Source organism: Colossoma macropomum, unplaced genomic scaffold, assembly GCF_904425465.1.
Source record: "Colossoma macropomum unplaced genomic scaffold, Colossoma_macropomum, whole genome shotgun sequence".
In the NCBI taxonomy this organism is placed as follows: Eukaryota; Metazoa; Chordata; class Actinopteri; order Characiformes; family Serrasalmidae; genus Colossoma; species Colossoma macropomum.
The window spans coordinates 13,901,065-13,972,674 of NW_023494810.1; the positions used below are offsets into that span (position 1 = coordinate 13,901,065).

The window sequence follows — 71,610 nt, forward strand, 5'->3', positions numbered from 1 at the left end:
GCGTTCTTCATATCGTTAAAAGGCTCTTCAGATTAATGGAGAACGTGTTGTACACGGTCTTATATAGAACCTTTATGAAAAGGGTTCTATATAGCATCAAAAAGGGTTCTACTCTTTCACACAAGCCTGACATCATAACAACAGAAAAACCCTTTTTGGTGCTATATTTAACCATATGCAACACATTCTTCATCAATCTGAAGAACCGTTTCACCATGCGAAGAACCATTTAAGCATGTAAATGGTTCTTTCAGTGTTCATGGTTCTATAATGTTGTCTTTTCTAAAGAACCATCTTTTTAAGGAGTGTATGATGTAGATTTTTACATGTTCTGTTTGTAGTAGTAATAGTAATGTAATAGTAACATATTTACCTTCATTTTAAGCAACGTATGTGGCTTATAATGGCGAAATCTCTCAAATCAGATCAAAGTGTTTTTTTCATACATGCTGCCATAAATTTTAGATGCCAGGGATGTTGCAAGCCCATCCCCCATTTCCCTCTCTCCTCCCTCTCTCTTGCTGAGGGCATATTTTAATATTAGACAGCCTGACCGGCGTTTCACCCCGGCATAAGATTTGTTTCAATAGTTCACTGCCAAGGAGTTATTGATGAGACACCGTCAATGAAATTTGTCCCAATACAAATGCCATTTGTCCTGCGCTCATCAGTGAGAGGTTTTGCGCTAAAGGTGAATGTAGACTTCATGTGCGTGTAGGTCATGATGTTTATTCACCAGCATAGAGGCTGTAGAGGCTTTGAGGTTTAGTTTTAAGCTTATGAAACGAGAGCTTAGACTGAATCCAGCTCCTGTGAGTTGTTACATTCTTTTGTCTTATGGCCTATTGTCCATTTAGCATCGCGTTCTTAGGCTAGATTTGCAGTGACCTACACTGAATGGACTCCAACAATTGAATTGAATGCCAATTAATAGGTGTTTAGTTCAGTGCTGCCTTCACCTGGGTTCCAGTTGCATTTAATGTGGGCAGAAAACTCTGTTGTCAGCACCATAATAAAATACTGCCTTTTTTGGAATCCAGCACCATTTACAAACGAGAATGATTCAATGTTTCATGATTTTAGCTTAGTGCTACAGAATTTTATTGAGGATTCATATTTCGAAAGGCCGTACATTAATAAGCAATGTCTTGGAAATATTACTAAGGCTGTTTGCTAATGTTATTGCTAAGCCTATAACACGCCCAGACATCTATCTGCTCCCACTCTAAAACATGGTTCTTCAAGGGTTCTTCAATGCAGGCAATGATATAGAAATGATGAACGCTCACTATTTTAATTGCATAACTGGTTTGTTGCATGGTCACATGGTTCTTCCTTATGACGGAAAACCAGCTTTTAAAGACAAGGTTCTATATAAAAGGGTTCCACTATTGTTACGAGTCACCTTTTTCAGAACTATACATGTGACTGTGGAAAGTCAGGTTTAAACCCTTTAGATATTTGAAAAATTGCCAAAAATAGATATAGAATTTAGAATTCAGGCGACATAGAACATGTACTTCTATTTTGTACATTAGCCATTGTAAAAATATTTAGAAATAAAAGAATGTCATTTTTAACTCTGATATCCCTTTTCAATTTAGTATTGATGCCCCAATCAATGGAATGTGTTCACATGATGATGTTTGTTTTAAAACGACTGACTATTATTATTATTATTATTATTATTATTATTAACAGGAGTCGTACCAGTCATGATTAGTATATGATTAATACATTGCAGTCAATATGGACTAAAGCATCACTCAATAGCAACACGAAGGTTTCCACATCAAACCTGGTATGAATAACTTCGAGCTCATTTTTTCTCAGTAAGGACGACCTGAAGGCCCCTTCTGCTTCCTAGTTTCCTCTAGTTACCTCACTTGCTCATTACTTTTCAAAAGAATCTGGAAAGTAGCTCAGCACGTCATGCTTTTGGAATGGACCTGTGCGTCTGCTTGCACAGGCTGTCAGCTTCTTTATGATATAAATTATATTCTCAGTGCATGAATCAAAACACATAGATTCGCCTTATAAAGCCAAAAAGGAACAATTCTATTAAGAATTCTGCCGATCTGGTCAAACCGCTATAAGCCACCTCTCCCTAAAGCAGAACCACTCCACACTCTTCTTTCGAACAACCTAAAGAGCTTAATAAGATTAAACCCAATGCTACAAGCCTGATTGAAACCCATTAGCGCGAAGAACACCCGAGCTTTTTTGTTCTCAAGGAAACATTAAATTACGGTATTAATTAAGGCCCCCTTTGGGCGGCAGAGCGGCAGGTGTCTATTTCATTACAAGCTTGAGAAATAAGATTATTAACTTACTGCACCGGGTGGGAGCCATTTGCCAGAGCCGAGCGAGCAGCGCACGCGGAGCATTTGGAGCGAGACAATCCCCACCAGACACTGGAGCACTCAGATAAGCTGCAGCTCCACGACAATTAACGTGTTTGATGTAAATATATTGAGGGGTTTGTCAGTTCTGCCTAACCATAAAACTTACTTTAATAGCGTCACGTGCTGGCCGCGAGCCACTCACGGCCACTGCCCTTAGGCCGTGCGCCTTATTCAACCTCCAAAAAAGTTGAAAAAAGTGGGGGAAAAGAGCTCAAAGCACGCGCTTTCTGGAGAACAGAGTTTATGGTCAGTGGTAAATTTGCGACACTGTAAGCGGTTTGGTTTGAGTAAAGCCTTGCAGATGTTTACAGCGCTGAGATGGTGAGTAGCTTAAGAGTTTAACGTTGTTACCTGTGTGTGGTAGCCTGCTTGTGCTAAATGTTCTGATGGATTCATGAGAGGAGATCCTCTGCCAGAGCCTGCCAGTTTGAATAACGTCGTATTGGTCAGTTAGAGGTTTAAGATGCTAGCCTCATGATTGTTGTGGTATGATGAGAAATTAACACAGTATGCAAGACTCTAATTTAACATTTAATTCCGTTTTCTCAGTTCAAATGAGGAGAATGAACGGAGACTTTGAGCAACTTTGCGCAAACCTCATTTGCATATTCTTTTGTATTGATAACATTTTGAAAAATTAACTTATAATGCTAACTTACAATGCTAATGACCCCTTTCTTATTAAAACTGGCCCATTCGTGTAGCTTGTGCTACATTTATACACCCGCAAAACAAACAGTCTTGGTTGCCTGGTTCACGCTGATTGCCGTAATTTTGGTTATTTCTTACTACTCAGCCTCGCGCGCAGGAGCGAGCTGCACACACATCAAAGACTACATGGCAATGTGTCAGGGTAAAGGCTATCTCAGTTCCCATCTGTTTCGTTAGACAGGAAACAACTGTCGTCGTTTTGGAGGTGCTAGGCGAAGCCATAAAGTTTTATTGCGCGTCAGGGCCGTAAAAGTTTTACAGGCATCCGTCCGTACTGTAAACAATTACAGGGGAAGCGAAGAGCCACAGTGAGGCCGAATAAGAGCTGGACTAGGAGAACTGCAAAACTGAAAAGTGGAAAAGGACTCTATACGGTCCAGTGAGTGAAGCGCTTTTGCTCAGGCCTATAAAATTGCGACTACAAAATTGAGAATATATGTAAATTTTTGCGAACAGTGTAAAAGTAAATTTGTCATGATTAAATAAAATGATTATGTATTTTGCTGTCGTATTAAGTCTCTTGTACTGCTTCTTCTTCTACTACTACTAGTACTATTACTACTACTAATAATAATAATAACAGCTTAGCTAAAAAATAACAATAACAATAAATAAAATAATCCGTGTACACACACATATTCAGGGCAGACCTGACGCATTGCGGATGCCATTGCCCATTTGGGCAAGTGACATCGACCGGAAAGTACTTTGTGTCTCTTCAGGCTTTGCATTGAACCAAGAGGCCTTCTGCAGAACAGCTCAAGCACCAACATGGAAACGTTCTCCTTCTGAGTGACACGAGTATTTATTTTTTCAGCGCATACTCAAATGAAGCCCACAGTTTGGACATTTAGTGCACACTTGCTCAGTGGACTGAATATAAATAAATAAATAATAAGTAATCTGGATTAAATAATTTCACTCAATCATTTTCTTTTTGTGCTAAAGACTTCACGTTTAATTTCAACATTTCAACCAAACGTACAGCAAACATGATCAGTGTCTTACAAAACCACTGAACTTCCTAACACTTGGTAACAGGCACTGAACACAGATTCAAACAAAACAAAATGTCGAGGTGAAGTGGCCAACTGCATTATTCTCATAATAGCTGCAAAGTTTTCGAGTCTTCAGCAAATGATTCTAAAAAAGACAAAGTAATTTTGTACATATGTACATTCTTATATTAATATAATAGTTCACTTTCAATGGTTCACAATTAAAACATAATACAAGAACACCAAAAAAGAGAGGAGAAACGACATCAAATATCGCGTGTGGGTCACTGGAGGCGAGGCTTAGAACTGTTGTTTGACTTTGAGCTTTGAATCCTTCTTCCACTTCATACGGCGGTTCTGAAACCAGATTTTGATCTGCCTTTCGTTCAGACACAGGCTGTGGGCAATCTCGAGGCGCCTCCGCCGCGTGAGATAGCGGTTGAAATGGAACTCTTTCTCCAGTTCCAGGGTTTGGTATCGGGTGTAACTCGTCCGAGGACGTTTCCCATCCGATTCTGGAGCGGCACCAAAATGAGATAAAGACAATCCTTAAAAAAAAAAAAAACAATAGGCCACATGCAGCAGCTGGAGCCTTATGAGTGCCATACAATGCTCATAAATGGGGAATGTATGCATCTTCCCAAAATATAGCCTACATGGACTCATTTAAACATTTAAACTTAACTTGGTGTCTACACTTTTTAAAACATTTAACAAAGATGTGGGAAGAAGAGTTGACTGTGTGAAATGACTTCACATGAGAAAAGCGGACGAGGTTAAAATGAAAAATACAAATAAATAAAAAGAAAAAATAAAGAAATAAATAAGGCCCCAGTTTCTTATCATAATAGCTGCTCCTATAAAAAAGAAACTGGTTATTATTCTTAATTTTAGCCAAATTTGACATAATTTTTTGATTATTTCCCTTTAAACAGATACAGTAGTGTTTTTGGAGGTGGTTTGTTTCCCTTATCCAATTACACCGTCATAAATTTGGCCCGAGATCGTCTCTTCGTCGTAAGCGGACAGCTTTACGAGCAATTGAAGCCTTTGTCATAAAATTTACGACCGCCAGTTTTATTATTTCCGAACGCGGTCTATAAAACTCAGGAAAAAAAAAAGAAAACAATGAATGGAGTTGGGGGAGAAAAGCGACGACGAACACATGGAGCAAGTGAAAGTGAGCAGCTACAGCTCGCTGCGACTGCAGGGAAAACTTTACCGTGGCTCATGTGCAGTTTAGTCATCCAGGGGTAAATCTGAGGCTGTTGCGCGCTTAGTGGCGCCTGACGAGCTTCGCGCGTTGCCGGAACGGACCGGGAAGCTCCCGCTTCGCTCTCCGCCGCGCTTTTCCTTCCGCTCTGATCTTCCAGGCGAATTCCGCGATTCAGGGTGCCCAGATTTGGGACTTTTGGAGACTCCATGTGTGGCCCCGCTCCAGCGCTGCCAGGCCGACCGGAGCCTGTGCCCTCCGCCGTCCTCGAGCTCCACGCTGACGTGCCCCTGATCGAGCCGCTCCGGTGCTCAAGCGGACCGAAGAAACAACGAGGCGGCTCGGACGCCGAGGAGCCGCGAGCGAAGGCGGGCGCTTCGTGGCTTGACTTGTCGAACCACGAACCGGAAACGTAAGAGGTCATCATCTCACGAGCGACGCGCCGCAGAAGAGAAACATTTACGCAGTTGAATTACTGCGCGGAGCCGATAATTTTGTTATTGTAAATGTATTTGATTTGTGGCTCTTTTGAACGTCGTGGGGGCTTTATATGCTAAAACGAGCAGGATTTATAGGTGAAGGGTTTTTTCTCTTTTTTTCTCAGTTTCTATTGCCCAAATATGGATTGTTTCAGGGAATCACGTGCGTGTGTCGTCCAGTCATAAATTTGGTTAGATCGTACCAGCAGGTTATTGATGGAGGTGGGCAAAACATTTGATAAGTTGGCAAAGGGGACACAGGAGGGTGGGGAGGCACGGGCAGGGAGAAGCAGGACTGAAGGCCAATAGCGTCACCTGCTGCTCAAGACTTTACAGGGCAAGAAATTGCGTTTAACTCTCAAAACAGAATACAGAGCCCAATATTACTGATTTACTGAATGAGAGCAAACGTACACATATGTATACATTTAAGGAGAGAGAGATGGATTCAGCGCCAAGAGCAACAGATTAAGTAACATATGTATTGTATTGTTATGGAGGGATTTTTGGGAAGGCAAACATAAATGACCTCAAAAATCCTTAGAAATACAGCCTACAGTCTTAAAAAAACGGTTCCTGAAGGGCTCTTTAGTAAAAAGAAAGGTTCTACTTATCACAGAACCATGAGTTCTATGTAGAACCATTTTCATGCTTAAGTGGTTCTTTGCATGATGACATGGTTCTTTAGATTGATCGTGTTGTATGTGGTCATTTTTGAAAATGGCTCTATATAGCATCAAAAAGGGTTCTTCTATTGTGTCGGTGTCAAACTTGTACCAATAAAAGAATCCGTTTTGATGTTGTATGAAACCATGAAAAATACATTTTCAAATCTGAACAATCATTTCACCATGCACAGAACCATTTAATCATGCAGATGGTTCTTCGAATGTTTATGGTTTTACACAGAACAGTTGTCTTTAATAAATAACCCTTGAGGAATCATCTTTTTAAAGAGTGAACAACCTATATTAAAACGTGTTTTCATCCTACTGCATCTACTTTTACCACTTCAGTCCTTTTTCCAATAAAAAAGTTTTTATGGGCCTTGATAAACAATGCACGATGGGATCAATGCTTTACACGAAATTGGGCGTTTAGATTTCTGACCTGGATGAAATTAAGAAAAAAAAATAAGACTGTAATATTTTAAAGTAAGCAAAGCACAATGCCCTATAACCAAACAAAGGCTTGTGTTATTTTGAATCAGGCTTAAGTTTTCGTGTTTCACTTGCTAACGTGCTTATGAAATACAATGTTTACATTACTCTCCACGATACATTCATTTTAATAAGGACAAAATATATGAATCCCGTCAAAAATACTGACTCACAGAGAATACAAATCTGTCAAGCACGTGTCTATATCTTCTTTGCTTTTATTAACTTCGCAGTTGAGAAGTTGAGTTCACTGTGGTAGATTTTTTTCAAAAAATCTAGCTCTCTAGCTTGAGATATTAAGGCATTATAAAGCGTTTCTGACAACAGTTACAGAACTCATGTCTAACAAAAACGTTTTGTAATTTACAAAGCTTGAATATTTCAATAAAGTTTGCTGGTTGAACAGCATGTGAACGTTATTGTGTTGATTTTGATTTTTTCCTGCAACCAAAAACTCGGGAATTCTGTTGCTCTGTAATTTTCGCATTGCTTAGAATAAGACAATATACAAACAGTTACTTCCAACTTACTGTTTCCTTCTATAACTTTTATTTACAGTGTGTTCGCTTAATAGCTTTCAAATTATTAACAAGCTAAGTTATGACTCAATCTCATGCAGCGTAGCTCTAGTGCTTGGTGAATGAATGAGAGACCCTGACAGGTCATAAATATTAGTAAAATAGAATAGTTTAGACTTGTCTTCACTTTGAGATTTGCCTTTTTCCATTTTATGTTATTATAAACTCTGTTGCAGTTTAAGAACTGCGCCGCTTTATTTAGGCATATGTGTTGATTCTTCATTGGTTATCATGAAAGACACTTAAATGTTGTAATATATAGAGAATTCTTTGATTATTTAGTTGGCCTGAATTACACGAACAAAAAACTAGCGTCGGGTTCGCCTTCAAAAGTATTTTATTTTGACGATACATTGTTTTCATGTTGCTGACCAATGTGGTCACAGTCTCACTGTGTACGGTTCAATCTAATGGCTAATAACAATGCACCTGAAAGCTGAGGCATTTACACAAATGCTGGGAATGTTGCGTCACACTTTTATATTCATAAACACGTTCAGACACAGTCACAATTCAGATTCAGTATACTTCATGTTTGCACCATTTTAATGCTTCATACAGTTAAACCATGTAAAAACAATTCAACATAAAAAACATAACAAAACAAAAGACAAGTTTTAACCTTTATAATGCCACAAGTCGTAGCCAATAGACACGATCTGATTTACTCAAATAACATGACATTTTTCTTTCTTGCTTTGCTAAGTATTAGCGTGGTATGCAACATACATTCATGGCAGAAATTTTGCCAACTGGTGGGCACAATTTGAGAGGCTACATTTGGGAATGAAGTGTGGAATGGAGTGTTTGGTTCCTAAACATAAGAAAACATGGAGAGGTCATACATCTCCGGCGTGCATATGGCACAAAAGAGTTTGTCTCGTTGAAAACAGTTTTGGCTTTTAAGCATTGCGCCAAACTTCAATAGGTAGTTTATTTCTGATAGGTAGTTACTCGTACAGCGGTTTAATACCGTAAAGAATTAACACGCCAGTCCTTATTCCTTCTTTTCATTCGTCGCCCCTTCTTCTTCCTCCTTGCCTTCTTCTTGGCTGCCAACCGACGGGACGCTGTCGTTTAGGGTGGAGGTGAGATTGCTTTCCTTCTTCCACTTCATGCGGCGGTTCTGAAACCAGATTTTGATCTGGCGTTCGGTAAGGCAAAGCGCGTTGGCAATTTCGATACGCCGGCGCCTCGTCAAGTAGCGGTTGAAATGAAACTCCTTCTCCAGTTCTAGTGTTTGGTAACGGGAGTAGATCTGGCGACCTCTCCGCCTGTCAGACCCATAGCCGACCCCTGTAGAGGACAAAAGAGGTTAAAACATACATTTCAGGGAATTACTGACAGCTTCAAGCCAAAAAACCTGCTCTAAATATATAGACTTAAATGTTCATTAGTTTAGATAACTTCGCATTTCACCAATTTACCTCCATCATCTAAGCAAGCTCCCATAAAGCCATAAAAGCTCCCAGAACTTGGGATTTGTTTTGAATGGGCTTCTGCTTTCTGACAGCGCGTGTATTTTGGCCAAAAGGGATTTCCCCAAGAGATAAAAGGCATTTATTGCAGAGTGACGAGGAGCTCCTCCACTGCTTTATGGGGTGATAAAACGTGAGTTTAAAGTCGTAAAAAGCAGCCCCCCAAAATTTATCTCTGGTGTTTAACTACTCACCACTGTGAGAGTTCATCCGCTGCATCCACGGATAAATCTGAACGGCGCTCTTTGGTTCCTGAGATGTGCTCCTGCCTTGTTCTGAAGCGTAGTCTTGCGCCAGAGAGCCCTGTGCGCTCTGTCCCAAGCTCTGCCTGCAGCTTGGGAGCACATCCTTGTCCTGGTAAAACACATTGGACCCGTAGTCATAAGGTGCCCGAGCAGAGCCGAACATAACGTTGTCTTGTGGTGAGTAGAACGGCGTGGAGTATATCCGGTTCTGGGCCACGGCGGCGCCATAGGACGAGAAGTGGCGAACGGGGTCATAAGTGGTGGAGTTCAGGGCCACATTGGGTAGAACCTCCTGGCTGCCGGTTAAATGGCACGAGAGCGACGGGTTCGTGAAATAGGAATTCATACCGTCCCTCTCTCCCCGTAAACCTCGCTCCCACTCTTTCCCTCCCTCCCTTACCTTCTCTGATTCTCCTTTCTCTCTCTCTCTTTCTCTCTATTTCGCTCCCTCCCTCGCTCGCTCAACTCTTCCTATCTCTGACAGTCTTTGTATTAATATTTTTTTCTTCCAAAACACAGAACCGCTATGTCATTTATTTCGGCAACGGCAATAAAAGGCACCATGTACGCAGCCGAGTGTTTCCAAAAGCCTCGTTCTAAGCTGGACAAAGATGACAGTGTCAGCTGACCACTTTCTGTCCAATCAAAGGCGTGAGGAAAGTGGGGAAAAAAATGAAGTCGACTTTTTCATTCTTTGCCCAAGTAACTGCATAGCTTACCCAGTCAGAATGTACACCGCGCTTGGAAGGAAATCCACATGCTTTTATTCACGTATAGTAACTTAGTGTCTCTTTCCCTTTCTTTCTCTCTTGCTGACACACACACATACACACACACACACACACACACACACACACACGCACGCGCGCGCGAAGCCTGCTTGTCGTTGCCTGATCCTGCCCAAACAAAGGACATTTTTGAATTTAGTGTCTAAAGGTTCCAAGCACTTCACAAAAAATAAAATACAACAAACATAAAATAAAATTTCACTAGATTTTTGAGTCGTTAAATATGGCGCGTCCGATTTCAGAACAGAACTGTACTGATGAAACAATAAAATATTTAATGACAATAAAAAACTTTGATATTTCAGAGGAAGGACTTCACGTGCGCTTTTTCATGATGCTACTAATTGGACAATCGCTATTTGGAAATGTGTTGTGTGTCCCTGTGTATAAGGAAAAGGTTAAGGCGAATGAAATAAGAAAACACATTTGACTCGTGTTAAAAATATGTCTTTTGAACGAAAATAATTTCACATTTTATTTTTTTACTTTTGGGGAAACTGCACGCGCAAATTCTTATGTTTTTTTCTAGTGGTTTAGATGTCAATGCTAAATCATAGTAGCCTACAGCGCGGCCTGATTTCATACAAACATGTCCAGATTGTTTTATCCATATTCTCATCTTATGACTAAAGACATATATCTTTCTAGTTTATGAAAAAATCACAAATGTAGGAAAAAAAAACACCAATGTAGGAGGTTTGGTCGTTTGCGCCTCCTTAAATGTAAGTCACTGCCACTATGTATAATAGCATAGCAAGATCCATGTAATGTTATTTATTTTTCCTTAGTTTACAGACAGTTTGATCAATGTATTCCATTTGCAAACAAAAAATACACTTGTCTGGCAGTTACAGTAATTTTGACATGAATTTTGCGGTTTTTATTTTACTTTTTACTTTCCTATACAGCGCTTTACATCGTATGATTTCTTAAAACTAGCTGCATACTTTACTGCGTGTGTCTGTGTCCTTTTGTGCAGAGGGAAATGTAAAAGGGAAGGGGGTCGTTTATGGCGGTTTTACTGCTAAAGAATGCCTTAACGCCTGAGCCGCTGAAGTCATAAAACCAGACAAATGTCAGCTTCCAGCAACAGCGCGTTTACCAGCAGCACGAGCGACAAAAAACTCTATTAATGGTTGTTTATTTTACTTACATTTACTTTTATTGTTGTCAATATTACTTGCACATCGTCGCTGTCGAGACAAAACCTTGTCATTCTTTGATAGAATTTAAAAGTACCAGCTGATCTTTACATTGCGTTAGCATTTCATGATGAACGGTCCAATTGAAATGCTCTAAAATGAACTGGAAAACAATCTGGTTTCATTAACTCCCATTCAAAGTTAAAAAGTTAAAATTTTTCTTCTCCTGTAAAGTTACCTTTTTGGAGATAGGAGGTTTTGTCTCGACAGCGATGGTATGCTGTGTACCTAAAGCCACAAAGCATTGGTGTGTTGGAGGATTTGCGCTCAGATTTCAAAATATGAAAAACGGCGCTAATGTTGTTTAGCCACATGCGGTTTAGCATGTTTCTCATCTGCTTGTGGACTATGTGGTCCACTGGGCTGAGAAGAAATTGATTCATTTTGAACGTTTCAATGCCACAGCACAACATAATAAAACAAACCGCACTCTACCTTGAGAAATGAGTACATCTGTCTTCACGCTGGTGCCTAAACCCAATTCTAAACAGAAGAAAAAAAAAGTTTGGACGCGGACAAGCGGCCATTGACAAGTCTGAATATGTTTCAGGGCAAGCATAACTGCAGGGCACAGCTGAAGATAAAGGGAAGTCGTGTGTAGCGCACTGTGCCTGAATGGCGAGCTTCTCATTTACGTAGCACACTGTCGGATACAAACCTGACAGGTCACTTTGATCCTGAACTCTGAAGCCTATTAACATAATTTAGGCCACATGAGTCGCGCTGCTGATTTGGCAGCAAAACAGACTATGATGAACGCATCCTGTACACGGTCCGCGATTGAAACAGCGCCAGGCCAAAAGCTGCGAACAGCCACCCAAACACTGGAAATGGAATTAGTCACGATCTACTCCCTTAAACACATTTGCTTGGGCGCAGGGTAGATCACAACTGACCAGCAGACATTATACCGCTGCGCAATATATAAAGTGAATATAAGCTGGAAAGGGAAAACAGAGCTCTTGTGGATCTGAAGTAGAAGCGTGCAGTGAAGTGTTTTATTGCATCCTTCTGGCGAGGGCCATGAGAAGTTGAACATGTTTCTGGGAGATGTCTCATTTGGAAGTCAAAAACAATATTGTTTATACTTTACCACCGGCCTAATATATATACATACATATATATATATATATATATATATATATATATATATATATTAATCGCTCTCTCTCTCTCTCTCTCTCTCTCTCTCTCTATATATATATATATATATATATATATATATATTACATATATAAATATATATGCATTTTTTTGCGGCTGTTCTTCACTTTTTGCGACTAAAATAAGTGAGAACAAAGAACAAACTACAATTAAACGCAGAAAGTAACTAAATAACTCTTAAAGTACTTCAGTAAATTTAAATTTATGGCTTTTACATTATAGGCCACAATTATAATTAATGAACTCACAAATGTACTGTACAAAAAGAACAAAAACTTTTGACTGGACTGATGCTAACACTGGTAGCACAGTTCATTTCTGGATAAAAATTAAAATGAATTCTTGAAAATTGCATTCACAACAACAACTACCACTAATGCATCTAATACTTCTACTATGCCATTATTATTATTATTATTATTATTATTATTATTATTATTTCAAACCACTCTTCAGTATGACGCCATGTTCTTTAAGCTCTAATGCCTTTCATGTCTCTGCTCCTTTATATCTAGCAGAGCCAGAGAGGCTCCTCTCGTGTTGCTTTCACAGTTAAATGGTTATGAGGTGTCGCTGATGTTTCCAAGACTAGAGAGACTTCCGCTGACGACCTTTTGGGGGGCTGTAAAATAGACACAATTGGTCCACGTTTGCTTCGGCTGCTGAATACATTGCGTCTGATCACGGAGTCATTTTTAAAGCTTGTAAAATTAACTCAAAACCACTTAGTCACAACTCACTGTTTGATCAGCTGCCCACTGCACACTGGAGTATTTTAGTGCATTTATTTGCTTGTTAAATGCATGAGCTCTAATCTGCTTTAGTTCACTCGAGATTCTGATATAGTTTTCAGCCTGCGGACACTTTGGAATTGTGTTTTGAGAACAAACATTAATATGATTCGAGTAAATATGTGATGGTAAACAAATATCAGAATACCGATTAGACAGAATTCAGTTTGACTTCGGTGAGGGGGGCTATCCTGTAATTGGACGGTAAATTTCAATTTAAAATTTCTATTTTTAATTTCAGTTTTGGAAACTTAAGAAACGTATTTGTAATTAAGGAGAATGAGGACTTCTGCCTGTTTCTTTTTGCATGTTCTCAAACCAGGGAAAACCACCTTACTTCCTCGTTTGACTCGACCATGAATGCAACAGCTCCACCTTAAGCCTCGCTGTGTTTTGGCTGCAGCTCCACTGGAAGTAGCCTGTCTTTAATTTACAGTGTTATCGTCTTTGTTTAAGCCACGAATGTTGCAGGAATTAGATACAAACCCAGCAGAACGAATGACTACAGAAGCTGGAAGGAAATGAATCAGTGAATGTCCACGATGAGCCAAATACAAAAGCTATTTTAAAGACCACAGCTCCATAGGTCCATAATATTTGTGGAAAAAAAAGCACAGAATTCCCGCAGTACATTCCTGGAATAACGCCATGACGTATATGAAGGCTGCTCACGTGGCTCGAGGCAAAGTGAAGTTAGAACTTTCACTGTACTGATTGGGTGTTTCAGAAACAATGAAACGTTCTGACACATTCAACATATGAAGATATCTGACTGTTGTTTCATAATTTTATATATATATAAAAAAAAATCAAATAAAATTTCATCAAGTGTTGGGTGTTGAATACAGTTTTTTGTATTTGGAGCTTAACTTGAAGTTCTTCCTTCAGCTTCACAGAAAATTATTATTGTTGTTTTTATTAATGGAGATTATGATGTGATGGCTAAAACTGTTGTTGATAACAATGAAAGTTGAACCTTATGCATTATATTGGCCTAACGCAGCATAAATAATATAAATATGTCCATTGTAAACAAACTGAGCTTAAAACTGAGTTAAATACAAGTTCACTTGTTATTACAGATCAATGTTTTTTTTAAGTAAACTATGTTTGGCTTCACCTCTAACACTGTTTTAATTTGAAAAACGTCTGGTTTGTAAAAACACATTGAAGGCAGGCTAATGGCATAGAACTGAACGCTAGATGGCAGCATCGACCTCTGCAATATGAGCAATTTAGGGACTCCATCCGTCAGTGTCAGTTGGTGGTCACGGAATTGAAATTTTGATCTGATTTCGGTTTTTACTGATTGCTTTTGAGGAAAAAAGCACGGAGGTAATCTTAGAATAGGCTGATTGTTTTATAATGATATATTAATCAAAATCAGGTGAACCACGAGCTGTCTTTCTTTTCTTACTTTCTAACATTCAAACTTTTAGATCTAAAAGCAAGTGCTAAGTACACATTTTGTGACGACAAGTAAATAACAAATAAAATATGCACACACGTCATACCAGCCTGCATTAAAACGTTTATTTTGTAATTATATATGGTTAAAGATGAACATCTAGAGTCTGGTGTATCATTTTTTAAAAATAAACGTCAGGGTAAGTGAAGCATTTCACAGTTTTCAATAAAATTATAAACAGGCTGTTTTAATCAAATCTGACTCTTTTCCACATTTTTGACTATTTTGTTTCTTCAGTGCACTTAAAAAAAAAGATGGTTCTTCGAGCGTTCTTTGGTAAAGTGTTTCTATATTATATATAGTCTTTCTATATAGAATCATGAGCACTCAAAGAACCATTTTATGGCCTAAATGGTTCTTTGTATGGTGAAATGGTTCTTCAGATTGATGGAGAAAGTGTTGTATATGGTTGTATACAGCACTAAAAGGGGTTCTTGGCATCGTAACAAAAGTTCGAACCGTATACAACATATTCTCCATCATTCTGAAAAACCACTTCACCATGCAAAGAACCATTTAAGTGTGCAAATGGTTCTTTGAGTATCCATATAGCACCACTGTCTTTACTAAAGAACCATCTTTTTTAAGAGTGTAGACTAAGAGTCGGTCTTGTAGTCGAATATCAGACTGCTGGGAAACAAACTTTATCTGGAATCTATTATAAGATATTTTGTGGCACTGATGTCAGAGAGGTCACCTCCTTTGTCAGTTCACGTCTGAAATCTGTCTGCCTGCCCAATTCCATACAAATTCACGGTCTAAATAAAGCCCACTGTCCTCGAGTGTCCTGGACACTCCAAGTGAGTAAACAAGCTGAAGTTTGAACGTCTCATTAATATGTCTCGCTTATCAATCACAATAATGAGAAAACATCCATAAACGACCCATATCTCGCTTTTATTCTGCTTTCAGCTGTATAAGAATCACACGCACAGCTCGTGAGTCTATATAAAAACATACAACCTAGGCTAATAAGTGTTTACAATGTTTCCCCAACATCTTAATTAAATTCAAGATAACATACAACCATATGCTCGCGGTAGGGTATATTCATTTTTACTGCTTAGATAGATGTCCGTTTAAACCACGTAAACTCTTAAAAATGGTTCTTCAAGGGTTTGAGTTTTAATAAAGGGAATGTGCCTATTTAGAACCATGAGTTTTATGTAGAACCATTTCATGCTTAAATGGTTCTTTGCATGTTGCAATTGATGGTGAACATGTTGTATATGGTACTACATAGAAGCTTTTTGAAAATGGTTCTAAATCGCGCCTAAAAAGGGTTCTGCTACTGTTACGATATCAAGCTTGTCACAATATTACCTTATTGGTGCTGTATAAAACCATTAATTTACAGAACCATTTCAAATACTAATTCAAGCATAGATTAGTTTGATATAAAACTCATGGTTCTAAATAAAACCATTGCATTTACCCAAGAACCCTCGAAGAACCATCTTTTTAGAGTGTCCATGTGAACCAATTAGAAACACATAGAACCGCGAGCTTACCTGCTTTCTCAAGCCGCTCCTGTGCTACACAGTAAGTGTCGCGCCCAGATGAAAGGAGGGCGGGGTGGCACTAAGCTGCATGAGGTGAAGTCAGTCACTTCATGAGAAATTCCATATCCTGTCTGAATCCTGTTGCGTCCAGGAACCCAATATTCGAGACTAGTTGCGTCGCGTCCCATGCTCGGCATCGAGTTTAGCCTAGCCCTCCGTGCGCGACAAAGGTGACGGGAGGCGAGACGTGAGGGAGCAGGGAGGAAGAGAGGAGCACACATACGCGCTAGAACCGAGACCGAGACTTCCCTGCTCTTTTTTACTCACTATTATATTTCAGTGCAAGGCTGCGGGACGCTATACTCCATTTTCCGCGCGTCTGGAGAGATGGGGAGCGAATATAACCGGAGCAAAGACAACAGTATAAAGTTCATGTTCATGGAGCATGCCATGTGACTCGCCGCAGCCAATCCCAGCCACGGCCTAGTCGTAAACTTTTATTGCTTAGCTGTAAATTTCCCACCAAACAACCAAGAATGTGTTGCGCCCCCTTCCAACGCCGCTCGACCCGTAGATTTCAGTGTAGGAAGCCGTCTCAAGATTCACATCTTCACATTCCAGTCACCTCTCAGAAGCTTTGTTTTGTTCAGAAATCTACATGAACATTGTTCCTGTCTACTTTTGCCTTTGCGACTGCTTCACCCAAATGACGTTCGGTGCGCCATCTGTACCACCAACGTACTATATTGACGTTCTTATTGAGGTTAGCGTGAAACTGAGAACTTAGGTTTAAGTTGGTTATGTGCTCACAGAAGATGTTAATCACTGACACCAACAATTACAGTATTTATTCAAACAAAAGCACTTTGGTTGGAATGGTATCCCCGGCGAACTGAGTTTTATGGAACGGACTAAACTTTGAGACCTGTAGAATTATGAATGATACTTGAACCCACCATGCTTTAAATCTGTCACTAATGCAACGAAATCAAATGAAAACATTAAAAAAAGGTCAGTTAATAAACAATTCCCAAGAATTACAGTTTTAATTCCATAAATGATGCTGACGACTCAATAAAATGACGGTAGTTTTAAAATTGTAGGCTTATGTGGAGAACATCGGACAGTTACCTCTATATAAAATGAAAATTAATCTGTACTATATTTAAGTGAGCGTTAATCTTTATTTGTGTCTGCTTATATATATATATATATATATATATATATATATATATATATATATATATATATATATAGCCAATGTTCCTATGCGTTTGGGCGTCTGTGGTAAAATTACATGTTATTGTGAAAATAAGTTAACACAATTCTCACATTTTAATGCACGATTGTTTTTTATCTGTTGAGTTTAACATATTGGGAGAAAAATAAGTAAAACATAAAATGTACAAAAGTTATGGCAAATTTTATATTTCATGTTTTCCTCTACTTTACGTTTTATATTTTCCATTATGTTAACCTTAAAATAGCTATGGTGATCTAAAATTAGCAGAAAAGCACACATTTAAGTTTGTAATAATAAATAAACGACGGACAAACAAGTTCGAGATCTGATACATGAATCAACATTTTTTAAACCATGTGATTGTATTAATATTTTCTCATATTTCAAATCTCAAATGAATTCGTTTGTTACTCTATCGCCACTATGTGGAAAAAAATCCATAATGATGGTACAATCCATCTATTCTTTATGGTTGTTTTATCTATTGTTCTAAGAAATTGAAAATATCCATCTGCTTTTCCTGTTCTAAGTATTACTCTATATAAATTTAATCTTTTTCCAAAGTAAATCTATGTATAGGTCGTGGCTGTCCAATAGCTTAGCCCCTTACCTTTTCACCTGCTGTCTGCTGACAGCTGCTCAAGTCAATTTGTCCGAGAAATCTTTCTTTGTGAAAAAAAAACAGCCCTAGCAAGATTAAAAATTACTAACAACACAATTTTTGTCCTGAAAAAATCGCTATTAGCCAATAGAACACAACAACACAATCCACAGCCTCTTCCCCAAATCATTAGCCCGATCTCTCATTTTATTTCATGAGTCTTTGCCCAAGAACGTTCCCCAAGTTGTTTTACAATTGCAGTCTTGCTCTGGCTACACTTTAGATGGCATGGGAAGAGCGCTGTCTGAATCAGGCCAATAGGCTGTTTGGGAGAATTTTAAAGACGCTAATGGGTTTATTGGCCAGCAATAAAGTTTACAGGCGATAACAGCCATTTTAGGAGTTCTCCTCCACTGGCAACATAAAAGTACAAAGGTCTGGCGGGTAGACAATACTCTAATACAACTGCCACTTCCTCAGAAAACTTCCGGAATGTCAGTAGTGACCACAAACACATTTGCCAGAAGACTGCTCGACTCGCCCATCTCGCTCCTGAGCCGGAGCTCTGCAGGTAGGCCTGAGCTTTTCTTATAGATGTGTTTGAAATGTGTACAATTTCATGAAATTGTTTTAGTTTGTTGGTTTATTTAAATACGGCTCAATCTTTGTTTTTTTGTTTTTTTTTGGTTAATATATTTAGGTACTATTTCTATTGAATATTGCGAGGCAATCAGCGCGTGTCCAAATGTAGAGTACCTTGATTGTTGATTCTTGTGCTTTACTGACGTTTAAGACAGCGTTGCAAAAGCCTATTTGTAAATAATATGCTCTCTCTCTCTCTCTCTCTCTCTCTACATATATATATATATATATATATATATATATATGTGTGTGTGTGTGTGTGTGTGTGTGTGTGTGTGTGTGTTTAGATTTACACCAACTGTAATGTAGTTGTTTCTTGTGTTGAAATTTGATGTTCAATGGTATGTTTATTATAGATAATTTATCTATAATAAACATACCATTATAGTTACATTTATAGTTATTTAGATATATAGTATACATTTATAGTTATTTAGATAATCTATTTGTGAAAGAAGTACTGGCACATGTGTTTCCTATGTTTAGCAGCTCCGCTTTTTTAACTATTACTATCTTACTATCTACCAAACAATGCACAGTAATATACAAACAACAAAACTACTGACAATGTTATGGTGCTCTGCTTTTGATAAGGTTGGCGCTTCCTGCGAGCACATGTCACCTGTACACATTACCTTGTACAGTACTAATGGTGAGTATGGACTAGCACGAGACGAGCTGTCTGTTTTGCAGGTCCAGAACAGTTCAGTTTAAATAGCACAGCGGATATTCTAGGAACAGAATTATCAAGAATTCTCTATTTGCGCTGCAAAGTATACCATCACTGATAGAACTAAACAGTGTTTAATACATTGGCTGATGTTATATTACTGATTGATTTCTCACATATAGACCCACGCCTGTTTATTTCGAATGAATGAACCGATGATCACTGCATGTGTTTACTGTAGATTTGACATTCCATAATGAGCTGATTGAAATTCGTCGACAGCCGTAATTGTTCAGCTTTATTTATATTTCAGCGTGAAATACACACATTCTAATAAAATATAGAAAACAATTCCAGAAATATTTCAATGACTGATGTTACAATTGTTTCCACATTTCCATACACAGCTTAAACAATCCCTGGTCTTTTATGACAACTTGCCAAATGCACAAACATCATAATGTTATAGAAACATTTTAGAAATACTGACATTCATTACACCAAACGCATGTCGATAGGTAGTCGAAGTTGATCAACGCGAAAACTCCTTCACTTGCTATATAAATAGTGTGGTCAATTTTAGAGATCAAGTAAAGTCAGCTCTAACAGCTAAAGTTTGCATAAATCTAAATTAAAGTGGCTATATGAGAAAGTGTTAATAAAGTTGAGACAAAGTGGATGAACGATGGCACACATTTCACCCAGAACCAGATGCACGAGATCTTTTTAAATCGTTGTTTTGGATGTTTGCGTCAATTTTTTGCATAAAACATTGAAGAGAAACATTGCCAATTTCCCGTGTTAGGTAGCATCACATGCAAAAATGATTAGGCGATAATTATAAGAACTACTTTCGTAAAAAGACACAAGCATTCTACAGCCTACAGCTAACCTACGAAAAAATTACGAAAAGAAATTACAGCACAGTAAAAAGTGAAACAGGTCTAAACTACAATCTCGTTTTGCATTGTTCCATGTACAGTATGTATATGACCTACATTTTTGGGTCGAACTCAATCGTAATGTGCGAATGTTTTGGTACACAAACAAAGCGCATAGGCCTAAACATTCAGGGCTGGTTTAAGCCTAATACTGGGTCAAGTTAATCTGAGTATGTTGCCTAATGTTTATGCGGAAGTCTTTAGAAATGTTAATTAAAGGTGAAATCTTGGCTTAATTCTATCATGTTTAAAATTTACCATTCCCCCACCAAACTTCGCACATTTCTGGCCTCAAAATAAAAGAATAAAAGTCTGAACTGCATCCTTGAGACTAGCCTAAACATTAGGAGTGATTGGAAAATGCATCACAGCACTTGGCTGAGGATGTTTGTTCGCATTGTGGTGGTGATCAGTGAGAAGGAAAGAGCTTTTATTGTGTGTTTAACATTTTTTTACTTCTTTCCCACCGTGGTCGTAAACAGTGCTCTCTCTCTCTCTCTACCCCTCTCCACACATACACACACGAGGCTCAACTTGAAGTCATATAACCATAAAAACCGGCCATAAAATCACTCTTTCGGCTCTTCTTCTTCTGCCGTTTCCTTTTTTTGCTGCTGCTCATCCCCCTCCGGTTCGCCCTCTCCTTCTCCCTCTCCTTCTCCATCTCCCTCACCCTCAGCCTCTGTCTCTGTCTCGCCCCTCTGACCCGGAAATTTATCCTTGTTGTTCTCTTTCTTCCATTTCATGCGTCGGTTCTGGAACCAGATCTTCACCTGCCGCTCCGTTAGCTTCAGCGAGTGCGACACTTCGATGCGCCGCTTGCGTGTAAGGTAAGGGTTGAAGAGGAACTCCTTCTCCAGCTCCAGGGTTTGGTAGCGGCTGTATGTCTGCCGGCCGCTACGCCTTCCTGGAGCTACGGATGGAAGGATGGAGAGGTTTCAACGTTTAGCAACGCTTTTTTGTGTCTGTCAATCAATAAACGTGGATCTCCACTTAAAAAATTAATGTTTTAACCAAAAAAGTAGTTAAACCCGGGGGACTTAAATTTTGAGTTGACTGACCGTCCAATATCCAACATCCTTATAAATTCTTCAGCGGACTCAAAATTCTAAGTAAACTAAGTTTACTCTCTTTTAAGTTAAAAAAAATTGCCAAAATTTATAGTGATATGTCTGGACTTTACTGGGCGTTAAGATTCACATAGACATAGATATTATTATAAACGTAATCAAACACTCACAGAGAGAGTGACAAATCTAATCTAACCCTACCAAAATATCACTACACCACTTGTCAGAACAGTCTATAACGGTAAGAGGTTTTAAGGTCATCTCTTTGGTGATATGATTAGTTGTGCTAGAACTGAGAACATGAATTGTTCACTGTCATCATATCTGAATGAAGAAAACCTCTACGCTAATAAACATGCAAAGCTTCCCTGCTGGCATAAACAGAAAATGAACCGACAGAAGTGTGCTACTTAAAAATTGGAAATATTTCAACATGAAATAAGTAAATTGTGTTGTTCTTTAAGTAATTGGTTTATGTCAAAACATAGACAAAATTTAATGAAAGCACATTTCAATGAATGAAAACTGTTAACGGTGCTCCAAAGAGAATTCTATTCCAGCGAAACCCAAGTAAATTACACCGAAATGTTTTAATATTGTTCAATCAACAGTTGAACTTTATGCTAAGGTAACAAAATATGTGTTCTCAGTCTGATTGAATGGAAATGTGTGGCTTAATTGAATTAAGTTCACCAAAAGGTTGCTTTAAACTTGCGTGAATCAGCTGTGTACATTGGCTCAGCATGAATAAAATGTTACACTATGGATAAATACTTGAGTAAGTTGATGTATTTCATTTGTGTGGAACCGATGTACACGTTTGAGTCAGCTTATTTCAGTGTTCATACAACAGTTTATTTTTTGAGTGCATGCAGCCTGTATTATTGGTGTTGTGTAGAGCAGATTGTGTTGACCAAAACCAAAAGAAAAGGATAATAAAGTAAAGCGATAGATGATCTAACCGTGGGGTCTCATCCAAGGGAACATAAGACCGGGCAGGTTTTGATTCAAATGGCCTTGTCGTTCTCCTAGATTGGTGCCAGCGGAAGATTTACAGTCTGGGTACTGCGCCACGCTCGCCTCTTGCTGAGCCCCATAAAGCGTTTGCCTCGGAAATGCTTCGTAGCCATAAAACGTGGTGGCATCGCCGTGGCACGCCAAGGCGCAGGGGCTCTGCTGATAACCAGGGGTCGACAGTCCCGACTGGAAGAAGTCCTGCGCGTGATGGGGCGCGTGCTGGAATGCCGGAGCCGCTGCTGATCCAGCCCCGTAAACTATCGCGTGGCTCCGGGTGACGCTTTGGGGGAACCTGCAGTCGTAGTAGGTCTGCTCCAGCCTCTCGCTTCCTTTATACTTGGAGTACAACGGGTTTACGAAATAGGTGCTCATGTCTCTTGTGGGCTTCCTCCGAGGACAGTGGTGTTTGTGCTGCTAAACAACAAGGTGACATTCGCTGCTTTCGAGCTCAGCTCTGCCCCAAAACGCCAGACGTGCCACCAAAAACCGTGAACCTATTTAAAAAAAAAGGTGAGTCAAGGAAGTCTTCAGCTCTCAGCCTCCAAAACATCTGCTCCTTTCTTTGTACCGCAGTTCCCCCTGTCTTCCGGTTCTGATTTGCCTCCTATTTGCAATCTTAAATCCAGTTCATGTCGTGAATGGTTGCTGGGTCTGGTTAGCTCTTCAGACAGCCACAAACGGTGTCTGCGCCCCTCAGCCCCCCCTTTTCCTCGCCAACCTTCAACCCCCTCCCCTCCTCGTTGCGTTCTTAGACGTCTACCTTGAGCAGAGCAAGCCTTGAGTCATCAGCCTCTGCCGTTCCTTTTAACAGTTACAGTTCCACATATACACCAAATACACTCTTAAAAAAAGGTTCTTCAAAGGTTCTGTACTAAAACTATGAACACTCAAAGAACCATTTGGATGCAAATAGGGTTTTTCTATTGTATGCAAGCTTGACATTGTAACAACAGCTGTATAAAACAGTGCTAGATAGAACCTTATTTAACACATTCTCCAGCAGTCCGAAGAACCATTTCATCATGCAGAGAACCAAATCTTTCTTTGAGCGTTCGTGGTTCTATATAGAACCACTGTCTTCACTAAAGAACATTTGAAGTACCGTCTTTTTTAAGAGTGTGTATTATATTGCTTCCTCACTGATAAAGTGGTGGTTTGTTTGGAATTACAGTAAACACATAATACCGCAATGGAAGCTTTAATAATAGATTTACTGTGACGCTGTGTTGTTATACATATCATTTAATAAGCACTTTTGTGGGTCCCTGCAGTTGTTGAGGCCTGATACATATGAGCATACTAAATGCTGCAATACAGCTAGAGGTGAGAGGTGCTAGGCTTATTGTTTATGTGACATAACATCAGTTTGCGATTTATGATTTATGGCTGAAAATACGCTCAGGCACATCAGCGACTAATAAATCTACGTCCAGCCTGATGACGAAAAAACAAGCACGCAAGGCCTTTTCCTACACTAAAATTCGAAATAACACGCCAACAAAGAGATAAAATCTGAGGTGAAAAACTAGCATTGACTGTTCTTACAGTGCTTATAAACTGGATGGTAAAGTATTTAACCCCATAGTTAGTAGCACACTATCTCCTCAATGTTTGAGGCTAAAATTAAAAGTAATAGTGATATTTTCGGTCTATTTCTTGAGAAATGTAGGATTTTATGAGACACAAAAAGTAATAAACAACCTTGTAAAGAATCGTCATGAAAGCTTATTTTCATTGATAGTCAGCATGCAAACGCTATTACATGTGGTTGCAGATCAACTGCACAAAAAAACTTTCTGCAATTCCAAAAAATTTAAACATAAATTTCTATCTGGCAAAAGAAAATGTGACTAATCAATGTTTGCTTGTCTCATTTTTGTTTTTTTGCTGTCATTATGCTGAAAATCATGTATTCATGAGCTATTAATCGTTAATTGTTGTTTAATTGGAAAGTATGTTAAAATGTTTTCATGTTAACTACATGCAATGAATAAACGCAAATCTGACATCATAATAAAAGTAAATTAGTTTTTTTCCACTTTTAAAGAATGTTCTTATCTTTTTTAATGAACATTGTTGCCCAATTTGAAATTTAAACCACACGATTAGTGAAATGCATTATATCTTTGAATTTACTGGATTGAAATGTGTTTATTGGTTCCACATAAATAAAATATGTCATTCGAACAGTTACTGTCCTTGATTTTGCTTACTTTTGGCTAGAATTGTACTGAAGTCATGATTCTTTCATTTAGATTTTAAAGCACCACTTTGTTTATGCTCTGTTGATAGCACTATTTTCATGAGCACTTATTGTCTTTGTAATTGTTAATTTTTAAGCCAAATACCTACAACAAGCAGTATTTCTCCACGTTGCTCCATGTTTGTGGATTTTGTAGGAGGCCCAGCTAGGTGTGCTGCCTCCCTGCTGGTGGATGTGTGATAGTGCACTCAATTTATCCATGCAAAGTAAGATATCTTAGAACATATGCAAGCAGCATTTAGTTGAGTAATTGTTTATAATTAATAAAACTGCTGCATTGAGCATAGCCGCACTGAGAGTGTTATTTATGCTAATGAACTAAGTACATTATAATACATTGTTCAGTATGTCCTTAATTTCAATTGATAACTCATATTTATGAAGCAATACGTAAGCATTTAAGAACAGTTTATGGTTGTTAGTTATTGTAATGCACTCTTAAGTTTCACAAAGTCACATGTAATTTAAACTTAAGACATTTTCCCATTATGACACTGTCATGAAGCATCATTCCCAATTCACAAAGCAGGTGCCTAAATAAAAGTGCAATATCAGGTTTACATACAGTGTTTGAGTGCAAAAGTATGTCTTTTCTTATTAAAGATTATTCACCAAGATATCTACATAAATGTTATAACAACTGTACTTAGTCATGAAGCTTTATATGGAACAAATGCCATTGCTTTAGTTTAAGGTCTCTTTTGCAAATGCAATGTTATGTATTTCATTAAACATTATATACTATAAATAGTTAAGCATTGCTTTATTGTTTTGTCAGAAACCATGTAGCTCAATGCTTATGTGTTATCAGGTTGTAGATATGTGCCTACAAATAACATTACTCAAAAATGATGTGTGATATGGACATTCATATTGCCAGACTAACTATAAGGTCAAAAGCTATTATTTGTATCTTGTATAATTTGCATTACACATAGACACTACATATTAGTTTATATGTTTGACTGATACAAACGTGCACGTATTTTCATCAGTTGCTGAATTAATGCAAATAAAAAACTCTCTTTTTGTATAGAAGCTTTGTGTGTTCTTTTTCTCATTTTTGTTGTTATTGTTGTTGTCAGTTAAGTGACAGAAAGACAGAAGGAGAAAGTGTAACCCATCAGTATATTTATGTACACCCTCAAAAGAGACAGTTCATCAAGGGTTCTTCAGTAAAGACAACTTTAATGCTTGAGTGGTTCTTTGCATGGTGATATGGTTTTATACAGACACTTTTTTTTTAAAAAAAGGTTCTATATAGCACCCTTTTTGGTGCTATACAGAACAAATTTCAAAATGGTGCTATATAGAACCATGTACAACACATTTCACAATGCAAAGAACCGTTTAAACATACAAATCAAATTAAATTGGAGTTTTTCTTTTGGATGAGTCAAGGTAGTGTCATGGGTGGTGGCTTTAGAGGTTTTTTGTTTGTTATTTTGGCTTCAGCTCATCCTGAAGTCTAAAACCCTGTGACTATTTGCCTTAATTAATAACACAAACTATTCTCTCAAGCATTAAATTGGTGTGCTGGTCTATTTGTTTTATGTTACTCTCTCATTACCCTAGACTAGAGCCCTGGTAGATGTAAACTGTGTGTGGACAGTAAAAAGGGGGTCATAACATAATGGTTCAATGTAGAACCATTGTCTTTACTAAAGAACCCTTGACCAACCATCTTTTTAAAGAGTGTAATAAGTGTATCAAGTATCTGTGCATAATTGAAATAGTATTAAGTTAAAAAAAGAGCAAGTGATTCAGCCTTTCTGTTACTTATGTTTTCACTTGAGCAAAGCTCACAGATGTATGTGAAGTGCATCTGGATCATTCATCTTCTTGTACGTGCAATTTACATTTAGCCTCAGATTTGAACAGTCTTTTTTCATTACATTATGGTACAGCTTTAGAGCCAGAACATAAAAACCGCACCATTTCTGTTCTTGTATGCTCGGGTTCAGCTAACAGCCGGACCAACAATGACCTCTGGCTAGTGAGCTAGCATTTCAGCTTCTCTGTCTGGTCTTTTGAGACGAGTAACACGCCAACGGTGGAAAGTCAGCGACCTCTAGCGTTCATTTCATTTACCAGCCCATTTTCACAACAACGTCCTATTTCTCTTGGAGGAAAGGCAATGTTGAAACGGTTTTATTGACGAGCCATTTAGACGTCTCGTAAAAAAACTTGTTTTATGCTGACGTGAGCAACTACTAAGGCTTGAAGTTTGCATATCTTGTAAAGGAAGTTATTTCTCAACGTGCTCATCATTAAAAGTCACCCAGATGTTTACATTAGGCAACATCAGTAATTGTAAAATGTTTACCATACTTTTAGATAATGTCCTCATTGTCAACTACGGAAATATTCCACTACATGTTAACTACTTCTAGGTTTTAAGTTTTTCTCTTTCTGTGTTTAGGATGAGAAACACGTATTCACTAGAACAGCGTGATTTGCTCCGTGAATTCCAAACAATTTGGACAGCTTGCAAATGCAAATGATCGTGTCTAACAGTCAGTTGCAATTCTGGCTGACTTCCAGAAGTTTTTTTTTTTTCCTTTAAGAAGTTAGTGGAGCAAAAGCCCACCATACCAATGTCTCACTTTATTTTAATTTGTACCTACCTTGAATTTATTTATCACTTTTAATTAAACGTATTACTTGTCTGTAAAGCACATTAAGCTGCTACATAAATGATGTTCTATATTATTACTAATGCATATACTAGTATATATATATATATATATATATATATATATATATATATATATATATATATATTATGCTGAAAAGAGCATATTATTGAATATAGTGTATTCTAGCCCAATATGAGCAAATAATAGCAGGCTAAAACACATATATGGTATAAAAAGAAAGCTGTTGTCGTCGAAACAGTTCGTACGATCTACTTTACAAACGTTTTGTAAATTATAGTAGCATATGTATGAAATGTCAGATGAAACGGATTGGCAAGAAAAATATTTTTGTTTTGTTTTAATTGAGACCTAAAACTGTATTTATTCAAATGGCTTTGAGATGTGTTGTATATAAAAAACAATAATATGGACTCTTAGAGGGCGACTGTGTTTTGGGCAGACTGGATTGGGATTCAGGCCTTTCAAGGGCTTCGCAACCCCCTTTTCCATTGACCGGTGGCGTGGGTGTGATAAGACGAAAGGACAGACGCGTTTGTAGTGGACCCCTAGACCAAAAAACAAGTGTAATAACCCCTTTTGTAAGCAGCGCAGGAGTTGCCCCCAATAAAAACAATAAAGTAATTTAGCCCAGACGTCTAGCCAGTTCTCCAGGCTCGCTTTGTTCGAATACTTTCGGGGTTGTAAACCTGCATTGCTCTGATCCCCGCAACGGAAATGTCCAGGATTGCACTCTAAAAGCCCTTTGCATCCTGTCAGCATTGTTTTGTGGCACCTTCAAAAAAAAAAAAGCGAACGAGTTTGTCGCTGGAACCCCAGGCCTAATTGACGCTTTGCTCCCAAACGAAAAGAAGAAAGAAGTAACATTTGTCCAGATATTGCGCTGTGCAACATTGCTACTCAGAGATGGTTTAATTAGTGGGTGTCCTCACCATAAAATACTCTTACAGCATTTAGTGTTAAATAATTTATTTTTGTTCACGTCTAATAAATATATTTCCCATTTTTGCGTCAAAATTTGATCTTATGTTTGGTGCGTATATATAAACGCTAATCCAGCCGCATCCCTTGTTTTGTATGGTCATTACTGAAAAACTAAATCCATACTAAAAATAACACAAGTCCATAAAAAGGCCTATCAGCTGAAAGAAGTTGAACAAAACGCCTCTTTCCTCTACATTCAAAAACTGATTTTTAGCGATTCTATTCCTAAACAATAATGATGCAATATAAAATGAAGGCACAGAGAATTTGCAGCCTGTTCAGTGGGCCTAGAACCAGCCTGGACATGATCAGGAAGAAAGGGATGTTAAACAAAATCACAGCTGCTTTTAATAAAGATCGTTCTACAGCGTCTAATCTCTATAGGCTATCGGAAATGGCACGATTCCTTTCACGTCAACACGCAATAGGTCACCATCTGTGGTGCCATGACAAGCAAATAAAGGGTGTACATTGTGCACTCTGCTGAATCTGAATTTTGAATTATTTTTTAACATTGCACTACACATTTCTTATATTCTGGATATCTTATATACTAACCGCTAAGCCAAGAAAATGTCCAGCCTGAATGGCAAAAATAACATTCAGTGTATAGTTTAAAAATATATTACCAAAGAGACAAAAGCAGTTCTATTATTTAAGGTTTCTTTAGAGATTTTCAGTTTTTTTTTTTCTCGTACAAAATATTGACAATGTATAGCATGAAAGATACAACACCTAGAAAAATACAGTTCTTTAAATAGCGACGTGTGTAGGCTACATGTAACTCTAGCTAGTCGGTCGTCCACAGAGAAATTCTCACTGGTTACACTTCTTCAACTGTACAATATGAAAAAAAAGAGCAACAGGCTATGTACAGACTCCAAGCTCACTATACCACGAGATTATAGAGTTAGTGTCCGCGCCGAAGTGTTAGGGTGGATGGTGGGTGTCTAGGCCTAAGCAGCACGCTTCCACCAAAAAGAGGTTCAGATGGCCTTCATGTCCAGTTGCTGATGAAGCGCCTCCAGATCCGTGGCTACAGCGCGTTCACTACTCGTTGCTTTCACCCTTCTCTTTATTCATTTTCTTCATTTTCATGCGTCGATTTTGAAACCAAATTTTGACCTGTCGCTCTGTCAGATTTAGGACGCGCGCCACTTCGTACCGGCGGTCCCTTGTAAGGTACATGTTGAATAAAAACTCTTTTTCCAGTTCTAGAGTTTGGTATTTAGTGTAGGGGCAGCGTTTCTTTCTCGTTGACCGCGCATGTATCCAATTGGCCACTGGGTTATCTGTAAAAAAAATAAAAAGAATGGAATCTGAGTTACAATTATTATTTATTTTTTTCCTTTTTCTTATTTCGTCCCTCTGTAGATGTAAAATGTGGAACAAATTGATACGAATTTGTTTTGCGGTTGTAAACTTAGGTAAAATGCAGCAATTCCTCATTTAACCTATTTGTTCTGCAATGCATTCTGCATTGTTTCATTCAAAGTATTTACACTGAATAAAAACCCGTTTTTACCACTTTTTACGCCAAATTTATGTATTTATTTATTTTTTTTTACAGTGTGCATATCCCTACGTAAGCTTGAGTGCCAGTTCCTTCATTACAGTCCTGCTGGCTGTGCAGTACACATTTTTGCGTTTACGTATTTACAATCAAAAGGAATCGTGGGCGAATGTTTCATTAGCAGCAGTAGGCCTATTTCCACTGCTTAAAAAGACCTTGTCATAAAAAGTGACTATGTCCATTGGTTTTATTGGCTCATAAAAGCACTTTAAAAGCCTTCAGTTTCGTGTGTCCACCAGTCTTGGTCAAGCCTTGCTACTTTCTACTTTTCTAATGTAACACTTAATTTAAACATTAAGCTCTTTGTCGCAATCTATACTTTAATGTAACTGCTTTGATTGATTGCTGAATGTTAGGTTTGCATAAGTCTGTTGTTTACTAATACATATTAACACAACAATTAAACTGGTAGTTATTTCTGTTTTTTTATTATTTTATTTATTTATTTTAATTCAGAGCTAATGCTTAAACATAACACATTTTAATTAATCGCTTGCACACATTTAAACATTAGATGTGGAATTTGAACAAATTCACCAAATGTGAACTCTCACTTTCTCGGATCCACTGCTGAACCTCAGGACTGTTTCCCGAGATTGTTCATTTTATAGCCGCTTTATGGCTCCTGTCTTTTTACAACCTTAAAGCCATTGGCGTTTGCTCCAAAATGGTCTCAGACAGGAAGAAACGTTCTCGTTCAAAGGAGACAGAGCCGAGTGAGATTTTTCAAACAGTTTCTAGAAAAGCGGTTATTGCCACCACAACAGAAGTAAACTGGGGGCTAACTTACTTGGATCTAACTCGGGTTTATCCTCCTTAAGCTTGTCGGAGAACAGCGCATCCGAGTCCAGAGAAGAGTTGATAGACTGTAGAGTCTTTTCTCTTGGATCCTCAGACGGGCTATAACAATAGTCCGAGTAGGCGCGTCCGTTAGCGGCAATGCATTCGCCGGCTCTGAGCTCTGGGAGACCATCAGACTTGAGTCCATAGTGTCTGCTGTTGCTCGGGTAGCCTGGGAAAGACACAGCCCCTGAGATTGGCTCAATCCACGAGCGCACGTACCTCGGTTCTGCGCCTAAATGTGGCTGGTGGGCGTAGGGATGGTATACCACTGATGACTGGGAATGCACGGGTCCCCAGGACGAGGTGAAGACGGTGGTTTTTGGTGCAAAGCTGCACGAAGGAAAATCTGAGCACTCTGCAACGAGGGGCGACGGACGCGAGCCGGGGTGAAGCATCTCCGGCGCTGAAAACCGCGCCGCCAGTACGTCCTCGGTTTCGTGATTTATCAAAGAATCCACGTAATAATTGCTTATAGGACCCGTGGCCGACATGGCGACGTCTCTGGTCTCCTTAAAATGTATCAGATTTTTATGGAGTGCAGATGTGTACTTTTGATGTTCTCATAGTACAATCAAGGCAGGTAATTATTTCTCCCGGGGGCTCCTGGCTGCCATTGGCTGGCGGTGGACACGTGATTGTATTTACTCCAAAAAATTACAGCGTCGATTAATGCGCCAATTCGCTTTGGATAATAACGGTCCTCACGTTGTGATCTGCTGATATGCGCTTGAATTCCAATTACTGACCGATCAAATGACCAGCTCTGTCGCCATTCTGTTTGTTTTGATCAACAGAGAGTCGCTCGAGCCTTTGCTAAAGCAGAAGGTACGTTGGCCGTTTTACTCAGGCGCTATTTCTTGGCGTCATCTGCCTCTGCTGACATTTTTGGCTTAATTTGTTATTAAAATGTCAACCGAAGAATCCAAACGCGTGTAATGAAGTAAATAGATGAACTGAACTGATTGAATCATACCACGAATTCAATGGCAGGATAATGAATCTCGCCATGAATAAAATGCATGGTATGAACCACACTATTTGAAGCTCGTGTGGCAGATACCTGGCAAAGAAAGCTTAAAACAGTACTTCAAAGGCTGAGGAAAGTAGCATACCCCATTGAAAAGCGTGCACGGAGGTCATTCATGACGCTATGCCTCTCAATAAAGTTTTACGAGAGCTCTCGTTTGATTGTTCTTAAACATGTCGTTAAAATCACAACCAGCACGACAAAATCACCACACAGGATACACAAATGCATGCATCAGAGGACAGCAGAACGCGCCACGTCATTCCTCCAGATTTCCTAGAATATCTTGTTAGCTTGTTAGGAGAATCATGTAGGTTTAAGCGCTCACAATCTCAGGCTTATTACATACTAAGGCCTATTATTCAGTAACTACAGGGAATTTAATGCAAACTGATTGAGCTATTCTTAGTTCATAGAAGTGTGAAATAAAACTTTGGATTAGCCATTGCCATTTAAGGGGTTAATGTTTTACGTTTATTAGCATGAAACAAACGTTGAAATTATCAGCTCATAACCTGCTAAGGGGGAACCAGCGTTCAACAAACAAACAAACAAACAAACAAACAAGGTGTATATGCCATCGGTATTTTTTCCCAATTATGATTCAGATAATCATCGACAAGACTGATGCTTTTGGGAAACTCGGCCCTGGTTGCTTACTGTGATTCCACTCTCAAATGAACAAGATAGGAAAAGTAATCTCACCAGAAAATATCTGCAGGTTTAATATTAACATATTGCATATTTTATTCACTCCAATTGCGCAGCGGAGAGAATTCATTTAGAGAATTATTAGGTAGCGGTGTGAAAATGAACTTCCACTGTGATGTACGTGAGGAGCGTCTGGAAACAGAGCCAGCTCCGCACTGCGGTAGCCGACTGCCTGATTAACAGTCATTGTCACCCAAACACTGTTAGGCGGGAGGAAACCGCCGCACGCGAGATACCGCCGTGCTTTCAGTCTATATCGCCGATTTTTTTCAATAAAATAAATTACAGTAAAATCTTTATGACAATTAGCCAGTGTCTACCGGTTGCACTTCTGTGGTCTTTGCACGGGTGATATCAAAGCTGTTCTTCATCTAAGCTGTAAGGTGTAAGAGCTGCACTTGCTCTTATTGTCCTAAAATCCAATGTGTTCATGAGAACGATAGACCTCATTTACCACCTCTTCAAATATTCACCATTATTTCACCAATATTCAAAATCAGAAAAAAATCAGAAAACATTAGTAAATGTAAGAATCTTCAGAAAAACTGCATAAGTGGGTTTTAAGAAGAAATTTCATCTGAAGAACTGTTGGTGAATGAGGCCCAGTGTTCTTACACAAATGGTTCAATACGTTCAGTCATCATTTCCCAAAGACTCTTTGTGTTCAATCATGACAGTAAAGATTTGCTCTTAGCTTTCAAGATCAAAGTTTACATCTAGTGCACAAAATATATCATTTTTTCTGTTGTTAGATTGACGCAGTAAGAATGTTATACTTTACAGTTTTAACAAAAATGTTTTCCAAAATCTAAAATTTACGTAAATTGTAAATGAAATTGCCTCCACTAGTCTTATCATGTATAGGCTGTTATTTAGAGATTTTTTTTGCTCAGTTACCCTCTTTGTCGGTTTACAAATCACACAAGTGCAGTTTTATACAACCGACTACTGTTGTTGATTGACTCGAAGGAAAGTGATGATTCATGTGAGGACTGGCGAAGAGAACATTATAAGCACATTTTAAGTTGTAATTAGAGGTTTCGACGCCACCATTCGCCATAACAAGTTTCTATGTGGCCTAGAAATGAACAAAACAAGCCCATCATCTATGTTATCAACTGCTTTTTGATCACAATGACTATCAATCCCGTATTAAAGATACTTCTGCTTCGAAAATATGTAAACATACAGGCTTGCGCTAATGTAATAAGAACTGTAACGAAAATAATTAGACACTACACATTCATAACGACGTTATGTTTTACATTTAATCAGCTGATATCACCTTAGACCTACCATCAACACTGAACAGTGATGTTTTTATGCTTGATGTTGCACCTTTTTCTTAGTGATATTGGGTTTAAATACTGTCAGACTACCACAATAAATAAATAAATAAATAAATAAGATGTAAGTTGTCACTGTGTTCGAATTGTGCTGTTTTAGGCATATTGTGGCTTAACAATTTTATGAGTAAATGCCTACTGCAGACCTATTTTTATTTGGCTGTTCGCATCCCACATTATTAAAAAAAGATTCGACGTTCTAATTTAAAAGCTTAGTTAGGCTGATTGTCTTGAAATTGAGATTTTACTGAATTTAAATCCGACAAACACGAATTACCATTCTTTGAACTTGCTATCAGAAGTTCAGTGAACTTAATTGTTAAAGCAGCCAAGTTACATATTTTTTGCAGGGCAAGATAAAGCCCTCAGCTCAAGTCTAAATCTTGCGTTTAATATGAAGCTGTGTACAAAATTACATGTTTTGTTGAATAGGTACACACATTCTACACATTTTAATACAGGAATGCAGTTGATGTGCTGGAATAAAACTATGGGAAAAAAGTAAAACATAAAATGTGGGCTGCGCAGAAGTTGTAACACATTTCATGTTCTATGTTTCAACAAAACAAAATTGTATACGACTGTAATTAGGGGTGCTGGCCCTGTATCAGTACTTTTGGTCAACGGTGTCCTGTGTTCAGCTACAAATATGTCAGGTAATTTACTTTTTCCAACACTGTTAATATAACTAATGTATAAAGTAAACGTTTTTTCTAGGTTTTTAGTATATATGTTTCATTTACGCGTTGAAAGAGTCTCGTTCTATGTTTTTAAACTGCTACTATTTATAGACTAAACATTTGTCTATGTTTTTAGTGTCTATATGTGTTAAACCTTTTTGTTTGTTTTCTGCTATACGACACCGATCAGCAAATCAGTGTTGGGCTTTATCACAAAATTGCGCTCATTATTTGAACTTCACTTAGTATTGCCAATGGTCTTCTCTGATCTTTTTCCAAAGGTGGTGTAAAGCAACACAGTGCAGTCGTAGGCCATTGTGTTTCATCATATTTTTATCCATTATTAATGCAAGCACAGATTTAGAAGTTCTTTGAACAATATCTGATTTTCAGCCGGAGCACCGCTAGATATGATCAATAAAACTCCCACACAAGAAACTCTACTCATGCTATTAGTCCATGTATTGATAACATCGCTCCTCAATCAAAGTAAAAATGAAGGATCAATATCAGTATCAATCAATATGCCTAAGTGCGATAGTCTATGACAGCCGCATGCTTCAATGCTAATGTAAAATATATGTGAAAATATGATGTAGCAGTAGATAAATTATATTAATTTTCAGTGCACAAGATAAAGATCCATATGAACTATCAATGATAGAATGGATCACTGCGTGGAACTATTGCCTGATGGAATGGATTTTGTTTCATGTGTATTTTAAATAAAGACAGCATTAACTGCGCTAGTGTGACATTGTCTATCTGTCTCTCTCTCTCTCTCTCTCTCTATCTATCTATCTTTTCATTAAAGTCAGGTTGCAATAATTTTGCTTTAAAAGTCACATCAGACATCAGTACCTGTGCATTAAGAGAAACGAAGATGTGAATGAAAATGAAAATTTTTTGAAGATATTTAAAAAAAAAATCGAAGATCTTCAAACAAAATGAAGCACATGAAGCCTCAGTTTCGAAGCACATCAGAGGTGAAATCTCAAAGCAGCGATTTTATGTCTTCCTTCCGGAGCTGATGTGAACCATGTTTTACATCCGAGAAAAGTGAATTTTGAGCGGAATGCACGCATGATTTCTTACCCCGCTAACCAGAAGAGAAAACACATTATCACTTGATAAATGAAGACTTAAATATGAGTCATTGATCCTCATCTCTGACTCGGAACATCCCTGACCTATTACGAGAATTTTTACTGCCAAAAAAGCTGATTTTGCAGAAGTGCAGAAGATCAGCTTTGAAGTTGCATTTGGCTGAAAAGTGGTCTAGACTATGACGTAAGTACCACTGCGACAGACAGTTTTTTTTGGTCCAGTATTTTATATACGTCGTGTTCGAATGGTCATACTGTACTACAAGAATTGTGACTGACAAAATATACTTCTTCTTAGGGATACAGTGATTTCAGTCAACATTCAGCGTCATATTTAGACAACACAGAGCTTCCCTGTTAGCTGTTGACATAGGCGCATGCTACCTGTCTGGAAGCCAAAAAGAAAACGAAGAAAACAAACGCATCTGTACAGGCAGTAACGTACAGCATACAGACGCAATATTTGTCCTTCTACTTTTAGAGGTTTTGGGGTTTTATTTTCACCATAAAAAGGGCGTGTCTTGGGCCTGAGATGCAGAGCGAATGCTGTGCAGAAGAGATAAAAGAAAATAAACTGAACAGTTTCAGTTGCAAGGTATTATATCTTTACAAATCTCTATTTTTCTTCTTTTAAAGACTCCAAACGATTTTAAACGGTTTGCTCATCATAATGTCCGCAGAAGAACATGCTAGGAATGCTCATAATCGCAGGCTTTAGGATGTTGTTTATTGTACGTGGAGTTTGACAAATATCACACATTGAGAAACATGTTGAAAGAGTCTCGTTTTTTGTTCCAAAGCAGTTCGTTTGACCGGAATTCTGCCGCAAGGTTGTATAATGTGTTGAATTAGACGTGGGAATTGCTTCGGTGGAGCATAATTAGTAAGTCTATTTGGAAATGTGGAGAGCAAACCTGAAACGCTGGAATGTGTTGAAGGATTATTCCAGTTTTTCAAAATTGGCCAACAGGGAAAATCCTTTATTTTTTTGCAATAAGTTCAGTAAAAATTAGGCTGCGGTCAGAAATATCCAGCAAGGCAGGATTGTAAAACAATGAATACAAACAAATGTTTTTCCAGTAATTCTCTAACATTAAATGCACTTAAGAGCCGTTATGTTGAGGCAGAACTATGAATATTTCACGTACAAAATTTAAAAATATATATTTTATTGGCGGCTTGCAAATGAAAGTGTACATGAATAATTCGATTTGGTCGTGTATTCTTTTTACTGGAAAACTTTAGTTTCAGGTGATGATCAGCCAAAGTGTCCTTAAATAATAAAAATATTTAAATATGAATCAGAATTCATTCAGTATAAATCAGCATTCATGATCAGTGATAAAGGACTAGTTAATCACAGACACGATCAATTCTCTTTGTGAAGGTAATTGTAACATACGCTTTAAAGAAAAAATAGAATCAAGGGAGCTTTACAAGCAAAAACGTATCAAAATTAATTTGCGGCAGTCGCATTTTATAACGATTCAAAACGAGTCGCTAAATGCTGAAAGGTTTCACTGAATGGTTATTACAACGATGTATTTTTTCATCAAAACATTGTCTTTCTGAACACATAATGGCGATCATTGTAGTGTGCTCAAACACAAGACATAGAACAATCAAACCGACCAAAGCTTGTATAACATTTCAGGAAAATAAAGAATAGTTGATGCCCAAATTTTCCGCACCTGCAGACTAGGCCTTGTTGCGGTGCTGCAGTCATCCTAAATAGTCCCCTATCAATCCTTTCTCCATAAGCTCTCCCAAGGCCTGTGTTCCTCAAATATCAAGCTGAGAGCAAGACTGTGCTTTCCAGCCCCCGTGCGGGTTTACAGCCGCAATTCACCCACCGAAGACTATAGAAAACTTTTAGTGACGCATAAAACCAGCGGAGATGGGAAGGGAACAGGTGGGGGCTCTGCAGTTAACAGAGGCGACGGTGGTTCATTTACAATGCCATTTGCGGAGACTGGGGGATAATTTGGCGGAAATGGACGCCCTTGATGAAGGCGAACTGACGTAATCAAGGCAGTTTCTTGTTGCCGAGGCAGGAAGTCAATCCCAACAACATGAAACTACCTAAACCACGCATCAGCTGAACGTGAGAGGCTATCCAGTGCATGAGTTCTGAAAAAAAAAAAAAAACAAAGTCCACCCAAAATCACCGTCGACAAAAATAGGACTCCAGGTATAGCTGGAGATCGTTTCATATGTGGCCAAAAGGCTGGACACTGCCCATACAACAACAGCTTCTCACCATTCCAAACACATACACTGTAAAATCGAACAATAGTGCGCTGAATATAATCCAATGACTGTCTTTGTTGCGCGCCCAGAAATGCTTATTCCACTACAGACATGCCCAGATATATAAAAAAAACACTAACCAAAGCTTGTTATAGTCCAAAGTTCAAAAGTGCATAATTACAAAGGAAATAACATAGCGATGTTTGGATCATAGGGACTCTCCAGAAAAAGTACTATTCATCAATTTGTATAATAAACAGCCTATAATAAATCACTGTACCACCGTGCAAACTCACTGCCAAGCCTGCTGCCATCCGAAGCGAGAGAAAATTAGTGCCCAATGCCTGCTCCTACCTTCACCGCGTCTAGCTCCGTTCTCCCGTATTCCTCCGACGGTAGCGCGCGCATTTCAACATATCCGTTCCCTTCCACTCCGCGTCTCGTACGGTTTTTGTTCCACTATTCCAAAGCGAGCTCCACACGCGCAGCACTGTGAGGGAAGTGGGTCCTTTCCGTGTCCGTCTGGAGGCAGCACCATCGCCGCATTTCGCTCGGCGCATAAGCCCATCCTCCTCTTCACCTTTAAAACACTTTACTGCGGCGCAGCACATTGTAATTTGCAGATCATAAAATCCGGCTCCAGCGCTCCAGCTCTAACACAGTGACACTGATATTTTATGACCTTGACTTATTATGGTCATCTGGCTAATATTTAAATCAACGTTATGGCTAGTTCTCCACTTACTCTGGAAGGATTCTCTCTCTCTCATTCTCTTTCTCTTGGTCTCTCTCTCTTTTTCTCATTCCACAGTCTCTTCTTACCTGACGTAAGATAGTTTTATAAAGAGACATATAAAAGGCCTTTTTCTTTACTTTCTAATTTGGCTTCTACTTCTCTTTCAGAATTTGTGCGACTGCGCTTTAGTGCTCCCTTTATTATGGTGCACATATACAACCGTTTAACGTACTGTGCTGTAAATAAGCACAGAAAAGATTATAGGTAAGTTATTTTAAAATGCAAGCCTATAATGAACTATTTTAAAAGCACTGGTGTAAGTAAATACAGGCACAAAAAATGCGCGTTTTTTCCCATTTATCTGTTTGTTTATTGACAGTGTTGGGGTCTGTGAGCAAGTGTGTTTAAGGGGGTCTGGAAATGTAGCCCACGATTGTTGCTCAGATGAGTTGTTTTAGATCTTGCAGATGACTGGTTGGCGAGATTTCTTCAGCTGTGCCGGTACCGGACCCCGTTTTGATCTTTTCGTACGAAAGTGCAACGCTCTTTTCCAGCTAATGGCGGCGCTAACTGTTCGAGTATATGTTTCTTTCTTCATCTCAAGCCTTTAGATTCTAATGTACGGCTCTTAATTCATGGCTGGTTGTATATGTTGTATATGGACTCTCAGGGGCTGAACCTGTTCTAAAGCACTAAAAATAAGTTCACAAAACGTTATGTTGGTTACAATCACATTAATCTGACTGAAGACTGAAAGTACAGTAATGTATATATAATTCAATAGTAGAGTTTCTGGAGTAGAGCGTCGCAGTATGTATTTAGTGCGTTCCAGAAATTAATTATAATAACATATACAATACAATAATGACATAAAATATATAAAATAAATAATAACTTATTTTGTTCAAACTGAAAGATAAATAATTGCCATAGACCTACTCTGTAATAGGGGTTAGATCATTTTAATCAATAACAAAACATTTTGTTGTGCTACAAAAAAAAACACAATTTTATCACAAATCAAAATTTTAACATTGCAATTAAATATGGAGTTTATATCATCGTTGTTTCTAGTGCAACAGTTTTAGCAACATCCACATCATACACAGCACTGACGTTTTAATTGATTACAAGAGCAATTCTATTCGCCAAAAATAAATAAATAAATAAATAAATAAATAAAACCGAGATTTCAAAAATGTGGTTTAGGCAATTTAAGCTCAGTGAAGTCGTTGCACTTACATAATGTTCCCTGCAGGCTAGGCCACACTGTGCTGAAGAAAAATAAATATTGCTAATATTATCATTGCTTAAATGTTCCAGCGTTACAAGAAATATTTTTTTTACAAACGTTAATAATGTATTTAAGTGTTTCTTGCGGACAAAAAACAACAAATATCATGGTTTTGGAATAGGCCTACAACACATTCCCTTCCTAGCTGGAATCTGTATCTCTTTAAATAGAAATCAATTCCATCTGGGATACATTTGTACCATCATTAAGTAATTCCGCACTATCAGTTAGACAGCAGCTGCATGAGGATCTGCCGCTTCTGCAGCTGCAAGACCGTAGCCGCATTTCTGTCCTGGGAGTCCGCAGACATTCACCATTGGTAGGTGACCTCTGTAAGCAAGCATGTGCTTGACTAAATCCAAAGCAGGCGTACAGTACGGTGGAGAAATGTAAACATTGCATTACATCAGGTATTATATAGATCTAATTGCTTAAGCCTGGCGCTAAAGAGGCTGAAATTGAATTTAGTTCTATATATAAGATTCACTCTTAAATATAATGACTATTCAAGGGTTCTTTAGTAAAGACAATGGTTCTGTATAGAGCCATGAATACATGAACATTCTCATGCTTAAATATCTCTTTGCATGGTGCAGTCGTTCTTCAGATTGATAGAGAATGTGTTGTATATGGTTCTGTACGGGACCTTTTTGAAACGGGTTCTATATAGCACCAAAAGGGTTCTCCTGTTGTTACAAGCCTGACATCGCAAGAGGAGAAGAACCCATTTTGACGCTAAAACCACATACAACACACTCTCTATCAATCTGAAGAACCAATTAACAATGGAAAGAACCATTTAAGCATGCACATGGTTTTGGGGTGTTGTCTTTACTAAAGTATCCATGAAGAATCGTCTTTTTGAAAAGAGATAAGTGATTTTAATGTTTACAAAACTAGCATTCTTTCAGGACGTGTCACATATTTGTTCGCAAGTGTCGATGAACGGTGGTTGTTTGTACTGCATACAGCATTTTCACTATCAAGACGAATTTCTGCATCAGGAGATCGTTTAAGTATGCTTATATGGGTGATTGTACAGTGTAAATGTACGGTTTCAACATATCCTTACACGTATATCTGGTAGTAGATACAAAGATGTGCTGTTTATGGCTCAGGACATGGAAGATTAAATTGTAGTTTATAAATATTAAAAAATGTATAAAATATATGTAGCTTATAAAGCTTATAAAAAGTATTAAGAAGCAAAAGACTCTGTCTTCCCTTGAAGGGTACATTGGTGATAAAACCTATGAATAGAGATGACAGTTAGTAGTTTGTAGCCAGAGGAAATTCATAAGTAGCCAATTTCAGTCCTTCTAATTCACTAATTTATACATACATTTATACAAACAGGAAGTGCCGGAGCAGGCCTCACTCCTGTGAACAAAAGACCCTCTTCGTGTTGTCATGCCGACTGGACAATCCATTTTACGGGCGATCTGTTTTTTGAGTCAAGTATGGGCGTTTCCTTGTCGCTAGCACACAGCGTTGAGCATGACAAATAGAGGGAGAAGGAGCCTCTATCACGTGACTGTGAGACCAATAGGCGCTTGAAAGTGGCATTGACGCGCCAGACGGAGGAACGCGTCATATGGTCAAGTTGTTGGGTTTCAGAGCTTTTGTGCGGGCTAAGAGCGCCACCGTGGAGGCCACAAGGTGTAACTGCAGCAGAACCGAAAATCAAGGAATAAAAATAGTCATATATCCATCATATAGTAAATGTTTCTGTCGACATCACGAGCCACATCAGTGAGTCTAATTAATAGGCTACGTGCAAAGTTGGTTGTATCAGTAAATGCATAATTATATAATTAAGGGTAATCATTTAAAAAAAGAATTAAAGTTTTAAGTTGTTGTGTTTCGTCTGTGCTGTACGCTGATATTAATTATTGCCTCAACCCAAACTCTACCTTTAATTTTTGCATTTTGACAGCTAGAAATACTCATTTCAGCTCAATTCTGCACTGAAAAATAAATTGTTGGATGGACTCAATTCAGTTATGCCACACATTTCCATGCAATCAAATCTGTGTGCACAGATTTTGCTACTCTGAACATAAAGGTCAATTGTTGATGGAAATATTAAAACATTTCAGTGCAATTTATTTGGGTTTCACTGGAATGGAATTTGGATCACTATAAAAAGTTTTATGTAAATCATTTACTTGAAGACAACACAATTCACTTATTGATGTCGACATATTTCCAACTTTTAAGCCAAACAACTCTGTTGGTTCATTTTTGAGTGCAAAGTGTTGCCAAGATATCAGGCCTATGAAAAATACAAATAGTCTAGGTCTACACTATTATTATTATTTTAAGCATTACTTTTCTTTTTCTACGTGGCGCAACTGTCATAGGTCATTTTGTGACATGTATCCTATAAGACTGTATCCTATATTGTGATAGGTGGCAAAACTCGTAGTAATAAAAAAAAAATAATAATAAAAACAATTTTAGGCAGATATATTTGAATAGGCCCATATACACATCAAGATCACAGTTTGAGAAGTTCGCCTTTCAAAACATTCACTCGTCAATGTGTTCTTTCAGTGTGCCATTTTCCTCGTGGAATACACACTCTTAAATGGCTGAAAGTTTTCATAACTTTCCCCTGACGCAGTATAAAGAAAAAAGACAGACATTCTAATGTTTTTTTTTCTTTATTATTGTTTTGAACATTATTTCAAATATGATATGATATTGAATGCAGATTAAATGTTTAGGAAATTTCAGATGGAAAAGATTTTATTGTCTGTTAGAATAAATGTATTCAGACACGCTGCTCCTCTTTTCAGCCTCAGTAAAGGCCTTCACAACATTCATGCTGTTGTTGTGTGGGAAGGTTGTTTCACACTCAGTACGAGTGCAGCTTTATTGCGGATGTGAAGTTAAAGCAGTGTTACACGCTTTGCTTTCTAACGCTGTGCGTGCTGCAGTGTTAAGACTGCGTAATCATTTTAAACAAACATTCAAACTGTAGTAGTTATGACAAAATTTTTGAGGAGGATTTCAGGTGTAGGAAATTGCAGAAAAGGCGAGCTTTTCTGAAATGAATTACACTGAAATGTTAAAATACATACAGCAGAGATAAATACAGCAGAGAAGGTAACGGGATCCTGGTTGACCTCACTGCTTTAATCGTGTTTTAAATTACGATTCAAGTGTGTCGAACGCTTGACATGAACATGTCCAAAGAAAAACAAGCATCACCAAATGGTAAATTTACAGGAGAAGGCAAAATATTATTTACCTCCAATGTAATTTAATGTACGATCTTATTCTAAGTGATTTTGGAGTATTTCTGTTGGTCCATTCATCATGAAAATTTTCCACAATGTAAAGGGCGGCTGCTGAGCTCAAATGACGCAGAAAAGTAAAAATAAATTATTTTTTTTTGTTTGAACAGGACGATATGCTACATCACCGCAAATTATTTGAGACATTTGCATCATGCAAATTTAATGCACCATTATTTCAGCATACGGAAAGTACCTCAAATCTCACTACGATTGATAGTGATATTTCTAACTACAAAATAAGTTGATGGCAATTTAGAAATCAGTCAATTAATGCGTCGCTTTTTCGAGTATTGTTATTTTGTCATTGCCTTAAGTTTCAAAAAAGGCCACTCTCGACGCTATCGAAATGACTGCTCAGTTTCACGCTTATCCATTAGCTTTTCGACCATTGTCAATTTACACACCTTTTCAAATGATTTCCCCTCATAATTGTTTATTGAGACTACATCGGTGAACTGGTTGAAAACTTTGAATCTTCCAGCAATAAACATATAATTTGGACCACGTGTCAAGCTAAAAACGTTAGCCCAGTGGTTCTTACACCAGTTTAGTGCGCCACCTTTTTGCTTTTACTACTCCACTGCAGACTTCTAGTGATAAAGCAAAAATTGTGGACCGCCTGGAGGGCCCTGAGGACCGGTCTGAGAACCAACACATTAGCCTGTGGTTTCTATTCACTGTCTAACGTTGATCCTGAAATTTGACCGATGACCAAGATCATTCTACTGGGCATCAGCAGAAAAGGTCATTTTGGTAATGTTTAGTATTACTACATGCAAAAGAAGGCAAAACCAGTGAATGTGAACACAAACAATAATACAGTCTAATGCAAAAGTTTGGGCGCACCTGGGCAAAATCCATGTGATTTTTTAAGTTGCACATCCTCTACAAACAACATCCTTCTGCACATTTTAACGTACAATTATTGTGTCACATTTTGGGAAAAAGAATAAAACATCAAATGTGGCCTGTGCAAAAATGATTACAGATGTTATATTTTGCAGTTAATTTTTTCCCCAACATATTAAACAATTAGAAACCATTCGCTACAACAGCAATATGAAATTTGGCCGGGGGTGTTCAGACCTTTTGCACACGGCTATACAACAAACCACAGCAAAAACAGTAAACTGCACGGGATGCTTTTCTGGTTTTATGGTTAATCCCAACTCAAATACTGCACAATTTTTGAATGTTGAGTAAATCCTCAATTATTCACTGTTATTCTTATTCAGTAACGTCATGTATGCGACTACAGCATAAAACGCTACTGCAACATGAACGTTGAATTATTTTTGTTCCAGTTGTTCCAATATAGTAATATTCAAGCTCGCGAGCCTATTGGGAGAACCCTTTCGTACTTACTAATCTGTGTCTAAACATTTTAGCACGTTTGAGGCAAAATTGTAATCATGCACAATTCTCCAACCATCTATGCTGTTACAGATGAGCTCAAAGTCGTCACGCAAAATCAAACTTACAAAGACGCTAATTTTTCAGAATTTACAGCCGCGATATTCCTTAGAACTGTGGCTCCCCTTTAGAGCTACTGTAGTAGCTCCATGCTGTCCTCTTGGCACAAAAACAGATCTTGCTTATCGCAGGAGCGTTGCCTTGGAGCACCAGATCTGAGCTCATATATCAAGCATATGGAGGTAGTCTTTTTCTAGGCTCAGGAGCGATCACTCACAGCACTGTTTAATGGCTCCTCCCTTGAAGCGACGTCTACAACATTAGTTCAGTTATGTACAACAGTTTGAGTGACGCAGGACGCCGCCAGTGAAAGCGCCATCTCTCAGCTGGGATCCAGACGAGGCGGCCTTATAGGCAGAAGCGTCGAGGAGGAGATGAAGGAGGCGGGCTTTGAGAGAGAGGCCTGGCAACCTGATGCTGGAGAAACAGTACATAGTCGTGAAAAATTTGGGGCCAGAGCCAAAGTCTCCCGGCAGGGAGTGAGCGAGCGTAAAAGTTTGAGATTCTTGATCTCTCATTCACTCATTTGCGCACACAAACGCATTCTCTCTTTCCAAAGAGAGAATGTGTACAAAGGTACACACTTAAAGAGATGGTTCTTTAAGGATTCTTCAGTAAAGGCAAAGGTTGTATTTAGAACCATGAGTTGTGTATAGAACATTTCGAAAATGGTTCTATATAGCACCGAAAAGTGTTCTTCTATTGTTACAAGCTTAGCATCGTAACAATAGCAGAACCCTTTTTGGTGCTACATCGAGCCTTTTTTTCAAAATGATTCCTTATAGAACTAAATATAACACATTCTCCGTCAATCTGAAGAAAACCATCACCATTTGAGCATGAAACTGTTCAACTCATGGTTTAAATAAAACCATTGTGTTTACCAAAAAAGAAAAAACCCTTAAAGAACCATCTTTTTAAAGAATGCACCATTGTGTGTGACTTTAAAGCCATGACAATGAGGTCAAAATGAGATAAAACCACAGAACGCTGACGTTTGTTAATTCTTTGTTTTATCGCTAAGTTAACCAAACAAAAACTACGCAATTTTTCTTTTTTATTTTTTTTTATGACTTACCATGCCGTGTATGAAAAAAGCAGTGACTTCCCAGATGCTAAAGTGTTTTTTTCACTGTAAAGTGCAAAAATGCATTAAAATGGTTGCATTACGTAAAAAACATTTTCAACATCTAAACATGTACTGTCTGAAAAAGGGGGTATATTTTTATTTGTCAAAGAACAAGCAGTGTTCTTTCAAAGGTAGACTGAAAAAATGGTTCATGATTTTATTGTGTCAAGTAGTTGCACAAAAAGAAAACAAGCTACACAAACACAATTGCTTTCTTTAATTTGATGTGTTTTGGCAATAATTGTGTTCAGGTAACATTTTGTTAATTTACAATCAATTCATAGTGCCATTTTTTCAGCATATGGTTTTGAGGTCCAGTTATGTTAAACCAGTTTCAAAGATACACTGCATTTACTTTTTAAGATGAAATGTGCATATTTGTAGCTTTTCATGACAAGACCTAATGCTTTAAAATAGGAAATTTAAGTCTGAAGTCAAGACTGTTGTATGGAATTAATTCAACTTAAAAAATGTATAATTACCATTGAATATGGCACAGTTATATTCCCTAACTAAAGGTGCTGAAGATGTATGCTTGAGAGTCTTGACAGTTTAGTACCCTTCTCTCTGAGAGTGTAATTATTCATAATAAACCTTGGCCCAAGATTTTTTGTCAGTGGTGTTGCAGAAACATAAAATGTCATTATGGATGCCTCAAAGGAAGAAACTGAGAAGGTCATGGTGTTCATAGTGAAATTGCTTTTATATTTCTGAAAAATGTGGCAGCTTCACAACGTTGTACAAAGATTGTGTTACTGGTGTTTTTCATGAACCATTAAGTTGTTTTTAAAATTGAAAACTAAAATAACAACAGGAATGGAACATTTGCCATTTTCTACCCACAGTGTGACTTCGAAACTCATGAGGCAGTGGACTATTGCTGCACATTATATTTTATGGCTGTTTTAGTATATTTTATTATGTTTATGCATCTGTATAATAGTGTACGACAATATTTTTGCTCTTGTTTTGCTCTTTACTGTATTTTATGCTGCTTTAATAGACAGCTTTCCCTCTAGGATTAATAAAGTGATCTACCTATCTTTATTTTAGAAAATCCCAAATTTTAGTAATGTTGAACTTTATAGGTACGTTACTCGCTTGAATTACACATCAACATTTGTTCTCCGTTTAGCAGACATTCCGGTTCTGAGATAATCAACCTCAAACCTGAAATGGTCCATTTCTAGGTACAGGGTTGTAAAATGTTTAGCCGTAAGCCTTCACAGGAGGTTGATCAAATTCCAACATGTGAGCCTACTCATTAACACATTCAGCAAACTGAAGTTACGTTTTATCCTGTAAAACCAAATCATTGTACCTAATCATTTTGCAATGCCCACCTCCCTTCTCCTCTTACCACCAGGATGATGGCTTTACAATGTTATTCAGAAGTTGACACACAATCCATTGACCTCAGATGAATGTTACCCAGATGTTCAATGAGCTTTTTCACAGCCTTGGTGGGAACTTCGATCTAGGCCATTGCCATTCGGTCCATTAGGTCCCAGGATTTTGTAGATTCAACATGGTGATCATGTTTTGGAGATGGTATAGATATATATTCCAAATACAGAGACTCCTTAACATAGCTCCAACTTTGTCTTGGCTTCATATGTAATATGGTCACCATCTAGAATATTATCATTCCTTTCTTATCAACCACTTTCTTACCAGCCTGGTCTCTCGCTTTGAAGTCACTGTTCAGCCACCATAAAATGCTGGTGAGCAATTGGAACACTTTTAAGATGATCTTGTATGAAATTAACTGAGATCAACTTCTTAAGCCTATTGTAATCAAAGCATTTGCTTTGACATTACATAAAATGTGTTTTACGAATCATATTTAAAGCTAAGCTGGTATTCAAAATGTAACCAAGTTATAATTGTTATTTAGTCATATGTTCTCTTTTTTGTCGTGGCCTTAGAAAATAACGGAGATTACCTGCTGCCATGGGAAGGTCGCCAGTATTGACTTTTCCTTACGCCTCCTTCCTCTCCACTTTCCTGCTCTCATCCCCCATTGGTCCTCCACTCACTCAGTGCCCATATTTCCGGGAGCATAGAAGCTTTTAGATGGCGCTTTATGACGCGGGGTTAAAGGTGCTGGCCTTGACTTCGCGGAAGTTCAAAGACAATTTGTGCATTGGAGTAGCTCGGACCTTGAACAGATCCTGTTATCACGCCGTGTTTTGGAAGTTCAACAAATCTGAAGTTGTAGATCTTTGTGCTATGTATTGAAAAAAGAAGTCAACAAATCCGTATTTGCGGGTACAAATCCCATATTTGTACCCAAACGAATGCAACCTTATGCTCTCACTTAGCTTTAAGAGATGTGTAGTGCAGCACATGGCTTTGAAAATCAAACCATCAAATAGGTTTCTGTCAAAACCTCCACACTGAATAATGCCCCTCGCTATATTCTAAATGAGTGGACAATGCAGGTAAATCAAATTATTTTAAATGGAAAATACTCGTTGTTTCCCATTTATTAGTTGCAGTATCGATCCCTGCTTTTTTTTACGGCGGAAGGAATCTCATTCCTCAGAGCAGAAGGTGCAATTTAGAGAAAAAAAATACCATTTAGTGCTGGTGCATTTACGACAGTGTCTAGACTGGACGTGTTTTCAAATGACCGCTGGAAATTTCTTTTAGTGCCCACCCTTAGCAGACTCCTATAGACTTTTACACACACACACACACACACACACACACACACACACGTGTTTTCTCTAGGCTATATGAGGGTCATACCTGGACGCAAACCAATTCGCCCTCGCAAGTTCCCTTAATTCTTTGCAGACACTTCGCTCAGAATTAGCTAGACTGACAATGCGGCTGCTCAACCATGACAAATTATGAATCAAGCCTCATTAGCTGTACCTTTTTTTAGCTCAAGGAACTTCCAAATGGCATGAGCAGTTATGACTTTTCACAGCTTTTGATTTGCGAGGGGAAACGCTCTCTGATTTTCCAATTACAGCAGGCTATCCTGCTTTTAAAGCTTGTTTATGCTTAACATCAATCTTCCACAAAGCGCTGTGAGACTTTCTGACTAGATCTGTGGCTTGCTTTGGGTGTTGGTGCATACATCTGGTGTTCCTGCATGCTGTTGATATCCCCTCTTCACAGGGCGTCTTTATACTATTTGCCTACGGCTTTTCGCCTACATGATCAATGAGTTCACGCCACAAATCGAATCTTACTAATGCTTGCTCATTGTAAGATATAGCCTATAGTACAAGAACATATAACTGCGCTCGTTTCTCTAGGCCTTAACTGAATTCAATTTCCAGCCACGAGAGACAATTTAGGAATTACGCTTCCTTTATTGTTGTTACATTCTTAACTTTTGATGCATATACTTGACGCTTTCTTCCTCTTTTCACTGCATTACATGTAAACAGCAAGCATAAACAATAGCTTACAATGGTGTAGAAATAGAAAACCCTGCAGCCTTCACTTTGCACGCTTTCCGTTTCTCTAAAGCGGATAATTGAGTGGAAAAAAAGAAAAGAAAATAAAATTACATATTTACAAGAAGTAATACTACACAAATGGTGATAAAGCTATTGCATAGTGTCTTTAACTTTAAAACGGCAGCTACTCCCCCGTAAATAAGGAGAGTCTGCAAGACTAACGTTGGGCAATAATAATAATAATAATAATAATAATAATAATAATAATAGAAATATGAAATGTTACTGCTGTATATGCAACAAAATGACATCAAAACTTCAAAAGGCCCTTCACTTGATGCAAATGAGCGCCTTATGCTTTCGCGTGCTTTCTTCTGAAGATCTACCCCAATATTTTCTCTTATTCCAAAGTTTGAAGTTGGTGGCGTTATAAAGTAAAGTACTGAATTTACAATCTATTCTTTTCCATCGGAGTCCGATCGTTCTGTGCAACGACCACGCGCTTCAATCCAAAGATGGGACTTCGCTGCTGGCTTCATTACAACTCGTTTTTATCTATTTTGTGGAAATTACATATCCGCCATTCACAGTTCACAAAAGAGGGTTACCAGAAAAATACTGCAAGCGGTCTCGGCTTAACTTCTTCTCTTTCATCCGCCGGTTCTGGAACCAGATTTTGACCTGTCGGTCGGTAAGGTTTAACATTCTGGAGAGCTGCAGCCGCTTCTCTTTGTTGATGTAAACGTTAAAGAAGAACTCTCGCTCAAGTTCTCGGATCTGAAACTTGGTGTACGGACATCGCTTCTTCCTCGTCCGTGGGGTACCTTAGAACAATTTAAGAGAGGACAAAAAACAGAGGGCAAGGTCAAATGCGTTGCAGGCTCTACCCCCATAAACATGAGCGGTAAAGAACACACACATTGCCCAGTGTATGGAATAAATGTGAATTGTGCTTGCACATGTTTCTAATATTTGCGGCAACTCGTTATAATGAAGCGAACAGAGCACGTAAACAGCGCATTAAGTGGTTGCAGTAGAAGACTAACACGTCAGTATTTCCCTGCCTCATTCTCACAGGTCTGAAGATATGTAGCAAGCCCATGGGCCGTGGATAAAATTAATTAACAATATCAACAGCTTGATTATATATGACATATATAAGTAGATATTGCGTCATTATCAATTCTTATTCTTATGAGCAAAGCATGCAATACAACCTTGCTTGGCCAGCTGCTTAAGTAGAATAAACTTGGCCGTTGCTCGTTGCAGCTTGGTGCAGTCATAGTGAGGATTTCTATAATTATTTTGCTATAACTGTAGCAGAATAATCTCAAATCTAATTCACTTCATACGTTTAGAAACGCCTTGTATGTTGTACGATAATGCATGCCAGATCTAACAAAGCGTGTATTTGTAATGTAAATGTCGATACAAATTGGAGAGTACGTTAGTAATTCAATCATAACCTCTTCTTACATAAAATTCTTACATAACATTCAGAATAAAGCCCACCGATTTGTCATGAAATAGTGAAACCATTTGTTATTGGCCATTATTCAACATTAAAACTAAAAAAGGTATCAGATGTATTGGTCTTCTCTGCAATTGTGCATCATTTTTTTTTCATTTTAAGCGTACATAGAAACTGATGCCGCTAACTGCGAATACACTGCAGATGCTTTTAGCGACTAGCATGAAATGTGAAGCCACGCAGCCGCTCAAATACAATCAGCGAGCCACACTGCACCTAGGCTTAAGCAGCCAGTCGCCGAAAGCACTGTTCTGCCCAATTGCTTTTTACCCTCGGCAGCACGGCGAAACATCCCTTAAAACGCCTCGCGCAAGTTCATGATCAAAGTTAGCATTTGTCACAATAGAGCGCTCTTTAAATTTCACAGACTCGCATATAGCTTCGCCTGTGTGTAACATATCGCTTTTTTCAAAGCTCTTTCCCATCGTAAAAATTCTTCTTGTTGGAAGAAAGAGCTTTGTAGGTTATAATAAAATCCTTTGAATGCTTATAAAACTCCACATAAAATCTGACCGACGAAACGCTGGGCTTGTCCCTTCACCTCTTTTTTCTCTCTCCCATTTACAGCTGAGGATACCTACTGGAGTGGTCGTTTTTGCACGAGTTGTCCTCTTTTGTCCCCGTGGAGGAGGCGCACGAGCCCGACGTCGTGTTCTCCTCCTCGTTGTCCTGCTCCTTCTCTGGGGCTCCGCTTCCACGGAGGGCTGGAGGTGCCGAATCCGGCTTGTCGGTGTCGCCTTTCTGCGCACAGTTCTCCAGCGAGCCAGCCTCCTGTCCGCAGTGGACGCCCTCAAAAAAGCGGTCAAAGCCTTGTGGGAGAACGTTGTTCTTGCCCGCGCCCGAGTAGAAGCCCGCGTTCGGGTGGTTCGAGCCGGGGTGGTGATGGTGGTGGTGATGGTGGTGGTTGTAGACGCTTTCATTCTTCATCAACATTTCCGTCATGGTGGATGATGGCGGAAGGCACTCCCTGTGCACCAGGTCCTCCCCCGTGTAGCAGGATGCATAGTTCCCTCTGTGGTGCCACTTCCCCGGCGGATCCAGCCCGTACGACACGTCTCGAACCGGCTGGACTTGTGAGAGGTTCGTGGAGTAGGGGTAGGTGATCTGGCGCGAATGGGCCTGCGGCAGAAACGAGGAGACCGCAGAAAACTCGGGGACGTAATAGGTGCAGCTGGGGAGGTAAAGATTGGAGGCGCAGCCTGCCCGCTCCCCGAACTCGGAACTTCTCTCTTTTCGCGTCTGGGAGCAGAAGTTGCCCAGATTGACTGAGTTAAACATTGTTCTAAGCCGCGTTCCCCGCCACCGCAGATAGATGTTTTGGATCCGGACTGCAGAAGGGGGAAAATTTGGGCATGCGAGATGACGCGCTTTCCGTCTAAGTCGCCCTAAGACACGTGATCGAAAGTAGATATTGTCGTATATCAATTTGGAAACCCTACATGCTGGAGGAGTGGTTCGCTTAGATATAGGCGGCCGAAACGATTGGTTTTCAAAGACCGCAGAAACATTATGAAAATCTGCGGTAATCACTTCTTCTTTTTTTTTTTCTTTTTTTTTCTGGCTGATGGAAACGCATAAACATTTCAGTCAAACTAATATTACAGCACATGCGCAGTGCTGTAGCGCTCCAGTGCATATAAAAAGTAACTCATGTTCAAGCATTTTAACACGCACATGTACACATATATACTTGGTATATTTTGATAATTAAGTAATTATAAAGCGCATGGTACGCAACAATCTGTATAATAAGCTATGCGTCACATGTTTTGGCCCATTCTGCATCATCATTTGGGTCTAATGAAGAAAGAATAGAGGACTCATGGTTTCTTAATAAACTTTTTGTCACTCATTGCTAACGACATAAAGCAAAACGGAGAAAAAGCTTATAGTTTTTGAGATAATCCTCTTAGCGAAATTTGGATCTTTGCTCAAACCTGCAGAGCACGAACAATTTTAAATTATACTTTTTGCTATGTTCAGTTTATATGTATTGTAGACACTGAGCCAAGTGCTTTCTACAACTTCGGGATTGATTTAAATTACTGCGCACTGCAAATTATAAAAATGCACCAATTCATAAATGATCTCTCTCAAATGAGTCCGGAATTACTTCTCTTTCCATCTGATGCATAAAGAGTTGTTAAGCTCTCATGTATGTGTCTTAAACATCAAACTCGCACCATCTGAGCCAACAGTATTTACGGACCGCTGTAGATTTTTTAAATCCAAAATGTATCTGACATTGAGATATAGCCTTGAATTAGAGGCCTTAATAAAAGATCCTGCAAAATTGACTGCAGCTTTTGAAATCAGAAACGGCCCGCAAGTCAAAAATATAACACGTTTTGTCTGCAAAAGCCCTATTCTGCTTTAAAATGGGAAATTTTCGCATTTGACCTTCAAGCTGATGTGGAGAACTGCAAAATAGGGTGCCACCTCGTGTATACAGCTCTGAAGGTTGCCTTACTGACGTTACGCAGGCCTGGGGACTGGGGAGTTGGTACAAATGGCCTCAGATAAAAGGCTGGACGGCTTCAAACAAGTACAAAGGAACCAGACAGCTGTCCAGACAGCCCTTGAATTTGACCACTAAAATCGTGGGAGAAACAAGCCTACCATAAAATCCCAAATAGGTGTCGAGGCATTTCCGAATGTGAAGGATATTCTCTATATGCATGCTTGAATTAAATGTATGGTTACTTCTTTATCCGCGGCCTGTCGAACCGTATCAATTTGTTACCGGTATAAAGTTTTTTTGAATAAACATGCAAAAGTTCGATGCGGCTTGAATGTTGCACAACAAAAAAGAATGTATGGTTTTGTAGTATAACTAAGTAAAAATGGATTCAAAAGGGGTTTGAATGGGAGATTAGTTGATGTCTGCGCCAACATAAGCTGTCCTTGGACAACAGTGAAGCTATCAAAGAAATAGCCTGAACACAAAACGCATCCTCTTCCTCAGACCGTCCTCCGGACATGACCATTAAGCGGCCTTCTCTCTTTTATATTCCACAATGGTAGCTACTGTGCCGCTTTAGATTGCTTCCTATTTCATTTAATTATGTCCACTGGCTTTGCCTTCCTACAGCTCGGCTATTTGCACCATTTGTACAAGTAAATACAGCAGATGAACACTGGCAAATATGCATTTCTCGATAAGCAAGCTCATAAAATGCATACATGAGGTGCTAACTCTTAAATACAGCTTTAACTCTGCCAATTGAAGTGTTTGAGAATTGAAGTCCAGTTGCAACAAGAAGCGTCGGTAAGAATTGGGTTTTCAGCGTTATAGGGTGAGCTAAATATCTGCCATTCTGAGTGCGAAGGGAAAAAAACACACCGTTGGAAAGCAGTTTACGACATGGGTGCTTCTGCCGAATGCAAGCAATGCCTCATCACTCTTTGTCCTGTTAGCGAAAACGGTGAGAATCGTTCTGCGTCGTCAAAAGCGAAAAATTAAACCTGTAAAATAAAAAGAAGATCAAACCTTTCTCGTATTTTCTCTCAACAGTGGTCAGAATAGCCGTCCACCGCCCTCTCTGCGCATTAATCGGCTCTGAAACAAGCTTTAAACGTGGCAAGCGTGTTAAATAACGTTATTGTCCCCTCATGGCTCGGATCATTTTAATTGGATGTAAGCCAAGCTATTAAATACGCTTGTATGAGCTGTGAACAGACTCGTGCATCAACAAAAGAGTCGTCGCTAACACCAGAGGCTTCTGCCTTCGAGTTAGGGCTTAATTGTCCTTATGTGTTCAGTGTTAAATGCACGGCGAAATGATGCAACCACAGAAATACGAATATAAATCTAGATTAAAAAAAACAACAACTTTTTTTTAAGTGTAGCAAATATAACAAAGAACATTTGATCATTTTTAACGGATATAAGGAATGTGTTAATGAAAAAAGAATTGGGTAGATGTCGGTGTTCAAACAAATAAATACACTTCTAGCAAGGCTCGAATGGTCCTCTTGTATATACAGATATGATGAATACAAAAAGACATTAATTAAAAAAAAAAATCAAATTATGTCAATGCGTTCGTTTAACCCTTCCCAAACCTCTTCTCGAGAAAGGCCGGTGTTATTTGCAGTCATCTTCTAATGCCTGGTTTATCTGATCAGTCCTTCATTAAATTAAATCAAGTGTGCTGCTGATGGAATCTAAACAATCTGTGTGTTGGCTGGCGGGTGTCCACGCGACAACTTTTTTTTGTATATATCGTTACCATGAAAAGAAATAAGCACAAATTATGGAAAAAGTGACAAGAATTTCTCATTTTCATACATCTTCTCCTGGTCGCCCCTGGCCATCGCTTCGATTTGTGAAGTCCATCACCATCACTTTTTATTTAACTTAATGAAGCATGTGTATTGGATGATAACACTGGGCTGCAATAAGGAGAAGTTTAGATATGGTTGAACGACCACGTTAACATGCATAAAATTACAACTTATTGTATTGTTGTTGTTTGTATTTGTGTTTATATTAGTACTTATGTGTAAACAAACACTTGCTGTCAAGAAAATAGTTTTTTTAAATACAATTTTTTGTTAAATTGTGCATAACAATTGCCATCACAGTCAACTTTCACACAGTCACCAGAAACGTCATTCCAACATGCCATTTCATAACCACAGTCTTGTTTGAACGTGTTATTTTCGAACCGCAAGTGTACACAAGCACATGGCTCACTTTTATACTGTATGACACCGAAACAAAAGTTTTTGGACACACTTTGGTCAAAAGAATTGTTCTCGAAGTATGCAAGAACTCCTACTGATGACGCTTGAAATTGCATATATGAAATTAGACTGTTTTTCAAATAAGTAAATAGACTATATAAGCAATGCAAAATGTTATTATATAAAGAAAATTCCAATAGAATCCAGTTTAGATGTCCCTTCCTCTGGACTTCAGCGACCACTGTTTTTAAATTGTGCGTTAAGTAACTGTTAATAGCCTGAGCACAGTGAATTTTTCCTTGACGACGTGCAAACGCGATACTGGGAAACATCCTCAGCGCAGAGACGAGACGGATCATATCATAAATGTGGCTCAGTTTGACAAAATGACTGACCACAATATCCACAATAATAATCACAGTTTTGTCGCATTTCCTTATTATTGATAAAGATATATAATTATTGCATTTTTTCTATTTAAATATAAAACCAGACATAGTTTTTGTTTTTATTTGGTATTGATATAAACTAAGATAAAAAACGCTAATTAGCCTTTTTTTCTCTCTTTACTAGCTAAAAGGTTAAGATGGATCTATTTTCTGAACTAATGAAATTTACTTTCCTAAGAACTGCTTTCCGGAAACAAACTAAAGGAGAAAAACAAGCAGCAACGTGTTTTTTTTCTTCTTCTTCTCTGATATATAAAACAGATTTATGAGAGAGGAAATGGTATCTGCATTTTCTTACCGAATATCCGTTTTTGCTTCCTACTGCATTCTGTTGCGCTAAGCATTAGGCCCTAATTGAGTCTCTGGCTTTATGACGTTTAATTTCCTCTCCGACTCGGGACACTGTTTCTCTCGGGTCAAAGGAGGCTCTCTGCTTTTGAAGTCGGCGTTCCGATCACTTTAAATATATGACATCTTCTTTTCTTATTGCAAAACAATTTCTTTCTTCCAAGATGCACCCCCGGTGCCCTCTCTCTCTTGTCGCGCTCCATCTAACCGCGCTGTAAGTCTTTCTTTATACCTGCGAGGCATTAAAGATAAAACACAGCCGACCGAGGCTTATCAGAAACTTGGGGCTGGACTCCTCGGACTGTGGCTTCAGCACCGTGAACTCAGAAGGGTTTCTCAAAATCACAATCCCCTGCAAGGCGCTTACTAACTTGACCTTCAATTTGTGTGGGTTCCCGCCCACATAGACGGCCTAAAACACGGGGGACCTTGATCTTTCCCTCCAGTGGGGCAGATGGACGCATGACTCACGAACAATGGCCATTTCGGACGGCCAGTGTGTTGGGATTTTGTATATCTGTATCTAAGACTAAAAGAGCGACTTCGCACTGTTTTTCTTGGAAATTACATATCGGCCATAATTCATTACATTTCATAATGCTAAAATATGCTTACTGGGCACCAGTTTGTTCAGTGCTTCATGATATAGAATATTTACACCGACGTATACAGGCATATATACGCTTATTTAGCGACTTGTTTCTTTTAATTTTTTGAAAGCTTTTAAGGATGATAATCTAATCTAATTTAGAAACTAATCTGATCTATTTTTGGAGTTTTTTTCGGATCTAGCTGCTTTATTTAGTTTTATACATTGTAAAAAATGGGTGGTCAATTCAACCTAAAAGAAATACTTCATGTGGTAACAAGTAAATTAACTAGTTTATTCAATCTAAATACATACTTTGAATGAACGATTCTTTCAATCCATGTATTTTTTTTCTGTTTGATCTGATAAACCTTTGTTTACAGTGTGCTTGGTAAATTGGTTTCATAAAGAGATTTCATCATTTTTCTTCTTTTTCATTTTTTTCTTTATTTGGTCACTTTTAAAATTCTAATTTGAATTGTCTTTGTATTTCATAATTTGTAAAGCACTTCGAATGACCACAGTGTATGTTTTATCCATTTCTTTAAAGCTCTAAAAAAGCTTTAAGTTTTAAAAATGAACCAACGGGTGTGTTTGACTTATAAACTGAAAACGTGTCGCCGTTAAATACGTATGTTGCGTTCTCTGAAAGTAATTAGTTAATATAAAATTGACAAAAAAATAATGAAAGTGCATTTCAGTGGATGAAAACTGTTTATGTTGATCCAAATAGCATTCGGTTCCAATCAAACGTTAATATATTGCACTAAAATGTTTGTTTTGTTCCACCAGTTATTGAACTTTATCTTTAGGTAACAAAGCCTATATATACAGACTCTGTTTGATTAAAATTGAAATGCGTGGCATAACTAAATTAAGTTCATACAACAGTTTAATTTTGTGAGTGATTTTCCTCGTCGAAATGTAGCATAAAACAATTCATGTGAGTCATGATTAAACCGGGTAAAGAACATGCCACGTTTGCTGCTTGGCTGTCACGCTGTGTTTGGCATATAGGCTGTACATATTGTTGGTATATTTGAAAACAAAATTATCTTAAAACGCACTGAAAGGATTTTCAAAGCCGCGGAAATGAGCGCAAACGTTAACGGCTAGCGTTGAACAAAATAAGGCTTTCACAAAACTGCCTGCACACTGGAAAAAGAAATATTTGTTTAAAAGGAGTTTTTCACTTCGACTGAGACCGATGAAAAGCAGTTTGTAAACAGGTATTAAAAAAGCATGTTACACCTCCGTGGAGACCTTCACGCCCAGTCCTCCAATGAAAATCTATATAGGCCTGTTTACATTCAGTAAAACTCTTTAATATGGACACGTGCGCGCTTGAGAGTCCCATATTAACAACAACACAATGTGGATCACATATTAAACCGCGGGGATTCTCTCTTTTCCACTTACTATTTCTCTTTCACAATACACACACACACACACACACACACACACAGACACACACATACACACACACACACGCACACACACACACACACACACGCACACACACACACTTTGAACTGAACTTTAAATATGAAACAAATTTTCCCAAAAATCTCTACAATACAATAAACATCGCGTTACAAATCGAGCATTTTCAAAATAAGCATCGATCTACCGCACTTTGGAAAGTGTGGATTAACAGGGAGTATAAAGGTGTAAAAAGATGATCGGATCGTGTTGATATATATTTATATGCACATATATCCTGGTGCAATATAATTGCTTTACAAAGTTACGTTTTTCTCCATTTTATTTGCGTCAGTAATTGTATGTACTGTGATATGCAAACGCTTCGTTTGCATCACGTGGTTAATTTGCCTGTGCAATATTACTATTGTGTATACTACTTTCAAGAATTGTTGAATGTTTGAGATTGTAGTACTGTATTTCCGATTTGAGGTGTAAAATACAGTTAAATGGAAATATTTTGGTCAAATTTGCTGGACAACGACTATTTAGTACGCGTTATCGACTCCTTCGTTTATTACACTATTGTTTATTATGTCTTTATTAATATAAATATCAGCTTGTTACATTATATTTACACTTCTATATTGCCTCCAAACGTAAAGATAACTATCATATACACACAGCCGCAAAACAAGTCAATTTACTTGTTGAAATAAAACTGATCAAATCATTACAATGTAAACATGAAAAACAAACCGAAGAACAATCGCTATTCCTTATCAAAAAGATACACTTTCATTCTGTCATTTCTTTGTTTAGAATTCTCGGGCCGTATCTGCAAGGCTAGCGGGCGTCTGCTGAACATCTGGATGTGAAATTAAACTAAACTAATAGAATAGATTCCTGAACAGGAACACCGCAATGGAAAACGCTAGAAAGAGAAATGCATCGGTTTATGGCATGCATCAACCCACAGTCTCAAGAATATCTGTTTTTGCCCCCTTTTTTCCTTTTTGTGCCCCCCTACACCACCCCTCACCAGCGCCACTCATTCCCACTGCCACATTCAAGGTCTGCGTCAACGGCACAAATCAATGACCACAGACAACCCGCTGTAAAGTGGCCAAAGTCTGTCTCAAAGTCAAAACCGCGCCATACGCAAAGCATTTAGGACGCATACCAAAGGCCAAACGCCTTCCGTGCAGACTGACCAACGCAAGAAAGGTTGAAAGTGCAAAACAAGTTTGAGAATGACCATCTTTCTTGGAGGTACCTTAACGAACTCAACTTTTAGGGATTATCTGTCTATATCTTCGTATATGGCAGAACGGCAGACGACTCTTTAGGCTAATAGCTAATCCGATAATTGGTTGATTATGCATAGTAATACAGATATGAATATGTCAATATTAAATACACGGATTGTGTTTACTTTAAGGAACCTTTATACAAAAGGGACTAGCATTAGTTAGCATTTCAGTCAATGAAAACTGTTCACGTTGAGCAAAAAAGAACTCCATTCCAATGGAACTGAAATAAATTGCACTAAAATGTTTCTTTTTCTTTTGAACAATTGAATTTTATTTTGAGGTAACAAAGTCTGTTTAAACTCGCTCTGCCCTGATTTAATGGAAATGTGTGTCATACTTGAATAAAGTTCATACAGCATTTTTTTATTGTTACATCGGTGAACAAGAGAAGAAAATGTATTCAGTAGCTCTAGTCATATTTGTGGAATTAAGCGCCATCGTCACTTTGTTTGGTGCAACGAACAATATCAAGTTCCAAAAATATTCCTGCACTATAAAAATTGGCTCGTCAGATCAATCAAAAAATTACATAATGTGGTAACAAGCAGCTGAACTAGTGTGATTCAGCTCAACAAACACATTGAAAGAATTTGTTGAATAAAAGTAGTTAATACTTGTTGCTACATGAAGTCGTTTTTTAAGCTGAATTGACAAGCCATTTTTTACAGTGTGCGAACGAATTTCATTTAATTAGCAGGCACTGAAAAAATGTATTTGATGTTACTTAAAAAGTAACCCAGTTACCTTAAAACGTTGAACTATTTGAACTTCTAATAATAAGTAAACTGAACAATAATATGTTTTATATTGTGTTACCTCATTATTTAAAATTCAACTAACTCTAAAAATTAAGGCAACCAGGTAATTTATCTTTCGAAGTCAAAGCATTAAATCATTTCATTCGAGGTTTGGGTTGTGCTGTGATCCTACTCCCAATCCCATTTATTAAACAGAATGCCAATAACAGCGCAAGTCTTATGTGTGCATTTATTTACGAATGGAAAAACTAAATTTTGCAAAATGTGAATAAAGGTGTAATTTCCACCTAAAACGTCACGTGGTACCAAGCAGTTTAACTTGTTTTATTCGACTTAAATAAAACTTTGGAGTAATGCAACGCAATTAGTAGTCAAAAATAGTTTAGCAACTTTTACAGTGCAGTATATTTTTGAAGATTTTTCTGTTTGGGACAGACAGGCACATTCATCTGTTACTGGTTCTGTAACTGGTTTGTACATCAGTCTGAATGAATGTTGGTGTCACTGTTTGGAAACGAACGCACAGCCAGCAGGTTTATTTTTCAGAAGCAAAAACAAAAAGCGCGATTCAGCAAGGATCCCTGCGGAGCAGAGCGTGCTGTGATAAGTGATTCATGTTTACACTAGGCTGCTTGCTTTGTTGTTTTTGGTCCAAAGATTAGCAACCAACAGGAATCACTACATGCATATATATGCTTGTGCATAATACTTCTCTCTTTGACGAAAGAAATAAGTGTGTAGTATCCGTGTTTTGAAGGATCTTCCTCAAAATAAAAAGAAAAAAAAAACATCATAATGCTAAACGCACTGTATTATATATTGATAAATACACAAACTATTGAGTCAAGCAGTTGAACGCAGGAGGCAGCGGAGACAGATTTTCATTGCAGATGTATTATTTTATTGCATCCTCTTTGCAGTCTTGTAAAGGCATTGCTTACTGTGGCCAATTCATATAAAACGAGCTATAACAGGATTTGATATTATCTTTTTCTCATACCACTACCTCGTAAAATGATTTGTTTGAACTCGAAGGCTATCTGTGTTCGAAATCGAACGAGCTTTTCGTGTGGTGGAAGTGAGGGTTAAAGAAGCACGTGCCTGGATTTGTAGGGCAAAGAAGAAGAAGAAACTGAAATCAATGAAACGGCAAGAAAGACGTTTACAGATTTTAATAGACACATTGATACACTCATTTGCATTGACTTCACAAACTAACAAGAGGTGCTGCAAATACAAAGGAAAGAGAAATAGGGCGTCACATCAATAATTCAAAGACAATTCTATATATCGTAGCAACAAATATCACAGTTTTGTTTTTAAGCCTTATAAAAATTAGAATAGGAAGAAAGAGCTGCTGAACTATTCAACTAAGCTGCTAATGCATGCACATACTGCGCTAGGACAAAGCTTTGCTACTCTTGAAATAATGATTAAGCTTGTGCATGAGATCATTTTTTCCTCGAGTAAATGCATAAAATAAGATTTCACTTTGCCATAGTGATCAACAATTCGCGTCTCTACCGTCATGAACTGCTGCTCAATACGGCCTTTGGTCAAAGCGACGAGGATTGGTGGAAGACATGCTTTACCTTTTAACAACAGTTCAGATTTATCATTTTTATCCATTGCATGGGGAAAGGGTCGTGGTCCCCATTTCCTCTCCTACTTTAATACACTGGAGTGAAGAAAAGGTGATTTCTTTCCAATTAATACAGTCTAGACGTGTTCTTTGACCTAAGATAGATAACATTTGCTTATAACATATAATAAATCGTTTAATAAACATCTGTATGAATACTATATAGGCTGTATAAAAGTAGGATGGAGGAAAACATTCAATACACTGTCTTATTATTGCAGAAAAAAAATCGCTGATGATGAATTGCGATGATCCCAGAACCGCAATTAGCGTCCAAGCGACCAGAATCTGCTGACCAACACTGCGTCCCAAAATAGTAGCAAGTATGCCCACTTCTGCAAACGCCCGACACTGACCCCACCCTCTGACCCTACCTTCCACGCACAAAATCTACTTAACCCATGTCTTTAATTTTGATACATTCAAATTGGTGCTTGTTGTACAGCTGGTGTGGAATTAAGATCGCAAGATCGTTCACCGCACAAATATGTATTTGTCCTTCATAATGCAGCTTCCATTAAGGAAAGATCTTCAAATGAACCCCAAGCCAAGGGGGGAATTTTAGCATTAATCTTAGTTTTATTTATTCAGTTTGTTAATGAGACTGGTGAGAGTTTCAAATCTTTTGCCTGGTTGGAAATTTAATGGGAACAAAACGATGCAATTACTTACTTTTTACTTCTAAAACAGATTACATCAACACGATGCAGTAAATTTTAAGCATTAAACATTAGTTTGATCACTTTTGGCAAAAAACTGCACATTTGAATCAAGCAAATTCAATGCATCACTTTTTTTAGTTAAGAAGTGAAGTAAAATCAAGCAAAATTTCTGATAATTTGGTCATAAGCAAGAGAAAAAAATACATTATTTCACACTTTCACATGCTGTACCATTGTATGCTATGTTTGGCTTTTGGTTTTGGTCTCGACCAAACTGTCGTCGCGTTTGGATTCCATGAGATGCTTATTGTTTTTCATAAGGGTGACTCTATTTTTAAACGTGACTACGTTGCAGAAGCATTCAATCAAGCTAAGAAATTGTTCTTCTAGCTTATTTGGTTGTTGGTCTACAGTCTGAAAGTTTCAAGTGTGCTAAAACATTTGCTGTCATTATACTCGAAATCTACCCATCATTCCACAGTCTAAGTGAAGAACGGTCAGCAAAAGGCATGAATGCCCGTGTCCTGAAATGTACAGCTTTCTGTCATCCGTTTCAGCCCTAAAAGAAGGAGAGAGCCTGTTCTCTCAGCAACAGTCTTTTCTTCTTCATACGGCGGTTCTGGAACCAGATCTTCACTTGTTGGTCGGACAGACTGAGGCGGTCGGACAGCTCCCTCCTCCGCTGCCGGGTGATGAACTCGTTCAGCATGAACTCGCTCTCCAGCTCTGCCAGCTGCAGTTTGGAGTAGGGTTTGCGCTTTTTTCGGGTCCGCGTGTGCATAGGGTACCATGGAGCACCTGACGACAGATGGAGAAAGTGAGCGCATGACTGAAGCGGTCAGAGTAAAGATACGTTGTCTTTTAGCTCAGTGTTGTCTGTTTGTTCTAAACTTCAACTATCATTTCCATGCAACATTTAATGGCACTGTAGCCTTGGGCCTGCGCTGTGTTTTTCTTGCAGCAGTGGGGCGCATGGGGCCTCGTCAAGTGAGGTTTAAGCTGCTGTGGACCCAAGCCAACCTGCCATGTGGTGTTTTAAGCGTTTTGATAGTTATCACATATATTATGCTCTAGGTTTGCACAGTGGAGCCATGTGCTACTCATACAGCAGCCCAAGTCTTCAACTGAACGTATAGTTTCATATTTTTTACTACTAGAGTGACCGCAAAGAAACATTTGCCTACTTATTGGATATCTGTCTAGCATATCTTGGAGGTGTTCTTATCATCCACCACTTGATATAGCAATGACCCTGATTGGTGGGTGAGGAGATAACAATGAATCCCAACCCTAGGAGCTTGGTTCTTATTGAAAGCAATGCTACTTTTTGGCTACAATTGTGTGAGATGTGCTGCATCTATGTCCATTGATGAGTGAACGCTTGGCAATATTTGCGACTGACTTATTTCACTGCACTACAATGTCTTGTTTTATAGTCCAATAAGCGTTTACGGTTCTGTAAAGGGCTAGAATGCTTTTCTGAAGCCTCCCCTAGTGGTGTCTATCTGCAAGTATTCCCCCTCCCTGTTGCACCGTTTGTATTCACGTTGGGCTACCTGTAAATCTGAAAATAGACAAAACATGCTGGCAAACGTGCACTGAGCTTTTTGTGGTCCACTCACCTCCTCCCGGAGCTGTGATGCTCGCATGGCTGCCCGGGGATGTGAGAGAATGCGCGATGGTGCACGGTGCTTTGCCCCCTTCGTTGTGCGAAGAGCCAGAGTCCGATTCCAGGGAGTGACAGGATGGAGGGTCTTGGGTCAGATGCTCAGCAGAGGGTGCGTAGTCGTACTTGGAGTATATTCTCCCGCTTGTCATCATGCTGGAACCGTGCAGTCCGTGCTCTGGCGCTGTGTCATCTCGTGCCCTCTCATCACGTTTGAGGTTGGCGCTGTCGGCGCAGTTTTCTCGGTTGCTACCTCCACCTCCACCTCCAGCACCTCCAGCGCCGCTGTAAAAGCATTTGCTCTCGTCTTGCCGTGTGATCTCACATGCTCGGTTGAATGCAGGGTTCAGGGACACGGGGCTGCTAAAGAAGGACTGGCTGTATCCGTTGCAAGGCTCCGACTGAGTCCAAGGCAGGGAGCAAACATTGTCCCTTCTTGGGTATGGGAGGGAGGGTAGACCCGCCAGTTGTCCCCCAGACGCACGAAAGTTTGGGAGGTAAAACGTGTCTCCGGTGTGGATGTTCACCAAAGGTCCCACAAAGCTGCTATTTAGGAGGTTATGCTCGCCCATTTCGGCGGGCCCGAGCAAGAGCATCTAGTTTATAGCAATCTGACATTTAACGTAGTTAAGACGAGAGGCGCGCCCCATTGGCTGTTCTTGAGTCACGTGCGGCGATGGACTCGCGCTACAGAGGGTGCCACCCACCGGCTTCCATTTCTGACCAAACAAAACATTCACTTCTGTCTTACGGGTTTTATAAGCTGTTTAAACCCACTGTAAAGACTTAGAAGTAAAGCATGTGGTCAGCCAAAAGCACATTTTAAGGCGCATAATACACAATACCGTGTAGATGTATTCATTTAGCTTATGTGAGCCTGTGCGTAAAATCACACGGCTGACTGATTGTTGTTTGCATTTCCAGTGTTAGCAAAACTCAAACCCCTTTTTTCTCTTAGCAATAGAGTGAAGGACCCGGTTTTAGATGAACTCACAAATAAACTGAGTGTCATATAAAGCGGCGAGGCCTCCTTTTTACAGGCCAGTTTTAGGGATAGGCAGATGCCCAAAGCTACAATCATGTAATCCTGTAACACTGTCATACAGAAGAGGCCAGTGACTCTGTAAAAACAAAAGCACATCAATGCGGCTTGTGTCTAACCGTACTAGACTTTATTTCTGCTGATATCTCTCGCATCTAAAGGCAATCTTCAGTAGGTACCCCTATAAAATAAGTAACAAAGGGGAACCTGGTTATAAAAGACATCACAACTCCTGTATCTGGATTTTACAAGTTCCTGAATTGGAGTGCAACAATATGCATTTGTCATAATTAATCAAAGAGTGCAACAATAGCAGATTTGTGTCTGTGTGATTGCTTGACATGTAAAGTAAAGGTGCTACGTCAAATGTGCTGGTTATTTGCTACGTAGACATAAAATCCGCGTGCGACTGAGATTATACTTCATTAGAAAAACAATCCAATCCACCACGTTTAAAATGTTGAATAGCTAAATACGGTGACATTCGAGTGGGTGGGACTGAAATATGCATAAATAAATTTCTGTGATGACTATTTTAATGATCTTAACGAAAATGTAATTTTGGGTGTTTTTCAGTTTTTCGTACAGTTTGAAAATGCCTGTTGCCCTTTACATTGTGCATAATTTTTATGATGAATGGACCAAATGAAATGGCCAAAATGATTTGAAAAGTCTGGTTCCATTGACTTACATTAAAATTAAAGTATGTTTTTTCCTTCTCCTGTAAAGTTATCGTTTTGGAGATACGAGGGTTTGTTCCGACAGCAGCGACACACAAACACACACACACACACACACACACACACACACACATATAATATATATATATATATATATATATATATATATATATATATATATATATATATATATATATATCAATCCTTTTATCCCTGCTGCGTCAGCATTTTGTGTTGGTTTCCTGGCTGCACTGAAATGTTTTATTCATTCCTCTCCTTCACTTTCTCTTTTTTATCTAAAAAAGTGATGGAACTAGGCAATTTAATATGACCTCAACTCATGTAGTATTACGAACCGTAGATTATGAAGGTCTCACAGGCTTAAAAAGTCTTCTTGTGGAGATGTTTAGTTGAAAAATATTCATGCTATGACGTTGTTATACCACCTGCATAAAAAATGTTTAATGACGCGCTTGAAAAGATTAATCTATTGCAAAGACTTTAGCTCCGATAGTGAATGTTACAGAAAAAAGGCTCATACGTTGGATATTTATCCGCACTAACATGCTCTTTTTCATCGTTTAAGAACTTGAGCAAATGCTCAAAAAGTCAATTGTAACACTGCTTAATAATTCCATAGCAGTATGTCAGTGTGTTTTATTAAGTTCTTCATTACGTATTGGTGAAGACAGTCATAGCACGCAACCTACGTTAATAGGTGAAGTAGTGTGTAAATGTAAACATTGTAGGTTTTCCTTGACTTGACACTGTAAAAAAGGAGTCAATATTTTAATTTTAAAAAGTAATTAACATTTTGATTTCATTGAACTTCGAACAATAAGTCAACAGAATGTAAAACAGACTGTTGTTCTGTTATTTGTATTTATGTAAATATTTATATGTATTTATAGTAGTATGTGCAAATATACATGTATATGTCATTCATAGATATATTTATAATTGTGTATATATTGTTCATATGATTATATATTTCATAGATACGTCATATTTATGCCTATTATTGCACATTTGCACTGTCTGTTTTGCACTATTGCTACAATTTGCACTTGTGGTAGATGCCAACTGCATTTCGTTGCCTTGTACTTGTACTAAGCAATGACAATAAAGTTGAATCTATCTCTCTATCTATCTCTCTATCCATCTATTTAATTACTATTAGAAGTTCAATGAACCCAAAAATTGTAGGCAATCAGGTTAAGTTTTTTTTTTTTAAGCTAAAACACTGAATTATTTTTACAGTGTTCTTGGTTTCAAGTAGAACTGAATCTTGATTTTTGCTATTTTGCACCACAGCAGTTAATTTGACAAATAATGTATCCTAATTCGCGAAGAACTGGAATACAGTCAGTTAAGAATACAGTCTGTAAAGGAATAAATACTACAGCGCTTGAGAAAAGAAAAAATAAACTGTGGATGAATGAGCACCAGATTGAAAAGGTTAAATCCGCGGTCTTCCCAAAATGTAAACGAGTGGCCTTTGTTCAGCCAAACAAGCAAAGGAAGTTAAGAGGCGATTTGTTGAAGAAAAAAGCATGAACAGAGTGACTATGGAATTTGTGAGTTATTCAGTGTAAAATATTGCTGAACACGATGAATGTTATTTCTGGTAACAGGAACCATTTGTCAGGCGTTTCTTTATGAGTTTAGTAAATGACTTACAGGCCTCGCGTGTACATTCCCCAAAAGCACGCCGGAAAAAAAAAAAACATTCTGTACAGCATATGTCACCCACCAACCAAAACCTTTGTCCGAGGAGCAAGTAAGGTCTTCGAAAACGTTCCATACACACAATGGAGCTAAATGTGAGCAGGCTTTGCTGAGAATGTTTTGAAACTGTTGTGCTTTCCTCTCGTTAGCTTTCAAGTCCCCACACCCTTTTTTTTTGTTTTTGAAGGAGAGAAACGCTTCTCATTGGCGCGTCGTCAGTTCAAGGTCACTGTCTAGTGCACTGATGTCTGGGCGCATCCAAACGACCGTCTTGGAATCCCAGTCCAGACAGGGAAAACACAAAGGTTGCTACCGTCGTGAAAGGAGAATTTCAGTTTCCAGTGCAGGAAGTTTAAAATACAACCACAAACCCAAGAAATTTCAAATCAACAAAAATTCTAGCGCCTTTAAATCTGAAAGGAAAAATATTAAAACGCAGCGTAAAGACGGTCAATGAGCCAGTGATGTCTAATCTCATTATCTCTGGAATTCCAAACCTCTAATGCTGCTTTTCTCGTCTTTTTGAGCTTTAAAATTTAAGGTAAAGAAAATTGACGAAAAATTTCTGTAATTTTCATAAATTAGCGGTTTTGAAGTCTACCTCGTTTAAAGCGCGCTGCGCTTTTTTACATTTCCTTTTGTTCCTTACTTGTTTGTTCATAAACTCTAAAATAAAGTGTAATACACTACATGACGTACACGCATATGTATATCCAAGGTTTGGTCAAATTGCATGTTTTGCTTATTTTTCAATTGCAAGTACACGTCCTACACAGGGATCAAATCTAAATATGGTCTTTTTTCTCAAATTTAGGTGCACAATTTCTATTTACTTACTGAGTTTAACATATTAGAGTTACAAAATTGGATTTTTTTCCAATATGTTAAGTTTAAGAAAAAAATGTGTATTAAAATGTGCAAAGCTCTGTTCGCTGTAGACAATGTGTAAACTTATTTGCACTTAGAAAAGTGTCGTTTGACCAGGGTGCCAAAACTTTTGCATAGTATGTAAATATGTTCTAAATTTTCAAGAGTTTTTAAGCTGTTGTTGGAGATAGGCTTTACAAGTAATATCCAAATAAATCCTAATAAAAAAACAACGCTAAACAAAATGTGTTTTCGGTGTATCCAAATATTGTTACAAATGGACTATTTTGGAACGAAATTAAATTAAAAACAGAAAATACGAACCAAAAGCCGGCCAGAAATTAACGGACAGACACGAAACAGTCTGTAAAATCTTCTACAAAACATTTCTACACGTATCAGGCATAAAAATTAAAAAAGAAAGTTACTACACATAAATATACCGTGTTTTTTTTTGTTTTTTTTGTCTTTACTAATTTGTAAAAAATAATAATTCGATTCTAGTTACACTTACTGTTTCTTGTATATTTTTCAGTTATGGAGGTGAATCTTGTTCAGATCAGTTCATTTGGATCAGTCCTACAGACTAGTCTTTTGTCAAAACAGCTTCCCAGCATTCTTAGCGGTTCTTTTGGTTTCTGTTAATTAACTCTTGCTTTTATAATGTACTTGTTGCAGAAGCGTGGATCACTAAAAATGACAAAGAAACTATGATCCATGTTATCCATATCCTTAGAATAATAAGTAATTTGAGCTTCAACCCATTAAGCACCAATTTTTTTCGAGATAATAAGTGTGTATGATTTATTTTAAAGTAAAGGCAACTAATTGAAGTGTACTGTGCATTAGGGTTAATGTAATATATCTAAACAAGATCATATACAATCACATCAGCCAGGAACCGCAGGCCATGAGTAAATTATGCCAATGTATTGTATGAATTGCATGGACGTACATTCTTTGTAACGTTATCTGAATATTCAAGTATTAGGAATTACAAAAAAATACGTTATATTTGTCATGAAACATATGGAATGCCATGAGATACTGAACGTACAACTGTTAAAACAGCCTAGTTTAGGGAGACGGTGCTTACATGACATATATAGAGAGACCTATTGTCAAAAAACAATTGTACATATTTTGAACTGAGATTCGAATATAATAATTCAGGGAATTGTTTGAGTGGACACCCGGACTAAGAGAAATTACGCATGCACGCAATAGCAGCACTAAACCTGCACTTGATCAAGTAGGCCTGCATTTACTCCTATTCGCCACCAGGGGCTGTCATGCACCATGTTTTCAGATTTAAACGCCAAGGCGAGGCTGGACAGGCCTGTATGTGTGCTATCATTCTCTCAGCTGTGGAGTTTTTTGTGGAGGCAAATAAACCCGAGACCTATTCTGCTTGAGGGAAGAGTAGAACAACCTCCATGTCTTCTCTTAAACTGGATAATCGCAGTCGGCTGTCAATGGACAACATTACATGTTGCATGTTTATTACAGCCATTAATGAGCCTTAAGTTGTCTACGTTGATTAAAACTCCCCTACAAGTTAAAACGCTGCTTTGTATCTGCTTAAAACTCTTAACTGCGAAGTGAAGCCGTTGAAAATAAGTGCAGGCCTTGCGAGGTTTGAGTGAAGGCCTACCAGACCTCAGCGGAGAACACTGGAACGTGATACGTTTCCAGAATGTAGCACTATTAACGTTCTACATACACGCATTCATGTCGGTTGTAACTTTTGTCTGAGAAAACAAAAATCACATTCCGAGCAATAAAAATTAAGAGCTTAACAAAAAAGAAATTGGACTTTTAGGATGTCGAGTAATCCTATACAAGGTTATACATTACGTCACAACGTATCACGTCATTTCTTCTAAAATTTCATATAACTCACCGGCTCAGTGAAGCAAGATAAAAGCACTTTCGCCGCAATTGAATTAACTGGATTCAATTGAACGCCCCACAACTGGAACATAGCAGTTCTATTTACTATACTGTATAAAAAATATTACATGTAGAACTTTAGAGCATAGCTCTCTCTTCAACTTCGCTTATTCGTGACAACAGCTGTGTTTATGTAATACAGTTTTTTTCACACGAGCACGACAAATTCAGCGCATTGCTTTTTTCAGTGCTTTATCTCAATCTTCCTCGAAGATTAGTTAAGCTGTTTGTACTTTGTTAAGCTATTTTTGTTTACTTATTGGCTCATACGTTTGGTAAACAGTGCAAGAGCTTAAAGCGGGCAGCATTTAGGCGGTATTTCGCTATTTTTAATTACTTGCGACAAAATTAGCGACAATAAGTTAACCCACATATCGCCTTTATGTTATGTGAAGGAAATGTAAACAAAACACTTTCGAAGCACAATGGGAAACCTTCGTTTTAACAAAAGTTAAATGCATTGCCTTATTAAGAACATGTATCACCTTTCTATTCAAAAGCAACTTGCTGCCATTGTTTTTTGTTGCTGATGACGTTGATGAGGGCAATAACAAGTCGGCATTGCTTCAAAACCAGCATCACCATAACTTGACCTGATTTTTCCAAAAGGGCTGCGACGAAACGTGATCATAAGACAGCCTAGAACAAGTCTAACTGTGTTCGGATAAAACGATCTTTATGCTGTAGAAAAATAGCCACAAAATAAGCGGTTTATCATTCACACAGCGGCTACAGGAATGACTGTAAGAAGTAGGCCTGTATGCTGAACTTCTAAATGTCATAATAAAGAAAAGCCTCCCAAACAAAGCAAGCTGTGCACTACAATCCCACTTTGAATTAAGCGCTGACTGTACGAGCGTATTGTGCGAAGTAATAGCTCTCCGAGAGTACTCAGTAGTCCATAATCAATAGTCCACTACAGGCTGTTGAAAGGCAAGGCGGACTCTCAGTGTTTCAAGGTAAAATCACACAACTGTTGGACAGTGCGGTGTTTTATTGCGCATTGAGAAAGCTTACCAGCTACGGATGGGCGCTGTATCTTACAGAAGATCTTCCTGATTCCATGTAGGCAGGTTCATTATTTGTCCTCCTCGGCGTACAGTAAATCA

General features: G+C 38.3%; 6 protein-coding genes across 7 annotated transcripts; all 6 read right to left on the reverse strand.

The window, feature by feature from the left end:
* Positions 1 to 3,851: 3,851 nt before the first annotated feature.
* Positions 3,852 to 6,414, reverse strand: LOC118800001 (homeobox protein Hox-C5a-like). Its single transcript, XM_036560148.1, has 2 exons — positions 5,337 to 6,414; positions 3,852 to 4,629 (listed from the first exon to the last, which is right to left on the reverse strand). The coding sequence occupies exons 1-2, from the start codon at positions 5,752 to 5,754 to the stop codon at positions 4,415 to 4,417; spliced, it is 633 nt and encodes a 210-aa protein (XP_036416041.1). The 5' UTR covers positions 5,755 to 6,414; the 3' UTR covers positions 3,852 to 4,414.
* Positions 6,415 to 7,873: 1,459 nt separating this feature from the next.
* Positions 7,874 to 38,452, reverse strand: hoxc6b (homeobox C6b). 2 transcript variants are annotated; one of them, XM_036559035.1, is made up of 3 exons: positions 38,161 to 38,452; positions 9,217 to 9,376; positions 7,874 to 8,840 (listed from the first exon to the last, which is right to left on the reverse strand). In XM_036559035.1, the coding sequence occupies exons 1-3, from the start codon at positions 38,212 to 38,214 to the stop codon at positions 8,542 to 8,544; spliced, it is 513 nt and encodes a 170-aa protein (XP_036414928.1). In that variant the 5' UTR covers positions 38,215 to 38,452; the 3' UTR covers positions 7,874 to 8,541. The 2 variants fall into 2 exon arrangements, with proteins under 2 accessions (XP_036414928.1, XP_036414927.1); XM_036559034.1 differs by lacking the exon at positions 38,161 to 38,452 and having other exon boundaries at positions 9,217 to 9,668.
* Positions 19,866 to 22,907, reverse strand: LOC118799286 (homeobox protein Hox-C8a-like). The gene is made up of 2 exons (XM_036559032.1): positions 22,312 to 22,907; positions 19,866 to 21,192 (listed from the first exon to the last, which is right to left on the reverse strand). Exons 1-2 carry the CDS (start codon positions 22,736 to 22,738, stop codon positions 20,849 to 20,851), a joined length of 771 nt encoding a protein of 256 aa, XP_036414925.1. The 5' UTR covers positions 22,739 to 22,907; the 3' UTR covers positions 19,866 to 20,848.
* On the reverse strand, positions 28,373 to 31,201 carry LOC118799290 (homeobox protein Hox-C9a-like). The gene is made up of 2 exons (XM_036559036.1): positions 30,634 to 31,201; positions 28,373 to 29,562 (listed from the first exon to the last, which is right to left on the reverse strand). Exons 1-2 carry the CDS (start codon positions 31,175 to 31,177, stop codon positions 29,321 to 29,323), a joined length of 786 nt encoding a protein of 261 aa, XP_036414929.1. The 5' UTR covers positions 31,178 to 31,201; the 3' UTR covers positions 28,373 to 29,320.
* An 11,268-nt stretch (positions 38,453 to 49,720) lies between the features above and the next one.
* On the reverse strand, positions 49,721 to 51,986 carry hoxc11b (homeobox C11b). The gene is made up of 2 exons (XM_036559946.1): positions 51,275 to 51,986; positions 49,721 to 49,986 (listed from the first exon to the last, which is right to left on the reverse strand). Exons 1-2 carry the CDS (start codon positions 51,969 to 51,971, stop codon positions 49,754 to 49,756), a joined length of 930 nt encoding a protein of 309 aa, XP_036415839.1. The 5' UTR covers positions 51,972 to 51,986; the 3' UTR covers positions 49,721 to 49,753.
* A 9,559-nt stretch (positions 51,987 to 61,545) lies between these two features.
* Positions 61,546 to 64,966, reverse strand: hoxc12b (homeobox C12b). The gene is made up of 2 exons (XM_036559945.1): positions 64,188 to 64,966; positions 61,546 to 63,363 (listed from the first exon to the last, which is right to left on the reverse strand). Exons 1-2 carry the CDS (start codon positions 64,825 to 64,827, stop codon positions 63,125 to 63,127), a joined length of 879 nt encoding a protein of 292 aa, XP_036415838.1. The 5' UTR covers positions 64,828 to 64,966; the 3' UTR covers positions 61,546 to 63,124.
* Positions 64,967 to 71,610: the final 6,644 nt, after the last annotated feature.

Excerpts from the sequence above, each read along its gene's own strand:
- LOC118800001 (XM_036560148.1), bottom strand. The coding sequence starts at position 5,754 with ATGATGACCTCTTACGTTTCCGGTTCGTGGTTCGACAAGTCAAGCCAC. Across the intron at positions 4,630-5,336 it reads TAAACTGCACATGAGCCACG|AATCGGATGGGAAACGTCCT; the intron begins GTAAAGTTTTCC and ends GTGCCGCTCCAG.
- LOC118799290 (XM_036559036.1), bottom strand. The coding sequence starts at position 31,177 with ATGTCGGCCACGGGTCCTATAAGCAATTATTACGTGGATTCTTTGATA. Across the intron at positions 29,563-30,633 it reads TAAACCCGAGTTAGATCCAA|ATAACCCAGTGGCCAATTGG; the intron begins GTAAGTTAGCCC and ends TTTTTTTTACAG.
- hoxc11b (XM_036559946.1), bottom strand. The coding sequence starts at position 51,971 with ATGTTTAACTCAGTCAATCTGGGCAACTTCTGCTCCCAGACGCGAAAA. Across the intron at positions 49,987-51,274 it reads GTGCAAAAACGACCACTCCA|GTACCCCACGGACGAGGAAG; the intron begins GTAGGTATCCTC and ends AATTGTTCTAAG.
- hoxc12b (XM_036559945.1), bottom strand. The coding sequence starts at position 64,827 with ATGCTCTTGCTCGGGCCCGCCGAAATGGGCGAGCATAACCTCCTAAAT. Across the intron at positions 63,364-64,187 it reads CATCACAGCTCCGGGAGGAG|GTGCTCCATGGTACCCTATG; the intron begins GTGAGTGGACCA and ends ATCTGTCGTCAG.
- hoxc6b (XM_036559034.1), bottom strand. The coding sequence starts at position 9,613 with ATGAATTCCTATTTCACGAACCCGTCGCTCTCGTGCCATTTAACCGGC. Across the intron at positions 8,841-9,216 it reads GCGGATGAACTCTCACAGTG|GGGTCGGCTATGGGTCTGAC; the intron begins GTGAGTAGTTAA and ends TGTCCTCTACAG.
- LOC118799286 (XM_036559032.1), bottom strand. The coding sequence starts at position 22,738 with ATGAGCACCTATTTCGTAAACCCGTTGTACTCCAAGTATAAAGGAAGC. Across the intron at positions 21,193-22,311 it reads CCCTTGGATGAGACCCCACG|CTCCAGGAAGGCGTAGCGGC; the intron begins GTTAGATCATCT and ends TTCCATCCGTAG.